The sequence below is a fragment of the Coffea eugenioides genome, chromosome 2 (assembly GCF_003713205.1).
Source record: "Coffea eugenioides isolate CCC68of chromosome 2, Ceug_1.0, whole genome shotgun sequence".
In the NCBI taxonomy this organism is placed as follows: domain Eukaryota; kingdom Viridiplantae; phylum Streptophyta; class Magnoliopsida; order Gentianales; family Rubiaceae; genus Coffea; species Coffea eugenioides.
In genome coordinates this window covers 34,036,256-34,097,125 of record NC_040036.1, presented here as the reverse complement: position 1 = coordinate 34,097,125, position 60,870 = coordinate 34,036,256, and the positions used below count along the sequence as shown (strand labels likewise).

Here is a 60,870-nt window from a genome sequence, read left to right as displayed (position 1 = left end):
AAAAATATTTAATTTATATTAAATAGATAACCTACTGATTTTCTTTTTGCGAGAATATTACTGTAACACTTTTTAATTTTTAATCACAAACGTTAATATATTTATCATAAATTAAATATTTGAAAATAAAATATCTGTAAAGGGCGGGTACTTTAAATAGGTTATGTGTATTTGCCTATAAACTACACTCCTTACTTAAATCAATAAACTACACTCCTTAACTTAAATCAGTACAGATATTTTATTTTCAAATATTTAATTTATGATAAATATATTAACGTTTGTGATTAAAAATTAAAAAGTGTTACAGTAATATTCTCGCAAAAAGAAAATCAGTAGGTTATCTATTTACTATAAATTAAATATTTTTTTAAAAAAAGAAATGGCCCATAAAGTATTAATTTTTTTATGATTTTCATCCATTACATGAGTAAAGTATTAGTTCTTTATGAGTATTTTATCCTGAATCATTTAATTTATGCTAAATACATAAATATTTATAACTAAAATTGAAAAAGTGTTATATTAATATTTCTACGGAAGAAAAACCGGTAGGTTTTTTATTTAACAAAAATTAAATATTTGAGAGTAAATACAAATCTGTATTTGAGAATAAATATTTGTAATAAAGTAAATGTTTGAAAGTAAAATACCCGTAAAGAGCTGGTACTTTAAATAAGTAATACGTATTTGCTTATAAACTACGCTCCTTAAAATTTATTAATTATTAATTAATTTGTAATACTTTGTCATTCATTGGACATGTAGCACAAAGGGCAAATCAGGTACAAAATTCTAATTTCACTCTCTAAAACAATATTTTAATCATTTGGACTGAATTTGTAAAGGATTAGTAACCTCAGGGGAGGTTAGTGTAATTGTTCAAACCACAGGGGAGGTGAGTGTAAATGTCAGAAACCTCAGGGGAGGTTTCTGAAATTATCCCAATAAATTAACCTATCATGCAAAGACAATACTCAGTAGACCTCAATGCACTGGCATATTGTTGTGAATACATATTGTTGGAGTATTTTAATAAAATAATTAAATTCTCCATTAAATGTGCATGTTACAAGGAAAATGAATTGGTAAAATTTTCTGCAATTTATAGGTGTTTGAATGGCTTTGAAGAAAGATTTATTATATGAAATTATGGCTTTTCAATTACAACAAGTTTTTGTAACCTACAATACAAATTTAAATGTGTTTTGAATGGCCAATAATTTCAGCATTTACTTGGTGTCTTATTAGTAGTGTAGGTTATGTTTGTCTAACTTTTCTTTACCTATAAATATGCATAGTTGAGATGGAAAAATATCTACTACTCCATTATTTTCTATCTCATAAATTGGTAAAAAAAAAAAAAAACTGGTATTAGTGGAGCTATATTCTCTTAGTTGTACAGACTAATGAGAGTGACAGCAAGTGTGACTGGGCTATTGTATCCTAGGGGTAACAAGTCGAAGATTTTGCTGCACCAAAATTGATTGTTCTGCAAAGGCTTGAATCACCTTAAAAAAAGCGAGATATCCATATCTCAACCCTCCACATTTGTGTATTATTATATTATTATTTTAACTATTTTGTTATAGTTAATTTTATAATTGTTAAAATTATTATTATAACTATTGTTAATTTTTCTATTTAACATTTGTATTTTTATTCTAGTGTAACAACAGATTATTTGGCATGTTTGGAGAAGACATTAGCTGCAGTATACTTTGGCTACTAAAAGCTGGTTAGGTAGGGTCGGGTGGGTATTATGGTGGTCATTAGTTCTGTAATCATAAAGAGAATAGACTAAATAGATGGCTTGTCCACGACAATTCCATACAACTAGAAACTAATCCTTCATACCTGATCAAATTTGACTTTTTAAACAAATTATCAGAACTCTAGGAGTGTATGATTTTTAAGCAACTATTAATTCACAGAAAAATGCGCCATGGAGAGAAAAACAAGAATTACCGTACCTGATTTGAGAGCATAGGGGTATACGTGTCGTTTAGTCTCTTTTTTCACAGAGTGTGTCCTGGTCGCCTGGGTCTGTCCAAGGCTGCAATTAGGTATCTATGGAGGTATCTATATCTACCTATGACTAGAGGTACTTGAGCTGTGCAAAGTACAGCTTGGCCTCCTAGAAATTTAGTCGAACACATAACATCAAATTATTTCGACATATGATGAATGAATAGAAATATAGAAAAAAAATTGAGCATCAAAACAATTAAAATTGACAAATGTTATTTGAACTCTTATTTTTGCTAATCGTATTTTCACTATTATTTTTAGAGTAAATTTTATATACACTGATAATGTATGTACTATCATCATTGGATTTATGACGTGTATAAAAGTTGAATTACAAATTCAAATTTTGTATAGTTATCATTCATCCAGCGCTGACAATGTATACACTGTCAGTGTAGGAAAGATTAATCCTTATTTTTATCATATTATTTTTATTAATTGTAGGAATACAATTAACAAAATATGGAGTATAAATAAAATTTCCCTCAAATTTTATTGTGAAGAAAAATTCCATCTATGAAGTCAACCCTATTATTTATTGTGATTTGAATAAAGATTTTTGAACTACTATTATGATGATACCTAGAGATGAGAGAAAATTAATACTCTATAAGTGCATTGTTGCATTAATAGCAGTATAGTTTTAGTTATAACTAAACCACAAGCAGTCATAATGCTTCCAGTACTTTAATAATGGGACAAATTTTACTTTACCCCCCTGTGATTTAGCATTTTTTTTATATAACCCCCCTATAGTTTCAAAAGTTATACATAACCTCCTTATCCTTATGGTTTGGATTAAAGTGTCAAAGTGACGGAAATGATCATTCATAACGGCGTGGTAATTTCGACATTTTTAGAAGTTCCGTTATGAGTAACTATTTCCGTTACTTTGACACTTTAATCCAAACCACGATGGGGTTATGTATAGCTTTTGAAACCATAGGGGGGTTATGTTAAAAAAGGGTAAACCACAGGGGGTAAAATGTAATTTACCCTTAATAATGAGAAAAATGTTTAGAAAGCCACTAAGACAGGGCACAATCTTCAACATCAATATAGCTTACTATAAACTTCCACATTTTTCTTTCTTTTGATAGAAGAAGTTAGTTCATCTATTTAAATCTCGCATAAAGGTAACAACGTTACCCTGTAGCTCTAGGATATAAATAGCAAGGTTAAATAAAAATACGAATTGTTACGTTTCCAGATTTACATATACAAATTAGAACTGAACCATTTTTTTTAATTGCAAAAACATCTTCCTAATCAAAATTGAATTTTCTAACAATTTTTTGTAAAGTCACACTCTAGGTTGAAAGTCTCAATTGTGACTTCCATCACCAACTACAATCTTTGTATGCCAACCCAATTGATACTACAACACTTGAGTAATTAAAAAACAAACAAAAATTAACATTAGTTTAAATATATACAAAATCTTATTGGATCCTCCAATTAAATTGAATAGACCATAAAGTAATTGCCGGGGAGGGGGGGACATAGAAAAACAGAGTTAGAAGAATGCCTAACGAGATTTATCTTGGTGAAACCATCACATGATATATCTTTTCTCCTAAAAAAATACACATTATTGTAAATAATTACAAAATGTAACCAAAAAACAAAGAAAAGGAAAAAAAAAGTTAAGCAAGAAATCAAATCTTAGGAGGAGAAAAGAAAAGAATGAGTTTTTGTTTTATTTTTCATAGAAGATGATCATTAGTATAAAAGAATTCTAAAATCTTTTATATATTTTAATATTTCACCTTTTACCCAAGAAGAAATACTAAATAACAATGTTATCCTATAAATTTAACAAACAAATACCAGTTGGTTATAACATTATAATTGAAAAATACAGCAAACATGAGAGATTAGAGATGAAGAAAAAAAGGAAGAAAAGAAATGTAAAATGGGATCAAAAAAATAATAAAGATTTATCTTTGCTAAGTAGCTAATCATCTCGAAGAAAAAAAAAACATGGCAACAATCTTAGTTAGATTAGTTTTAAAAAATAAAAAAGGTGAAGGATGATAGAAGTTGCAGCAAGAAAAAGAAGAAGAGATGGAGTTGATTTTCTGGAGGAGAAAAAAATATTTTAATCCTTTCAGCCCAATTGAATCAAAAAAGGGAACCAAAAATTTTGCTAAAATGACCAAGATTCCACTTGTCAAAAATATGTGCAATACATGTGTCCAAAAGGTGAACTGCTACAGTGACTTGCTTTCTTCTTAAATACAAGGTAGATATGAGAAAAAGTGAAGTTACTATAGTAATTCCAATGATTGCCAAGTGGATCCCTCTTTTTTTGACATGTGGCCCATTCATTTTTCTTTTCTTCATTTTGCTTTTTTTTTTCTTTTGTTCACCTTATTTCCTTTCTCCCTTTTGGCTAAAGAAAATTAAACAAACCTTTATATAAATTGTAGGTTTCTTATTTAGTTTCCACTCTGTACTCCTTTTCTTTTTTTTTTTCCGTCATCCTAATCATTTATTTTGTTTTTTTCTCTATTGGATTAGTTGATGCATTTTCTTTCATTTTTTGTCAATGTGAATTTGTAAGGGACGTAAAATTACACTTTTAAAAGTGAGGTACGAAAAAAGTCATCTTGTAAAATGTGATGGATGTTTTGAACGATTTTTCCTTTAAATAATGAAGATTGGTTCCGTTTGAATTAGATGTTTTTTAGGGTGTTTTTCAAAAACAGCACTGTAACATTTCGAATGTGAAATACAAGTATTGTACATATCTGCTATTTCTTTTCCTTTTAGACTAATCATTTTGACTTTTGTACTTTTTGATAAAAAAATTTCATTTGTTTTTTGTGGAAATGCAAAAAAAAAATTAATTATGTATAAATCAAAAAAATTACTAATTTAATTATTGGCACTTTGCTTATACGTTGGAGGACTGATAAGAAAGCCGTGAAGAGCTGGTATTTTTATTAATGAAAATTTTTCCCGTAAATGGCCTGCTTTTTATGATTTTCCTTCATTATATGATCAAAGTACCATACTTTTTTGTATTTATCACGAATTAACATATTGTGACTGTGAATTAAAAATTTTTCGAGATCGTATTTTCATTAATTAGTCTTTTTTTTCGTACTATCGTTAGTTTGAATAAAAAATTTAGTTGCACGGTGTTTGGGAGCAACTTCTAAAGTAACTATATAATCCTAATAATTTTTATAATTGCTTAGTATATTTATGTCATGGGTATATATTGTTGGTATGTTGTTATTAATTTTATTAAATTGTTTGGTATATTAGGTGCAGAAAATTATAGTTTCATAATTTTTTAAATGTAATAAAGCAGTGTGAAAATAATGCACAGTGAAATGGAGGAATTGGAAGGGAAAAAAGGCTGCATCCGGACATGTCATGTTTGGTTTGTCTCCATGTGCATTATCACTGCAATATAACGGTCCGTGAGTTCCTATTTTACAAATACACGTGTCATGCTCTGAGGAGCTGCCTATGGTAGGAAGGTTCCTACCATAAAGGTATCCGCACTAAGGGCATCCACAATGGAGTGTAATGATGTGTGTAATACCTGCGATGATATGAGTCCATTACACGACCACAATGATGCGTGTAATACCTGCTATGACATGGGTCCATTACACGGCCACCCATTATGGCCATGTAATTCTCATTACATGCATCATTCTGATGATATGTGTAATAGGTGGACCAGTGCCTTTAGACCAATTTTAAACACAACACATTCCTTTTCTTTTTTTTTCATATCTTACTATCCTACTCTATTATTTCTTTTACTTTCTCATTCATTTTCCTCAATCTCTTTGCACAATTTTTTAAAATTTCAATAGTTTGTGATTATGGATGAGAATTTTAGTAGTTTCACAAATATGTTAAATGCTCCAAATATAGAAAATTCATCCTCCTCGCAAACTCAAAACCACCAAAATTTTCCAAATTACCCAAATTACCCATTTTCTGGTATTCTTACAAATGTGCAAAATTATGTATATCCCCTAAATTTATCCATTTCCAACTATCCATCAAATTTCCACAATCTACCAAATTTTTCACACCCAATTCTCATGTATCCTCCACCTACTTATTTTAATCCAAATATGGGAAAGCACTACACATCGGGGCAATATAACCTTGGTATGGGTTGTGGATGCTCAAAAATTCCGTCGGAGATAAGGAAGGATTTTGATTTTGTCGACGAACAAGAAAATGTTGCATCAACAGAATCAATGTCGGACTCTCAAGTTCCACTGTATTCAACACAACGAAGAAAAACTGCAAGCTATGGAAAACTTAGCAAATAAGTTAGACAATTATAATTTTCGAAGTGATTATGAAATCCTATTGAAGGATGCCACAGGCATGTCCGAGCAGCAACTTAAAATTCATGAGCATATATGTTCCATCCTAAAAGCCACGTATAATATTCCTTAGTTTAATTTTAATTTCATGGTTAGTAATGTAATTTTTTAATTTTGCATATGTGTTGTATCATATTAATCATTTGCATAGTACATTTATGGAGTAACTAGACACAAGCTATGAAATCCGGCCATGGATTCGAAACGAAGTTGTGAAATCCGGCCATGGATTTGAAACTAAGTTGTGAAATCCGGCCATGGATTCGAAACTAAGTTATAAAAATTTTTGAGAGATAGAAAAAGAAATATTGTTCAAACTTAGAAATTAATAATATTATTTTTTAGAAAATAAAAAATTCAAAGGTAAAAAATTTAATGAAAGTTAATAATTTATTTTTTAAAATAACAAAATTATTTTAAAAAAAATTACTTTACTTATTAATGGAATATGTGTTATGCATTATGAAAATAAATATTTGATTTAATTGTGGACCCATGTTATTACATCTTGTGAAGTGTAATCCATTGTGAATAAGAGTATAATAAAAGAGGAGAAAGTGGAATGCTGACGTAGCATATGCATTACACTTCAAAGAGTGCAAACTATTGTGGATGCTCTAAGGACTACTCCCACTTGGCCAAGCTTAACACAATCTAAATAATAGGCTATTGAACTCAGGGATAATTTCATAAACTTCCCTTGAGGTTTTTGACAATTTCATGAAGCTCTCCTTAATATTTTTAAAATTACACATACCTCACCTATGGCTGCAAAAGTACTCTATTACCCCTACGGCTACAAACATGATTAGGCTCATCCTTTTTTTTTTCTTTTAATTCTAAGTGTATGGATTTGATTTTTTTGCATCTATTTATCCAATTTTGGTTGATTATGGGTGATAAAACTCGGTGATGTCAAAAGTCAAGAAATAGTGGATGGGCTTTAGAAATGGGTAGTTGAAAAAAAAAAGGAGGATGCAAAGAGAGGAAGAGAAAAGAGGTGCAATTGATTGTTGATGAAGTGCTAGTTTAGGGTAAAATTTGAGGTGGAGTTTTATCCAATTTAGCATCAAGTGACAGGTTTAATTTACTTGTGTAAGAAGGCTAGGAGCTAGGGCTACTGGACAAAAATCAGGCTGCGATGTTTCAAGTGTAGAATTATTGGAATTGATTTTGATTCAAATTGGAGTGCTTTCTTAGCTTTTGTGGTAGTGTTGCTTGGAAGAAGGCAATCATCATAGCTGGATTTTTTTTTTTCCAAACTTTTCTTTTAGGCAAAAAGAGTTTGTTGGTTTTGGTGTTGGAAAAAAGCAATCAGCAAAACTCTTTTTATCTTTCCTTTTTATCTTTTTGGAAGAAAGGGTAGTTTAGGATATTTGAAGGAATTGGTAGCCTATTGGACCTATCTTGAAGCACAAAAAGTTAGAGGAAGGGAGGTGAGTGTAATTTCTAAAACCTAAGGAGAGCTTCTTGAAATTGGTGGAGACCTCAAGGGAGGTTTCTGAAATTATTCCTTGAACTTATGAGTTATGACACGACCGACCATGTAAATAAATAATAAATAACTAGAAACACCAGTGGTTTAATATCATGTTAGTGCATCCATGATTAAAGCATTCATCATTCCCCACAAAAATACTTTGGAAAATTTAGCAGAAACAGAGAGTCATTGAAAAGGAAAAATGAGCGCGGCAGGGAAGGTGGTGTGCGTGACTGGAGCTTCGGGATACATAGCTTCATGGCTAGTTAAGCTGTTGCTTGAGCGTGGTTATACCGTCAAAGCTTCCGTTCGTGACCTCAGTAAGTCTTTCCATGCTCGTTACTGCTTTTAGTCATCTTCTCAGAACCCTTTCTTATGGTCCACCCATGACACAACCATGGTTCAAAGTCGCGGTCGCGGTCGCGGTCGCGGCTTGGAACGTTCCACATCGGTCTCGGCATATCGGTCACGGTCTCGGTGAGACGCAAATTTTAAAGAATTTAATATTCTAAAAATTGTTAATAATATAAAAAAAGTATGCTAAACAAAAATAATAAAAAATAGCCAAAGAAATGGCCGAATCAATCCGTCGCGGTGTAACTCGGCCGATTTCTCGTCTTGACTCGGGATAACTCGGAGTGACTCGGTGTGACTCGGCCGAGTCAATCCGTCGCGGTGACGTCTCGGCCGATTTCTCGGCGAGATGAGTATCTCGGTCTCGATTCGTCGCGGTCTCGTCTCGGACTAGGCCGAGACGGTGACGACTCGGCCGAGTCGTCTCGGTCTCGGCCGAGTCTTCGAACCATGGACACAACACGTTCTCAAGTATCAAATTTAGTGTTCAAACGAATGGTTTGGGTAAATACTCGACTAAGTTGGCATCCCTTTTATTAGTAGTTTGTTTTTGCATGATGGCACAGATGATCCAAGAAAGACAGAGTTCTTGATGGCACTGGATGGAGCCAAGGAAAGGCTTCAGTTGTTTCAGGCAAACTTATTGGAAGAGGGATCCTTTGACGCAATAGTTGATGGATGTGAAGGCGTTTTTCATGCTGCATCTCCAGTTCAACTTTCAGTGACCAATCCGCAGGTACGTTGAAAATGATGATCAAAATTTGAATTTTCAAAATTTAACTAATATTAACTATTTGGCTTCTAAAATTGGTAATTCTTCAGATGCTTAAATAATTGTTATATGGCGAATTAGTTACTGAAATGGTCTAATTCCTTTATGTTCCTCAGTTGCAAAAATGTTGTGTACTAGAAGTCTCAAGTGTAAAAGAGAGCGAGTATTCTAGTTTCTCAGCAGCCATATGGGTGCTACCGGCAAAATGGTAGTACTCAAAGAGCATCTTGCAAGTCTCTGTCTCTATGATTCTTTTTTTGTGGATTTCCTCAAGTAACTTACAAGAATTTCAAGTCTTAAGTGAGTGTTTATGAGCAATTAGGATGAACCATATCTGTCAAAAAAGCTTTCACCCAGAAAAAGTTGAAAAAAGGACAACAATTGGATAACAATAGAACAAAGTATAGGCTCGAGTGTGATGCATACACCAAATATAAAATGGTATTGATAACAATTTCTTAGGCAATGACTTCACTCCTTTTCTATGGGTTAGAGCATAAAGGGGCTGATGAATTACACAAATCTGTAACGTATTCATCCCCCATTTTTTTTTCTGTTAACTTCTTAGGCACAGCTATTGGATCCTGCAGTGAAGGGAACGCTGAATGTGCTACAGTCTTGTGCCAAAGTTCAATCTATCAAAAGAGTGATTTTAACGTCTTCTATTGCAGCAGTTATATACAATGATGAATTAAAGGACGGTGTCATAGTTGACGAAAGTTGGTTTTCAGTTCCATTATACTGTGAAGAGCACAAGGTGTGTCTATCTGCTATTTTCAGTTAAACTGCCTGAGGAAATGCTTGCTGTTTGTTAGATTCCACGGTAATCAGCCCAATTGTCTGATTGGCTGGCACAGTTCTTCTGGTCAATTCAATTTGTTTATGAAAGATAGTAGTATCACTAATAAGGCTTTAAGTATTGAAAGCACTTGCAATAATTGGTTTGGTAATGGTAATTTGACAGTTAGATATTCATCACGCTGATAACACATATTCTCTTGAAAGGCTTAACAAAATAGCCCTTACCAAAAGTATATGATCACCCATCGCAAAAGCACCTCAGCCTTTGTGAGTAGAAGAAGATACTTAACAAAAGATAAAGTACCTCAGCCTTTGTGAGTAGAAGAAGATACTTAACAAAAGATAAAGTAAAGAAAACAAAAGGAAGCAACAGAGACGAAACTTTCCTATTGCAAGCATTGCTAACTATTTGATGGCATCACCAAAATCAAAACGCTAAAAGCGTGCAACAGATTGATAGCAGACCAAAAGAATGAGTTTTATAGATGAAAGAAGTGTGGGATTACTTCGAAGCCAAAAAGTATATTACCATGGAATGAATATTGGAATGCTTGCTTGAGAAGGCTTATTGACATATGCACAAAGAAAACATCACGTCACTGAAAATGTGAACTTTAGTTTCTGTTTTGTTGTTTACTCGAGTGCTAAGAAAGCAAAACACTAAATTTATCAAGTAATCTGCCAATAATTATAATCATTCGATGCAATCAACTGTCATTGTCTGGAGGGAGAAAAATTAACCCTGTTAAGAGCCTTGTATACTTCTAAAATAAGCCCCATTTCTCCAGAGTAGAAGGATTTAGAGAATATGACTGGATGGTCTCCCAAGTGTCTAGAAAACATACTTTTTCTAATGTCCGACTTGAAGAGTTATGCTTTCAACTAAAGCTACCAAATATGTTCTCTCTTTTCAGTTATGGTATCAACTATCAAAAATTTTGGCAGAGAATGCTGCTTGGGATTTCTCAAAGGAGCATGGTATTGACATGATTGCAATTAATCCAGGAATGGTCATTGGTCCATTCTTGCAGCCTTCTGCCACTTTGAGTGCAGAAGTGATCTTGAGCCTAGTAAATGGTATGTTAAGAAATTTATCATATTGTTAAGTAGTCAATCTACAGGAAGTTTCTTCTACACAATTAAAACAAAGAAGCCGTGGTTGACTCTGGTGAAGTTGTAAGCCTGCTCATTTTGTTTTACAGAAAAAATATACATTGCACACAATAGGTATGCATTATTGGGCATCATATGTAATCATTTCAACTCCTTTTATTTGATTATGCAATGCACTTGAATACAAACAGGTGAGCGCATATGTCTAGTTGCTGGGTATACAATCATATTGTCTAAAGAGCTTGCTACCAAATTCTTCTTTGGAACTTACCTGTGTCAGCATTTCTTCACTGCCAAAGCTTTGGAAGTTCAATGTGAATTAAACAAAAACATCTGCTTCAGTTATACGAATTATTTACTTTGAGGTAGTCGCATAGGACTTGGAGGCTTTTCATTTGAAACACAGTTTAGTAGTTGAAAGACTTCTTATAGCAGACGATATAGGAATTGGAGCTTGTTGTGGTGGCTTCTAAAGCTTTCTTACAAGATAGAGTAACCAGTTTGAGCATTTTATTCAGTACTAGTTCGTTGTGGTCTCTAGTCTCTGCAGATTTTGCATAAGTTGCACACCAATCTGCTTGGTGTTCACGACTTGATCATTTTCCCATGCAGACTCTCTCAGACTACAGCGTTATTTACCCGACCTGGTTTCTCACGTTCCCTCTTCTTTTATATAGTTTTTGGGTTGTAAAATGTCCAGAAAAATGAAGTGAAATACTTCATGTTAAATAGAAATTTGTCACATTTGACTATTTACATCTCTCTTTAAGTATCCTGACTTTACAAGTAATGATAATCATCAATATGGTAAGAGATGTTATCCCTTTTACTGTCGAATGCAGGAATTGACCCATTCCCTAATATGGTTATACCATGGGTTGATGTTAGAGATGTTGCATATTCACATATTGTTGCCTTTGAAATCGCTTGTGCCAATGGAAGATATTGCGTAGCTGAGAGAACTGCAGGCTGCTGTGAACTTATCAAGATTCTGACTGAACTCTTCCCTACTCTCCAATTGCCAGATAAGTGAGTCTGGTTTTCCTGCTCCGTTAGGCCACACTGACGTCTTTGCATGCTTTAATTGATTGTTTGCAGCTCCAAAATGTATCTCATCTTTTGGCTTCTTTCTCAACATGATAAAGAATAGTGCATCCTTCTGTACCATTTTAGTAGTATCAAGGGACTGATTTCTGATAATTTTGTAGGCCTTAATCCTAATCCTAGTTGATGCATGATGTTTTTGCTGTTAAGAATCATTAGCTTCTTCTCTGTTTCCTAATCCAATAGAATGCAAGATGGACCTTGGCAACATTGGATAGCAATTAGTAAACTGCCACACTTTGAAGAGTTCAATCCAATACCTGCATTCTCACTTTTACCTCATTTTTTTTCCTGTTCTCAAATGGTTTTAATCTTTTGCAGATGTTCTAATGGCAGTCCCCTAATTCAGCTGAAATATGATGTATCAAATGAAAAAGTAAAAGGTTTGGGCATTGAGTTCATGCCTTTGGAGGTGAGCCTCAAGTATACTATCGAAAGCTTCAAAGAGATGAAATTAGTTAGCCTTTGAATCATGGCATTCATCCACTGTCATCAACTTGAAATTGTTTATATCCAAGTTTGGAAAACATACAATTTCAAACTTCTCATTCTTGTTTGTACAAGGTACGCGATTCAGATTATATATAAAGTAGCTAAATTGTAAATAAAAAGAACAGAGCAGGTATGAACATGAATAGAAAGTGTTGCTCCACAAGGGAACAATCTGTATGTCTCCAAATTTGTTGGGATAGCTCACTTGTGCATTTGATAAAATTGAAGTCTAAAATCTGAAATTCGAATCCATGAAGTTAGTGTATCATTATGTACTAAATCTGATACATTTAACTGTACATCACATTAAGTGATGAGCGAATAACTTATCACTCATTTTTTGAAGCAAATTTTGCCTAAGAAATTCAGAACTATTTAATTAATTCAGATGTTCTAGTTTTGGTCATCAAACGCATGTGAACATGTTAAGATCTAAATCGATTAAATTTAAGTACTGAATTGGATTATCAATTGGGGTTCAAAAAGACTTTTAGGTATATCTAAATAGATAATAAAAGCATAGCACCTCATTATTGGCCATTTCCTTAAATTTTATTGTAATCTTTTTGGTAATTTTGAGCAATATTTTTAATTTTTTGAGCTTCAAAAAATTCTAATGCTGAAACAAAATTTTCAGTCACACTAAGACAGAAATAAAGGTCAAGTCTTTCCAAAAATAAATTAATTTTTCCCCTAGTTATTGTCAAACTTATTTGTATGAATGTCTGTCTAACCAGTGCTCGGGTACTCGTTAAAATATATTTTATGTGTCATATTTTTGGAAATGTAAGATTAATTAGGGAAAGTAAATAAATACAAGATTAGGTAGGTAAGATTGAACATAGAAAGTATATAAATGCAAAGAAAGATAATAATTACTAGCATGTGTGAATGTTAAGTGTATTAATGAGTGACCGAGCAAACGTTACAAAAACTCTTGATTTATTTCTTGTTACAAAATGAGAGCAACTTGAAAATAGGATCAGGACCAGTATCAATGTATTTAACTATAGAACACTTTATCATTTTTTTTTGGTCAAAATTTATGATTGTTTCGAGATTACAAAATCTGCATGATTAGTAATGCAGATATTAATAGTCGTGTATGCATTTCTTTTCTTTTTTTTTTGGTATTTGTGGGGGGGGGGGGGGGGGGAGATAAAATTTAAGCTTTAGCATTCCAGGCTAGCTGTAACGTCTCAAAATCACTTGGCTTCTGGGTAAGAATATATGATGTGAAAACATGACCTAGTGCTTTTGCATTCCTACACTGTATATTTGTGGTTGTTTACCCAAGTATTGGTATATTAATTCAAAAAAAAAAAAAACCAGTGAAGGTCTTATTTGTCATCAGTAAAAATAAGTCGATTGAAAATGTGTTAGACATCAATGAATAAAGAATTTAATTCTTTCTCTTTTTTATTATGTCTCTCTCTCTCTCTCTCTATATATATATATATATATAAAAGATTGACTGCAATTGTTTAAGATTGAAAGAAAATGAAGAATCCAAACACTCCTACCTTAGGGTCCTCACAATTCTCTATTTTTACTACTTATACTACTTACTAAACCACACGCCCTTGAATTTCTTTTAATTGCACGGTATGGGGTTTGAACCATTGTCTTTATCCTTCAAACGGTAAAAATTTTGCTTTTGACAAGTTTGGTCGGTTAGTATTCCATCAATTGGATCAATAATATGATTTTAGTTGAGAAATATTTGAGGACAAGAAAGTATATTTGGAAAATTAATCAATCTCAAATGGTAAGTTATTAAGATGTATACACCAATTACATTCAAAACTTTTAGAAAATTACCAATACAAGCTATAATAATAATAAATTGCCAAAAATGGTTTCTTTTTTTTATTTGCAAATTAACTTCTAGGAATTAAATAGTCTTAGACTTTGTTTGATAACCCAATTCAGCACTTAAATTTAATTGATTCAGGTCTTAATATATTCAGATCGTTTGATAATGAAAAATTAGACATCTAAATTAATTAAGTGTCACTGAATTTTCGTTTTAACGGATTCAAATTTCAGATTTCAGTTTTCAGACTTCAGATTTATCAAATGCACACTTAATAATCCACTGGTAGTTCGCCTCAATTCTCTCTGGAAACAGTACAAATAAACTTCTAACCTACTTCCTATAAGTGGAACAGAACTCAATTCTAAAGAAAAAGGAACTTCCCAGTATCAAATCCTATTTAATCTCTAACTCATTTGGTCTCGGAAGAAAGTATGTTTCAAAAGGCGTCTTGAGACATTGAATGTAAACCCCCACAAGCGAAATATTATTTGAAAAAATTTAATATTCAAATAGCAAAATGATAATTATCAACAAAGATGGGAAAATTTCTGAAAAAAAAAATTAAAAGCTTTTAAGCCCTTATTAGTAAAACATTACCCTAAAATCTAAAACTTAATCATCCTCTGTTCTCTCTTCCTCAATATCATCTACTCTTGTATCCCCTATCCCCTCAGCCTCGTCTTTTTTCTCTGTTTTCTTCTTTGTTCCCGCCTCAACTCTTTTCTCCTTTACCTTCATTTGCCCTCTTTTTCTCCTCCACCTTCCTATGCTTCCCTTTTCATTCTTCTTCATTTTTAACCTCCTCATCTTCTTTTCTGACCTTCTCTTTTCCTTAATTTTCTATGTCCAGTAGGTGGTGGTTTGGCTAAGCACGAGTGTTTTAAAATTTCGGACCGAAACCATTGGTTTAACTGGTTGAATCGAAAACTAGCAGTTGAACCGCAGGGCATTTGACCCGGTCAACCCCAACCAAAAACCAAGTTTGACTGGAAAAAAAAATCATATAGAAAAAAAAAAGAAATGCATAAATGACTATTGAAATCTGCCCAACTAATCGCGGCTCTGTTCTAAAGTTGCTCTTATCTTGTAACAAGCAATAAATCATGAATTTGTACAAATAAGTATGACAGGACAAACATATAGCTAGGAAAGACGGGACATTTGATTTTTTGTTTTAGTATGACGCAAAATTTTTATTTAAGCATAAGAATTTTCAGAGCTTAAAAAAATTAAAACTACTGATCCATTTAATCCCAAAAAAGAGAAGAAATTCTGAGATTTCTAAGAGCAATCTCAAATTGGCCATCAAAATGGTATACATAAAAACAACTCAAAATGTACCAAAAAGATCACAAGATGAAATTTGAAGGAAAGGTCAAACATGATGTTCTATGCTTTTATTATCCACTCAGATATGCTGAATAGTCTTTTTGATTAATTCGGCTGTCCCAACAAATTCCTAGCCATATTACTGATTGCTTAAGAAACAGCCCTTCTTATTCATGTTCATACATGTTCTGTTCTTGTTCTTTTTTAAATATATACATATATATATATATATATATATATATATTTACCATAGCTTTTCTGCGTAACAGCAGAAAAATCAGCAGTGAAGCAGACAGGAAAAACCTCTAGTTGCTGGAATTGTATGTTTTCCAAACTTGGTTATAAACCAATTTGATGACAGTACATGAATTGATTCAAAGGCTAACTAAATTCTTCTCTTTAAAGCTTTTGATAGCATCCTTGAGGCACACCTCCAAAGGAATGAACTCAATTCCCAAACCTTTTACTTTCTCATTTGATGCTTTGAATTTCGGCAGAATTAGAGGATTACTGCTGTTAGAACATCTGCAAAAGGTCAAAACCACTTCAGAAATGAAAAGAGTTAAAGAGTGATATATGATGCTGGTATTTGTTTGAACTCTTCAAAGTGAGGCAGTTTACTAATCACTATGCAATAATGTTTGCCAAGATCCATCTCACATTTTAATGGATTAAGGATACAGATAAGAAGCTGCTGATTCTTAACAGCAAAAACACCATGTATCAACGATGATTAGGCCTAAAGATGAGATATATTATGGAGCTGCAAGCAATCAGCTAAAGCATGCAAATACCTCAATGTGGCATAATGAACAAAACGGGACTCACTTATCTGGTGATCGGAGAGTGGGGAAAAGTTCAGTCAGAATCTTGATAAGGTCACAGCAGTGTGCAAATCTCTCATTTACACAATATCTTCCACTGGCAGAAGGGATTTCGAAGGCAAAAATATGTGCATATGCAACATTTCTAACATCAACCCATGGTAAAGCTGCATTAGGGAATGGTTCAATTCCTGCATTCACCAGTTAAAACAATAACATCTCTTACCACTAGGACGAGTATCTTTACTTGTAAAGACAGGATACTTGAAGGGAGATGTAAATAGTCAAAAGAGACAAATTTCTATGTGACATGAGTATATCACTTCATCTTTTCTGGACATTTCAATTACAACCTAACAACTATATAAAAGAAGACGAAATGTAAGATACCAGATCAGGTCAATAACCTGGTAAGTCAAAAAGAGTCTCCATAGGAAAATGAATGGACACCAAGGAGATTGGCAGGTCATTTTTGCAAAATCTGTGGCAACAAGAGACCGCAACATGAAATAGTACTGGATAAAATGCTCAAACTACTTATTCTATCATGTAAGAAAACTTTAGAAGCCACCATAACCAGCTCCAATTCCTCTATTGTCTGCTGTAAGATGTCTTTCAACCAATAAAACTGTGCTTCAAATGAAATGCCTCCAAGTCCTAAGGGGCTACCTCAAAGTAAACAAGTCTCATAACTAAAGCAGAATCTTTTGTCTATTTCATATTTGAATTTCAAATCTTTGGCAGTTAAGAAATGCTGACACAGAAAAGTTCCAAAGAAGAATTTCATAGCAAACTCTTTAGACAATATAATCAGACACACACCAACTAGACATATGTGCCCACATGTTTGTATTCATGTGCATTACATTATCAAATAAATGCATTGCATATGATGCCCAATAATGCACGCCTCTGCGTGCAATATATATTTTGCTGTAATACAAAATGAGCAGACTCACATCTTCACCAGAGTCAACTACTGCTTCTTTGCTTCAATTATTAGAAGAAACTTCTAATGCATGATAAAGCTGTAAGTATGAAAGATCAACTATATTTGCTTTAGATTGACTGCTTAACAATCTACATATAGTTCTCAACATACCATTTGCTAGGTCCAAGATCACTCCTGCACTCGAGGTGGGAGAGGGCTGCAAGATGGGACCAATGACCACCCCTGGATTAATTGCAATCATGTCAATACCATGCTCCTTTGAGAATCTCCAAGCAGCATTCTCTGCCAAAAGTTTTGATAGTTGATACCATAACTGAAAAAAGAAAAAATATTGGTTAGCTTCAGTTGAAAACATTCTTCGAGTGGTACAGTAGAGAAGGTATATTTTCAAAAAACTTGGGAGACCATCCAGTTACATTCTCTAAATCCTTCTAGTTGGGAGATACAGGGCTTGTTAGAAGTATACACACCAGGGTTTTTTTTCTCCTGGAAAACTCCATCCAGACAATTTAAGTTAATGACATCAAATGGTGGTAATTATCAGCAAATTACTTGCTAAATTCAATGTTTTGATTGCTTGACATTCCAGCAAACAACAAAATAAAAACTAAAATCGACCTTTTTAGTCACTTGTGACCTATTCCGTGTGCACATGTCGCTAAGTCTTCTCAAGCAAACATTCCAATATCCATTCCATAGTAAAGTAGTTTTTGGCTTGGATCTAATGCCACACTTCTTTCATCTACAAAACACATTCTTTTGGTCTTCCGTCATTCCTGTGCTTGCTATCAGCATTTTAATTTTGTTGATATCATCCAATAGACTGCTTAGCAATTGGGAAATTTCATTTCTTTTGTTTCCTTTATTTTATCTTTTGTTAAGTAACTTCTTCTTCTCATGAAGGCTGAGGTGCTTTTAATTTGTATTTCCTTTTTGTTTTTACATATCCTATTTTGTGTGTTCTGTGACAGGTGATCCCGTTAAGGGATCTTTTGTAAAAGCCTTTTCGGAGATAATGTGTTATCAGAGTGATGAATATTTAACTGCGAAGCCTTTTGTCAAATAACCTTTATGAACCCAATTATCGTGAACGTTTCTAATGCTTCAGCCTTCTTACTGATAATACTATCTTTCCATAAACATATTTAGTCAATCAGAAAAATTTTGTCAGCCAATCAGACTACTGCGCTGTTTGCCATCAACAAATTGAACAAACAACAAGCATTTCCTCAGGCAGTTTAACTGAAAATAGCTGATAGACACACCTTGTGCTCCTCACAGTACAAAGGATCTGAAAACCAACTTTCATCAACTATGACACCGTCCTTTAATTCTCCATTGTGTACAACTGCTGCCATCGAAGATGTTACAACCACTCTTTTGATAGATGAAACTCTTGCACAAGACTGTAGCACATTCAATGTTCCCTTCACTGCAGGATCCAATAGCTGTGCCTAAAAAATTTGGGGGGGTTGGGGGGTTAAGTTATTGCAGATTTGTGCAATTTTATCGGCTCCTTTAAGCTCTAATGCCATGAAAAAGGAATGAAGTCAGTGCATAACAAAACTGTCATCACCTTTCTGGAAACCATTTTAGATTCAATATATGCATCATGCTCTTGAGTCTATACTTGTTCTAATGTCCATATGTCGCAGATTCATGAGAAATCTCCAATTGTTTTCCCTTTTTCAACCTTTTCATGGTGACAGCTTTTTTCGAAGTTTTGTTCATCCCAACTACTACTAGAAATCAATTATGTCTTCAAATTCCTGTAAATTACTTGAGGAATTCCAAAATGCAGAATCACAGAAAGAGAGCAGCCTGAAAGATGCTCTTTGAGTATTACCATTTTGTTGGCAACTTCCAGATGGCTGCGGAGAAACTAGAATTACTCACTCTTAGACTAAGAATGGTATACAACAATTTTGTAGCTGAACATAGAGGACGTAGACCTTCTTAGTAACTAATTAGTCACATAACAATTGCCGTAAGCATGTCAAGAATGACCAATCTTAATAGCCAAATGATAACTATTAGTTGTATTATGAAAATATCAAGATTTGATCATCATGTAAAATGTACCTGTGGATTGCTCACTGAATATTGAACTGGAGATGCAGTATGAAAAACACCTTCACATCCATCAACTAATGCATCAAAGGATCCCTCTTCCACTAAGTTTGCCTGAAACAAGTGAAGTCTTTCCTTGGCTCCATCTAGTGCCATCAAGAATTCTGTCTTTTTGGGATCATCTGTGCCATCATGCGGAAAAAAACAAACGTCATTTGATGAAGGGATACCCCAACTCTGTCAGATACTCGAAATCAATCATAAATTTTGTGCATAAATCAATTTAAACGTTAACAAAGTTACATAAGTTGTGATCTTCAAAGTCACAAGCACTTCAAAATCATTAATTCCATTTTAAGATGATTAATCTACTTGCTTAATCTGCAACAATCTAATGCATATTTACCCAAAATAGACACTAATGCCGTTTTTTTTAAATCTCAGACGAGAGAGTGACAATAATTTGAAAATCTGTACTGCCGGAAATGCACTGTCTGCGGTACTATCAGAATTGTTACAGCAAATAACTCAAAATCGTGCACCCTCTTTATTTATTAGGCAATGGAACGGCAGTAAAGAGCATGAAAGACTTACTGAGGTCCCGAACAGAAGCTTTGACAGTATAGCCACGCTCAAGCAACAGCTTTACCAGCCATGAAGCTATGTATCCCGAAGCTCCCGTCACGCCCACCACCTTCCCTGCTCCGCTCATTTCTCCTCTTCAGTGGGTCTCTGTTTCTGCTTCTGGTGTAATCAACGAAGTGCAAGGAAGCTAAGGATATGAACCATCCCAGATGGCAGAAAGACAAATTTTCAAACTATTTTTTGGTGAATGATGAATGCTTTAATCATTGATGCACTAAAAGCAGAAAACTATTAGTATAATGAATTCACAGCAATCTGTTCTATGATTTCAACGAAGTTGTTGAAGTTTTGTGGAAGAAGTTTATTCGGGAGAGTAGCGTAATCAGAATGCAACAGTCACTTACCTAACATCGGTTATTAACCTAACAGCGGTTATTTACCTAACATCGCTTCCATTTTTAGTTTTTTTTGGTCAGTAGGTAACGTGTATTATAATCTTACTCTAGCCTATTCTATCATATTCACTAAACGGCCGGGCCACAAACCATTCGTAACTCCAATTCAATTCACACTTTGGATTGATTGCACTTAGAAATCGATAAGAACTGTTCGAACTGTGCGAACTGAAATAAACAGTTGAATCGGCAGTTTATTGTTTAGTCTATTAAATTGAAATTAAATAGAAAAAAGAATAGGTTTTCCTTAATTCTAAAGACTAATTATTGAATGTCACATCCATTCACTTTTTTCTCATTTTTGCCTCTTATCAAGTTTGCATATCTATTTTCTAGTTTTCTGACTTCCTTCGAACTCTAAGTTTCTTTTTTTTCAAAAAAAATGTTGCAATCTCTAAATCCCAAAAACATGATTTAAAATTTAAAGTCACAATGTTTAATTCTCATAAACATGAATTTGTATAATTTTAGAATGTTGTGGTATTTTTGGGTTGGATTTAAAAAATTTTTTTGGTAGATACAATTGAGATTGAAATAAAATTTATTTGTTTCAACTTATAATTTAAAAATTTGTATATATGAAAATCCAAGTTCTTTGAAAATATTAAATTTTTTATCATATAAAGTTTTAAATTAGTCCATTGCATGTCTTATTTTGTGTATATATATTTATATAAATTATTTTAAAGCAAATTCATTGAACCAGGGTTAAACTAATTTGATTGATTGAATCTCGATCCGAACACCTCGCTGATTCAATCAATGGTTTCAGTTTCAAAACATTGGTGATGGGAGGTAAAATTTGAACCCTACATTCCACCTCGTTGGTTAGCATCATTTCCCTTGTTAAAGATGCGAATAGTTGGGTACCCAGGTCCATATTTCGGGCTATAAAATTCCTTTTAGATTTCTTTACCTGGTTGAATCAGAAGTATACACCATTGTTAAGAGCACACCCAATCTGTGTGCAATTAGGGAATAATTAAAATAAATCAATTTTGTTTGTTACATGCATAAATACAAAAAATTTATATAAATTTTTCATGAAAAAACTTTTGTTCATATGATTATAGTAATTTGGTAGTTACAATATTAAGGATAGTTATGAGTAGTTATATTGGCAAAATGTAATTAGCTGATTGGGATAAAAATTAAATTTTACAAGGGTAAAATTGAAAATCGAAAATATGATAAAAAAAATATTTATATCAACTGCCGTTACTCAGACATTATACATTGTATAGATACTAAACAGGTTCGATTTACACATTTCGACCTGTTTGACCAATGATCCGATTAATAAGAATAGATAAATAAATTAGTTTTATATAATTATTATGATTTTACTAGTTCACATGTTTTCACTCCCGAAAACAAAGATGTCCTATTGATCGAATGACTGTTGGTGTTATTCTCATTGTATTGAAACTATTTTATTAATAAAACTAGTTTTGTACCCATTCGTTGAATGGGAATTGTCTAAAAATAATAAATTATTTAGTGTAGTTCATAAAAATATTTTCATAAAATACAAACTTATTGTATAATCTATTATAACCTTTCTTAAATACATTGTTATTAAAAAATAGTCCTATAATGTATATTTAAACATCTAATTCAGCGATTAATAATTCGAAATGCAAAAACTTGAAAATAGGGAAGATCAAATCTTGGCTGATCTTCTGTAAACAAAAGAATGGCCAACCCGTTAGCAAAACATCAATTTTGGTACTTAATATAAATGGCTTGAAGGTTAATGTGAAAAGAAAAGAAGCCGAGTGAAATATTAATAAAAGATAATAATTCAGAATCAATCAAGTCACAGGAACATAGCAACCTTCTAAATCTGTTCATGGCTAATAGAAACCAAAACGAAAACATAAGATGTATTTTGCTATTAAGTCAAAAACATAAAAAATCTAAATAGTCTGATGTATATTGCATGACGTGAACTGCTGTATAACAATGAACTTGATGCCTTGCCATTTATGTAATCAATGACACCTTCTTGTTCTTTAGAATCTTTCTATCAAAGTCTAAAAAAAAACATTGAAAATTGCACAAAATTTTTTTAACCCCAGAAACCCAGAAAATAAAAAAAATTTAATACGTTGTTGAAGACAATTAATAAATTGTCAAAGGCAATTAAAAAATCGTGTGAAAACACATAGTTTAAAAGGCCACTTCTAAATCACTAACCAAAAAAGCAATATGTGTTCTATTTAAATTGAAGAGTGAATCCATAAATTGAAATAACAAATTAATTACAAAAACCTTGCCAGAAATAAAAACCAAACTGTAACTTTTGAAGAGTTAGAAAATTCAAATTCAATTACCTAACTATGAAAAAGGTGTAGGAAATTACATACCACATACAGCTAGTATAAACAAAGTCCAAATGCGGTCCTTGCATTGAAGGGAATAAAAACGAAGTTCCAAATCCGGTCCTTGCATTGAAAAAAAAAATATTTCCAAAAACATTGTGGAAAAGTGTAAACATCTACACTGTTTGATAAAGTGATAAGTAATAGATCGATAACCATATACATGAGTAAAAATGTAGAGTATCTTCGATAGCGATAATCTGATAAAGATAATCTAATATTTGAATTGATATTTCAAACTTTTGAGTTGAAGATGAGAGAGAGTTAAAAACATAATTCAAAATTATTTATACTAATCCCCTGAAAATTTAGGCTTGACGATTAAGGTTAAAGGGAAAAAAAGGTGAGAGAATGGAAGAGATAATTATGAAAGGATTATCTAGAATTGTAAAGTCAAGAGAAAAAAGAGAGATAGCATAGCGTAGGTTATTAGGGGGTTAACTCATAGAGCGCGTTGCACCTACTTGCTATGTCGATAAGCCACGTAGGAAAGAGATAAACTAAAAGGATAAGAATGAGAATAAAACTTTATTATATATATATATATATATATATATATATATATATATATGATTTATTAAGAATCCTATTAGGAAACTACTTGCCGTCTCGTTAAACCACGTAGAAAAGAGAAAACATGAAGGGATAAGAATGAGAATACGACTTTATTATATATATATATATATATATATATATATGATTTGTGTAAAAATAAAATATTAAAATGATTAAAATTTTATTATGTTGAATTAACTGAGCTAACTAGATATATCCGATCGCAACCGAATCTAGAACTGCACATCAAGACCTATTGAGTAATCAGATCTGAAATTATTATTGCAAACAAAATATTACCCTACTCCAAATACAGAGCTAAAAGTTGGCAGTTTATTGCAAAAGTAAAGTTGGCACACCTTTTTGCGCATGAGATACAACTTTGTTTAATACTTCCTCCGTCCCACTTTGATAGTCATGTTTCTTTTATCACACAGTTTAAGAAAAAATAGTTAATTTTGTTGGAAAAATAAATTTAGATTGCTATTTTCCTAAAATACCCTCACATTAAATAGAGTACAACTTTATGGGAACTTGAATTGATGGTAAAAAAAGAATCAACTCTCATTAAATGGGGTAGGTTTATAGTAACAACAACTTACATTGAATAAGGGTATTTTAGGAAAATTAAAATACAACTACATTTTTAAATTGGAAAGTGGACTATAATTTGAGACAGACGAAAAAGAAAAACAGGACTATCAAAGTGGGACGGAGGGAGTACACATTTTGTCTGGACTATAGCAGAAATATCTTAAATCGTGACAATTGGCGGGAGAATAGATGGATGCTTTACCCACTAATCATGGAAGATGATTGCGAAACAAAAGCTAAAGAATATTCTAGGAGATTTGCAAGGAATGTCCTTACATTTTGCCGTTTGAACTTTTATGGGCCCTGGCTTTTCATATGATGCATTTGAGTTTCTCCCAAAAGTGAAAACACCAATTTGGCTGCAAACTCTAGTTGAGACCACATTTTCACTAGAAAGCATCGCCGAACCAACACATGGACTTTAAAGGGGCAAAAAGGTCAAATAATTTAACATCCAAATGACCTGATATATCTTGTCAATCCTAAAACATCTTATAATTATTTCAACCTCTTCATCAGATTAAAGAGGAGAGGAAAAGAATTGTCAAATTGAGTGAGTGAAGGATTTTAGAGAAACAACCCAGACCATTAAAAGTATTTGCTCGTTCTTTTTTCGGTCCTTTTTATTTGACAAAGGGATGAGATCACTTACAAGATGTTTTAGAATTGATTAAAATGAATATCCTCATATGGGTAACTTGAAATTACTTATTTGATCTTTTTGCTCCTTGAAAGTTTTTGATACTGGATAGTTTGGGAGCTCTTTTAGGCACTCTATTTGATACTAGAATTGGAATTAGAAGCCTTGTAATCTGTAGAGGTTGAAAAAATTAATACCTGACATATGACATATATCATGGCCGAGCTGTCATGGCCGAACTATCATGATCAAGCTATCATGACTGAATCATTATGACCGAACTACAATGATTGGACATGGCCGAACTATAGTTATGTCCAAGTCTATAGATAAGACTCATACTGTTATTAATGGATAAGTGAATAAACTATTAGAATTATCTTCAATAACTTGATAACATTACTAAATGATCATCCTAACTCATAAGATAATCACTAAAGGATTATCCCTATCAAGAACTCATGAGATAATCATTTGATGGTCATTTTATTAGGAATTCAAGGGTTAATCACCAAAGGATTCATTCATAATCCGTGCATTCCTATAAATGCAGGTATAGACCATCAAAGGTAGGATATCTAATACTTACTCAACTCTCTACTTCTCTTTTCCTAAAAATATCAGTAACTTAGAAATTGACTTGATCATTACAGTAACCTTGGGGATTAGACCCCGATCCTCTGACATCTTCTTTGTATGTAGGTCATATTCAAGAGTTGACAGAAGGTCAAGTCATCTAACCTCCCCTATGTTAGTTTGAACAAATATAGTTCATCTCGTCCCAACAGGTCAGCTAATGGTAATATTCTGTCTCATGGAATCTCGATGATTATAATGTTAACTTGTCAGATGCACATTACCCCGGTTGGCTTAGTTAGGCACCTAGGTCAGTTTAGCTCGGTCAAGCGTAGTCATCTCCATAGCTCAGCTTATTAGTTGAACTATCCATATCAGTTCGACCCGTGGATTTTTCTGTTTTTACAATTGACGCTATCTGTGGGAATCGACAGTTGTGCTTCTCCTATGAAAAACGATACAAAAAGATCCTACGAGCATGCCCTCCAAACTTATGACCATTTCACCACATTCAGTAAAATCAAATGAAAAAATATTCTCATAAAGTAATGAGAAGAAAGCAAGAAGGCCTCACTAAAGACCTCATCACTAGATGATGAGGCGAACAGCTCATCACACAATGAGAAGCTAAAAAATAAGAAGACCCCACATTGACGAAAACTAAAGAGTTAAGGTCCTCAAAGAACAAATCCTGGTCACACAATGACTAGAGAAGAGAATTCGATTTGATCGCATCGTGGCAAAATTTGATGAATTAAGATATCAAAAAAAGCAAAAGCTGGTTACAAGATGACTAAATAAGAAAAGATGTGTATGTCTATCTCAGTGAAAACTGATGAGTTAAGGTCCTCGAAAGCAAACTCTAGTTGCATAATAACTAGGGAAAAGAATAAAGAGCCAATCTTACTTAGATGAAAGTTACCAAATTGAAGAGCAAAATTTGGGCCTTGAAGAGCTCATCATAAGATGACGAGCTGAGCTGCGAGCAAAGGGCATTAAAAGATCCCGAACAACCAAATTTATCACAAGATGATGAGTTAAACTACAAGCAGAGGGCATCAAAAGATGCCAAATTGCAGAGGTCATCAAAAGATGTTGAACTGTTGAGTTTATCAGAAGATGACGAACTACAAAGTTTTACCAAAAAATGACGAACTAAAGAGATCATCACAAAGTGACGAGCTGGTCTATGAGAAAAACTCATCACAATATGACGAGCTGAACTACGAACCAAACTCATCAAAATATGCCGAATTGTAAAGGTAAACAAATGATGCCGAACTACCAAACTCATAGCAAGATGATGAATTGAGCTGCGAGTAAAGGGCATTAAAAGATGCAAAACTGCAAAGGCCATCAAAAGATGTCGAACTATTGAACTCATCAAAAGATGACAAACTATAAAGTTCACCAAAAGATAACGAGTTAAAGAATTCATCACAAGGTGACAAGTTGATTTATCAGAAAAACTCATCGCAACATGACAAACTGAACTATGAGTTGAACTCATCAAATGATGCCAAACTGTAAAGTTCATCAAATGATGCTGAACTCTGCAGAGGCCCCGTCCTGGGCCTATACACGTGGCAGCCCAGGGAGGCCTGAGCTGGGCTTAGACCCCGGGCCCATGGGAACCGTCCCGCGGCCCTCCGCCGCTAGGGCTCCAAGGGGCTCCAGAGAACAATCCCGCATAGGTCGGGATTGGTCCCCCTCAGTGCGGGATTGAGGCTATTCTGGGCAGGTCCCGAAACGTACGGAGGTCGGACTCCTAAGCAGGTATAAATAACAACGCACACCGACTGCGCAAGGTACACTCACTATTCGGCAATAACTCCCGTCCGTTTAACTCCTGTGAATCTCACTCACCAGAAACTAACTTGACCGTCGAAGTGCCCTCGGGGACGACCTCGGGGCTCCCCCACTAGTTCACTCTCTTGTTCGCTTTGCAGGCCAGAGACACGCTCTCCTCATCAGCACGCCGAGCTCATCAGGTCAGCTTGGTCCGGGGAAGTTCAGTGCTTCTTCAAACTCCATAGCTTATTTCAAGATGATGAGCTTTGCAGCTCATCATAAGATGAAAAGCTAAGCTATGAGCCAAACATATCAAATGATGTTGAGATGTAGAACTTATCAAAAGATGAAAATTGCTGAAGATGATGAACTATAGAGCTCATCATAAGGTGACAAGCTGATCTATGAGAAGATCTCTTCTACATTGCCAAACTTAACATATGAGCTAACACCACCACAACAAAATGGGTTGTCTAAAGTTTTGATAAGTCAACTTGACATAACAATTTAGACGATCTAAACTAAGTTATTATAATAACTCAAGAGATCTAACCAAATTTCTCAACTTAAAAATTTTTAGATCATTTGCAATGATCTACCTATACAAGGTTGTCAATTAATAGCTTTAATGAGCTCTTGGTTAAAATTATCTACACAAGATAGAATGACCCAGGAGAAATATATGCATAGGTAACAGATCGGATATATCTCGAATTGAAAAATATTCGATTTGGGGGTATCGTAGAGGTTGAAAAAATTAATACCTGACATATATCATGGCTGAGCTATCATGGCTAAACTGTCATGGCCGAACTATTATGGCTAAATTGTCATGACCGAACTACGTTGGTTGGATATAGTCGAACTATAGTTATGTCCAAATCTATATATAGGACTTATATTGTTATTAATTGATAAGTGAATAAACTATCAGAATTATCCCCAATAACTTGATAACATTACTAAATAATCATCCTAACTCATGATACAATCACTAAAGGATTATCCCTATCAGGAATCCATGAAATAATTATTAGATTTTCATCTGTATCAGAAACTCATAGGATAATCACTAAAGGATCCATTTATGATTTGTTCATTCCTATAAATATAGGTACAGACCATCAAAGGTAGGGCATCTGATACTCAACTCTTTACTTCTCCTTTCCTAAAAACATCAATAACTCGAAAACTGACTCAATTGTCAGAGTGACCCCGGGGATCAGACCCTAGTCCTTTAATAGCCCCTTTATATGCAAGTCATATTCAAGAGCTGACAAAAGTTCAGTTTATCCAACCTCCCCTTTGTTAGTTTGAACAAATATAATTCATCTCATCCTAAAAGATCACCTGGTGGTAAAATTCTACCTCATGGAATCTCGATGATTATAGTGCTAGCTTGTCAGATCCAATCTCGGTGAAGCACATAAGTTAGTTCGGCCTGATTAAGTGTAGTCGTCTTAGCAGCTCAATTCATTTGGCTGAATTATCCAGATCAGTTCAATCTGTGGATTTTTTTGTTTTTACATAACCCAACCTTGATTTTTGTATAAATTGGAAGCAGGATCCATAGTTATTTGGAGGTCCATGTAGAATGAGTTTACTCACCATAGGGAGAGATATGGGTCTATGGATAGGCGACTCAAAGAAGGAATCGCCCTCACCCGAGCACTGTGGCTTAGGCCTAGTTGTCTATTGCCCTGGATCAGAGGGCCTTAGAATGTGATCAGGGAGAGAGCTCAATAGGAACATGGAATGCAAAAACAGATAAGGTAGCTAGCAAAAAAGGGTACTGATGCAACTGCCAAAGCGAGATCCGAACTGTGCTGCGCAAGCTGTATGAGCTGGGTAGGAACGAGCTGACGTAGGGTGGAGGCGTATGAACTGCCCTGCAGGGAGAGGTGAACGGCGGGGCTTGGTCCCCCGGCGCCACTCCGACGATCAAGTCAATAAGGGTTTTCAGAACAGAGTAACGGTATAGAGAGCTGTAGATGGCGTACCTTGTCTTGCCCCATTGTGTTGCATTTATAGAGTCTGGGTAGTAGTTTCCTTATGGGACTACGAGTCCTAGTTGGGAGGGAGTCCTTCTAGGGCTCCGTCTGTTGGCTCCGACAAGTTCGGGAGCCGTGGCCTATCAGGCCCATCCTCATGGGAGGCGGCGGCCTTGCATGAACTGTCATGAACTGTATCCGAGCTGATCTGCCCGACCTGCCAGGTCCTCATGTCCGAACTGACACGTGTATGGGTCCCACTACAGGTACTAACACTGGGAAGTGAGATGGTGTATGCACACTACTTCCTCTAGTAGTGCTACCTCATAGGGGTGATGGAAAAGATATGGTTATTTAAAATAGGGATGATTATAGCATTTGGAGGGACTTTTCACTTTTTGTGCATACATTAGGATGATTGAGCCGTCACTACCATTCCCCATTTGATCCCAATTCTTGCCTCACTTACACCCTATCCAGATTCTTAGGCTCTCGTCTTGGATATGGTTTTACTGATAATAGATTTATTAGTTATTATCCTGGTCTTCCATGAAAGCCATCTTGAGGTCCAAATTCTTAGAACTCAAGTGAGAATCCCCAACAAAAGTTCCTCACATGTACATCGCATTAAAGTATCGAGCTGAAAAGTGGATGGAATAAGAAGTTTGGACCAAATTAGTGCGCTTCACTTTTTGTGAGGAACGTAAACGTATCATTTAAAACTAAGTTACTGAAAAAGTCAATCTATGAACTGTAAGGGAGGTTTGGTGCATTTTTCTTGGAAATTAATTCAGTAATTAAAATTTTTTTAGGTTTATTGCAATATGCACCTTAGACTATTTTCAATTTGCACTTGTCTCTTAAAATGTATGTTCTAGCATTTAAACCTTGGTACCCTAATCTACATCAATTTATCAAAATATTTTTATGAGTGCCATTTTATCTAAGATATCTATATATCATGATTGATTAGATTCACCTGATTTAAGTAATATGCAACATATTCATGATCTGAGGTTTACTGCTAAAATTGATAGTTTAGTATGTCAGTTGCATATCAGAAAATTATAACAAACTCTATATTTATTCTATTTACTTCTTTGTTCCCTTACAAAAAGCTGTTATGGTACCTTTTGAGTCCTCTGTTGTCAAATTGAGAATGGCGCATTCTTGTAATAACAATTATAACGGGTGGAGAATTTCCACGCTTTTAACCTAAATTTTTCTTGGAAAGACAAGATTCTAAAGACTAATTGTTTAATGCGGAAGTCCTTCTATTTCTTGACTATTTGAACTTGTCCTCTACTTCGAAAGAAAGAAAAGATTCCTGTGTCAAGGGACAAATAGGACAAATCCAACAGATGAAAAAGAAAGAATATTTAAGGCAGGCCAACCAATTTAAAGAAGGGAGAGAACTTTCATGAGTAATTGACAATTGAGTTAGATTAATTGTAGACATGTCTTTATTAGAGATAAATATACTTGTTATAACAATATAATACTCAGCCGGCTATATGATTGACATCACAGATTTCTTGTCGTTATTTTGTATTTTATATTTCCATTTTTGCACAGATTGTAGTGAGAAGTAGTTGAAATATCGACATCAAGCAACGTAATACTGTCCTGCAAGCCTAATAATAACGTTATATTTGAAAATGAGACTGGGAATCTTAAACTATTCAAATCCATTTGGGAATCTTAAACTATTCAAATCCTTCATAATCCCGTTTGGATTGCCTTTTTTAGGAAATTTTTGGAAAAACTTTATTATAGTACTTTTTTTTTTATTTATAGAATATGAGGTAGAACGGTGATTAAAAAAAAATGAGAGAACAAAATCCTCATGAAAATCTAAAAAAATTTTCTACAAAAAATGCAATCATACCTAGAATAGAAAGATCATTATAATGAGCTGAATAAATAAATACGAATAGAAAAAAATGGAATAGCCCATTTCAACCTTATATTATTATATTCTCCTATTAATCACATTCAATCAGCAAAACTACATCATGATGAGCTCAAAACGACACCCTAGCCTACTAGTATAATTTAGTAATTTAAACCAGTGTATAAATCAACGGTTTAGTATTGTCTCCTTCCTCTTAATCCACCAAACAATTTTTTAATCCACCTATCATCGGCGCCTTAATTCTGCCAACACACAAAACTCCTCCATTGTTTTTCATTCCATCGACTTTTGTCATCATCTACTTCTCTCTCAACCAAGAAAATCCCCAAAAAATACTTCAAATGTTTTAGCAATATAACCCAGCAGGAGAAAAGTCAACACTTCTGAGCTCTTTTAAAGGTTACAGAAACTTAGGAGCAGAGGAAGGGGAGGAGCCATCGCAGCTTGGCGCTGCCGTTTTCGCCCTGCTTTCTTCAGCAAATAACCCTTGTAAGACTGCTCTCCTTTTCTCCTTTATCTCTCGATTCCATGTTCATTTAACAGAGTTTTGCTGGCTCTGCTTTTCTATTTTTCTGCAGCACTTTTATTGTGATACTAAATCAAAGAAGGGATAACGTCACTCATCATTAGTTTAATTTGCATTTTTTTTTATTTTCTTTAATTTCTACAGTTCGTGCAAGCCCTATATGGAACAGAGGATTTTTGTATCGTTTTCTTTGACCATTTTTTCTTGGGTAAAATACCCTTTACCCCCCATGGTTTGGCGATTTTTAACATAACTCCTATAGTTTTAAAAGTTATGTACATAATTCCTTCGTAATTATTTGAACTAATTGTCAAAATGGATCATTTGTAACAGAATTCACAAAAATGATCATTTCAATAATATTCCAATAAGTTTTGCACAGGAGTAGTGTACTCCTAATACATCAAGAGCACTTAGCGTACCATCCCATTATACAAACTGTCTTTACCAATTATCAAGATCAAATCAAAACAGGAATAACACTAGACTTGGAGACTGTCTAAATCCAGTCCCCATTCCAGTGCCGGTTGCCAGTTCTCCTGAGTTTGCGGAACTTTAGGCCATGAACTAACAATCATCTGAATTGTTCTAGCTACTGCATTCAGAAGCTGTACTGTAGTCATAGCAGATCTCTGAAAAATTCTTCTTGTCCTTTCTTGCCACACAGTCCACATAGCTGCAACTAACACAAGTCTTCCAAGACTGGCAGCAAAAGATCTAGAAATACCATGATGACACCACCATAGCACTTTCTGTTCCCAAAAAAGATTACCTCTGTATAGCAAGCACATATGGTGCACCTTGTCCCAAATACATCGAGAGTACGCACATTCAAAGAAGAGATGCTCCTGAGATTAATCCTTTTGATTACATAGCACACAAACTGTGAGATATATTTGACACACCCAATCTGATAAGTATGTCTTTTGTCTTCAGTTTTCTTTTGTAGAACTAACCACAGTACAAAAGAAAATTTTGGCACATGACCACTACCCCACCCCAGTTTACACCAAGTTACCGTCTTCTCAACAAGAAAAAAGTTTTCTAATTGCTGATTTCACTGAGGATTCCCCAGAAGAAGCCCCTTTCCATATGCCACGATCCTCTCCTTCACAACAGCAGTACATCTCCTCCCTGTCTGCCAAGACCACTCGCCATGCCTTATGCACTCCACCACTTTAGTGTTATAAGAAAGCCCTAAACACTTAAGTAGAGAATCAGGAAATTTCAGGAATTAGCACTTTGTTTTGTTGTTTATATTCTTTTTTATATTAATTAAATGCATGATTCACATATCCAGCTAGATCCAATATATCCCTATATTTTGATAAATTGATATAAAAATGTTTTAATGTACTTTCTGGGAAACAAAAAGAGATTTTGTTCTAATTGAAACATCTTGGCTTCTATTGTGGAGTAGTTGGTCTGAGCAGTTAAACTACAGGAGCTGCAAAAAATTGGCATTCTTGTGCTAAGAGGAGGGATATAACAGGCCAACCAAGAATTTTGTGAAGCATGGGTGCTTGAGCCTCTAACATGTAGTTTAAAAGGACTTTAATTCTCTTCTAATGATCAACCTGTTCTAAATGAGTTGGGACAATGCCTCACATTTATGACTTAATCATTCTTGGTCTCTTCGTGTATGCAAGGGAAGCATGTTAAAAAACAAACAGGTGAAAAACAAAATAGTTTTGTCCATTTAAAACAACTTTTTCGATAAAAAAAAAAAATGTGGCAAAGTTTTGATGACTTTGCTGAGATCATAGATCACATTGCTCTATTTTCGTAAAAAAAAAAAAAAATTTCTTCTTCTGCATTTAGAAAAATACAAGAAATTGATAATTGATATGTTGTTACATAGTTTAAATTTTATTAAGGTAGTTGCTAATCTGTTAGTGGGTTCAATGACTAAAGCATATTCAATCCACAAACAAACTTGTTTGGAGTCTTTGTCCATTTGCCTTTTGAGATGGATCATATCTGGACTTCCTTGCTTTACATTTGACATGAAGGAAAAAGAGACAGAATGAGTGGAGCGGGAAAGGTGGTGTGCGTGACAGGAGCATCAGGATACATAGCTTCTTGGTTGATCAAGATGTTGCTTCATCGTGGTTATACTGTCAAAGCTTCCGTTCGTGACCTCAGTAAGTCATTGGTGACCTCCGTATCTCACTCTTGTTAGGAAAAGTGAGTTATTTTCTATAGATCACATTTGTATTTATTCTTTAGGATTTGAATGAATGGTTTTTGTTAATATCACACAAAAGTTGGCATTTCTTAAGTAGTTTTTTTTTTGTGCTGCAGATGATCCAAAAAAGACAGAATTCTTGATGGCACTGGATGGAGCCAAGGAAAGACTCCACTTGTTTCAGGCAAATTTACTAGAAGAGGGATCCTTTGATGTAATAGTTGATGGATGTGAAGGTGTTTTTCATACTGCATCTCCACTCCTTCATCCAGCGAGCGTGACCAATCCACAGGTATATTTACCTCATGAACAAATCTGGAGATTTTGAAATGTCAACAAACATTAATGATTTAGCTCTTGGAATTCGTAATCTTGAGATCCTTAAGGGATTTTTATGAGATTACTTAGATATTCAAATGATCTAATTCATTTATATTAACTTCAGATAGAGCAATTGGATCCTGCACTAAAGGGAACACTGAATGTGCTGCGATCTTGTGCTAGAGTTTCATCTATCAAAAGAGTGGTTTTAACATCTTCTATGAGAGCAGTGACATCTAATCGGGAACTGAAGGATGGTGTTGTAGTTGACGAAAGTTGGTTTGCAGATCCAACATACTGTGAGGAGCGCAAGGTGCGTCTATGATCAGTTGTTTTTATATCCTGATAAACTGTCTCAAAAAATGTTGGTTCCTTGTTCTGTTTGTCAAAGGAAATGTTTAGTGTTTATTCAATTTATTGATGGAAGATAATATTATTTCTGAAAAGGCTTGAGCAATGCAAGTATTTACAAAAATTCATTTTTTAATGTGAACTTGACAAAAGGCTTTACGGTTAAGTGTTTCCTGACTCTGATTCCTTACAAAATAAACCCAACTGATGCCACAGGATACGTCGCCACTAAGAAAATAAATCTAGGACACCATAAGTGTAAAATATCCTAAGATGTTTTAAATACCAAAAGAATAGGTTGCTAAATAGAAAAGGAAACAACAAAGAAATTCTGAAATTTTCTACTGCTTAGCATTTGCCAGCTTCAACAAAATTAAAAGGCTTGTAGCAATCAAAGTTGAGAGAGAACAAAACAACCATGTTGTTAATTTGTAAGATGAAAGAATTTATGTAAGTCTTACAATTTTCAATAATTTGATATAGGACACTGCTATCAATCAAAATGCTTAAAGCCGAATTGTTAATGAGAAATTGCCAACATTATGATGAATTTGAGACAGGATACATCACCTAAAGCCTTGTACACCACTAAATTAATCGCCATATCTATGTCCAATTGGGAAAAACAATCTCTGAGTGTGGCGATTACTCTGCAGCAACCATGTCGTCCCTAACATGCCAAAATTCCAAGCACCTTGTGGCGACTATCACACCAATATACCATAGCGCCTGAACTGACCGAAAAATGCTCAAACCAAGTTGATAGTAGACTTGGTCTAGATGCTTAAGCTTAGTCTTTTGCAGAACTTTATCTAAAGCCATGTATACTTCTAATACAAAAAAAAGTGGGAAGATTGAATATGATCTCCTTGAGTTCTTTGGAAACGTAGCTTTTGCATTTTCCAACTTAAAGAATTATGTTTTTAAAATGAAGCTAACAAATCTTTTTGCTCATGTCAGTTGTGGTATCCACTATCAAAGATTTTGGCAGAGAATGCTGCTTGGGAATTCTCAAAGGAGCATGGTATTGATATGGTTGCAATCATACCAGGAATGGTCATTGGTCCCATCTTGCAGCCTTATCCCAGTGTAACTGCAGGAATGGTCCTGAACCTAGTAAATGGTACGTAGAGAAATTTGTTTTAGATTAAATAGTGATTCTATAACAAATATCGTCGATCTTTCATTATGATTAAATATCTACCATCTTTTTTCAAGAATAAGTTAATCAAGGTAATTTAGGACACCTCATATAAACTACGCTCGTCCTGGGAAAGCAGGCTGCAATTCTAAATTTGACAACTTTCATCTTTCATTGACTGTTCTACCTTTACAAGTAAGTATTCTAGTAATTATCGTATGAGACGATATTGATTTAAGTGTTAAATGCAGGAGCTGCATCATTCTATACCGCGCGCATGAGATGGGTTGATGTTAGAGATGTTGCATATGCACATATTCTAGCCTTTGAAGTCCCTTCTGCCAGTGGAAGATATTGTGTAGTTGAGGGATTTGCACTGTGGACTGAGTTTATCAAGACTCTGAATGAATTGTATCCTACTCTCCAACTGTCAGATGAGTGAGTCTCGAATTCCCTGGGTCTTTACCATGTTTATTTCATTGATTGATCTTAAAAAGTACAAGCTCGAGAGTTACATATTCGTTTCTAGAGCTTCACTGCAATAGTCCAAGTGTCCAACCATGTGAGAATTGGGATAGGAAATAATTCTAGTCGCCGGAATATTGTTCAGTAGTTTGTTAATGGTGTTATAAAAATCACCTAAATAGTCTGATGCTCATGATTTTAGATAAACTCCAACCTGCTAGGCCAAGTTACTGGGCTGGGCAAAATCTGTGGGAAATTAGCTTAAACAGGAGACAGCAAATTTGTTTAAGTCAATCCTAGTTATATGTAGACGGAGTATTACAGAGACTACTCTTGAAGATAATCAATTTGTTTTAGCAAGTGTTATTAGGCTATTTTAAGATGAGGATCAAGAAAGAGTCTAGACTTTTGAGGCTGGTAGGCCTATGTATTCCCGTTCACTAAATTCACTGAATCATACTTCTCCTGGCCAAAATAAAGCCTGATGCTTTTGCTGTCACAGATCAGCATCGTCTTATTTGAATTCTAGTCCATCAAAATGCAAAATCGCCCTTTCTAATGTTACACAGCTTTAATTGAATATAAGCATTTTCATTTCTAAAAGTTTGTTTCTAATTGTTTTGACGTGTTGCAGGTGTTCTACTAGTACTCCCATGGTTGAGCCAAACTACGAAATATCAAATGAGAAAGCGAAGAGTTTGGGGATTGAGTTCATTCCTTTCGACGTTTGCCTCAAGGATACTATCGAAAGCTTCAAAGAGAAGAACTTGGTTAACTTCTGAACAAAATTCTTAGAGCAGATTGAGATTGGAAAATATACATTTTCCAACTTTTCATTCTCTTGTGTGAGAGTAAACTCTTAAAACTATGTGACTGGTGCACTTTTATTCTAGTTAATAATTGTCTGTGGTACTTTTATTGGACTGATCGAACTTTTATTGTAGCAATATGAAACCACAGGAGGGCTATGCCAAGGAAAGCTTAATCCAATGGCTAAAGTTACGACTCTTAAGAATTAAAAGTCCGAGTTTAGATTCCCCCTTTCCTCCCCCTCCTCACTTCTTAATTTGCGCCTTTCTCCTGTTAGAAAAAAATTGAGGATTATTAGCACTACATTAAACCACATGAGCCTGCTGAAGTTTAAAATGTGCTCAATACTTAATTTATTTATTGAGGACTCATTAGGGTGGGAATGTGCTAATCAAATGATTCAGGGCTCTATGGGGTTCTAATTGTTCCTAATTAAAAAAGCAATAAATTAGCAAGCGTTTGATTCAGAGATTAATGGTATGCGGCGTGTGTTTGGATGGAAGATTATTTTGAAAAAATTTGTTAGAATAATATTGAAATATTTTTTGTGATTTAATGCATGTGAGATAAAAAAGATAGCAAAAAAAATTGTAAAAATGTGTTTGTAATGCAACAAAAAATTTTCCAAAGGATAAGTTATCCAACAATTTGGAAACATATTTTAGATTATATTGTTACATTTTCTCTTCTTTTTTTGGTGATATAATGTGCGTAAGACAAAAAGATGATTGGAAAGATAAAAAAATAACATATATTCTCAAATTTCTTTTCCAAATAATCACCTAGCCAAACAAATTATTAAAGGTTAGTTCTTGTCAGTTTGAACTTTCCCAAAGCCAATTACGAAAAAAGTCATTTCAAAATTATCTCAAACTTTTATCACTTATTTATTTGTTTGCTATACAAAAAAAAAAAAAACCTTTTGAATTCCCAGTAGAAAGAGATTTTCTTAAGAAAAAAGCTTTTAAAGCTATTCAATATTCATTCTCTTTCCATATATTTTTATGAATACATTTTTTTTATATAGAAGTATGCACTTTTGGAATTACCATTTAATTTAAAGGGTATTGCTTCTTGTTCTAATTGAATGTGGAAGGCATCTATTGTTCAAAACCAATCATTTAGTCTACTTATTATTGATGGAATATTTCCTTAAAAAAAAGAATTTCAATAAGAAATATTCTCACATATACTAAAGAACATGAAAGAATTTATGACTTACGTCGTTATCAGAAACCTCCCGCTTACACACCAAAAAAAAAAAAAGTCATGATCAGACACTAAATACTACCAAAAAGTCTCGACTGATTATGATTAAATTGAAAAATCTAATCCCATCTTGGAAAGAGGAGGTGGAGTTAAAACAACGCTTTGTCCTTTGCTGAAACTTCAACAGCCACTACTTTCTTCGTCCATTAAAGTATATGAATTCTTCTGTAGTCAAGCTAACATACTTAAGACTAACAAGCAAAAGGGGTCCAAGGGGAGATGAGTGGAGCTGGGAAAGTGGTGTGTGTGACTGGAGCTTCGGGTTACATCGCTTCATGGCTGGTGAAGCTGCTTCTAGACCGCGGTTATACTGTCAAAGCTTCTGTTCGTGATCTCAGTACGTCATTCAAAACTCCATATAAGCCATCTTGAAAGTTGCTAATTGTATTGTGTTTATAGTTGTAGATTATTCCTGTTTTGCATGTGTTTGTACAAAGGTCTTGTTCCCTACAATAATCATAACCTTACAAGGAAAAGCTTCAACCGGTTTTGGGTACTACGTCGCATATTGGGTGGCACTATGTCTTACAAAATAGAGGTATTTCGAGTTTGTGGATATAGCGCTTTTAAATAAGTTGAATCGAGTCGAGTATAATACTTGATATTTAGACTCTTTTCTTATATTATTTGTTATATGAACTGTAAGTGTTGTTCAAGAGTTCAATTTGTTAAATATTGAAGTTTGAATGCATTAAACTAAATGAGCCTAGCTGAACTCAAGCTTGAATTTGAGTTTGCGAAATTGGCTTAATTCGATTGTTGAGAAATAATACATAATTTAGGATAAATATGATTTTATATAATTTTATGTATTATTAGTCTTTTGAAGGAAAGTGCTATATATATATAGATATATATATACACACACGCATACGTATGATTATTTCCATTATTTTGATACTTTAATCCAAATTATGAGGGGGTTATGTATAGTTTTTGAAACCATATATAAGAAGGTTATGTACAAAAAAATACTAAACCATAGGGGGATAAAATGTAATTTACCCTTACATTTAAGACAACATTGTGCCATGTCATGCAATACATAAAAGGTCATTTTGAATAGGAAACTTGCAATTTAGCGACGGATTAGAGTTCATTATTCTGTTTTGTATGTTATGTTGTCACTCAAGTACTATGTGTCACACGGATCAGGTCCCCACAAATTTAGTTTTGTCCAATTTAAACTAACTCACGTAATTCTTGCAATTTTTTTTTATATAACTCATACAGTTTAATTGTAAATTTGAATTTGTCAACTCAAGCTACGTAGTTAGTGATTACATCAAAACTATACAAATTTACACCAAATATTATAAAAATTACACAAATTGATCTAAATGGAGAGAACTCAACTTGTGAGACCCTTATTTGTGTTACACTGATTTATTTAATAGTATTCAGTCTTCATAGGTGCAACGTCACCATTTCATGGAAAATTTTTCCATTGTCACGTCCCTATCCAGCACAAACTTAAACTAGACATTAAACCTATAATATGTAGGGTATCATTTCCGATTGTGCTAAGTAGTTTAAATGGTTATTTTTTTTTTTATAAGAAAAGTTTGAGTGAGTTCAACTCGAGTCATCACCACGAGGCATAAGTGGTTAGATGGATTCAAGATGGTTCTTCTTATGGTGGTGCAAAGTCGTGTTTTAGACTGGGCATTGGCAGGGCACCATAAAAGTTAAAAGCTATCTAATTTTGTTGGTTTTATTTGTATTTGTTATATATTATACAGAAGGATAAAAGGATGAGATAGATGAATTAATTCCAAAATTTATTCCGGGGAAACTTCTTTTGACATAAAAATGGTGATGAAAGTTCTTTTATAACTTGAAATTGATTTGTATTTAACTTCAGCTATGCCAAATTCTCTTCTTGAAAGCTTCAGGATTTGGATGCGAGCAATCAAAACAATGAAAAGTTTACCCCATATCTTTTATTATCTTCAAATTTGTTCAGTTAATATAACATCTTTATTTGAATTTCACATAATATTATGATCTTCTCTAGGAGATGCTAGTTTCTACATGTATAGTGATCCCTGCCCTGCATTGTATAAGCTGGTTCTGAGGAGATGACCTAGTGGTGGAGAGGTGATTGGCTTGCTTTATGCTGGATGATTGTGGCATTTTACTACCGTCCAATTATGCTGCTAACTTTTACTTCATTATAAATCAACATCAGATGCACATTTACTTTTGTGATCATTCCGTTTAAAAAAATGTTTATGACTTTCAAAGTTACAGTGTCTGCGATACTACTATAGTCCATTGTCAAATTGCAAAACAGAGTTTGAGGAAACATAATTTGCCAAAAAGAAATTTTGTACTTTAGAGAGCACAAGAATCGATTGTATCTGGATACTGTCACTTCCTACTATCTTTTGTTTCTTTCCTATTTTCAATGTTATATGTCATGCTAACATTATACTTTTCAGTTCTTTAGAACTATGCCATCCTTTTAATCACAAATTTGGTTTGCATCAAGAATTTTTGTGCTAAAAACGTGATACTAGCTTGTATTCATGCCACAGATGATCCAAACAAGACGGAATTCTTGATGGCACTAGATGGAGCCAAGGAAAGACTTCACTTGTTTCAGGCAGACTTACTAGAAAATGGATCCTTCAGTGCTCTAGTTGATGGCTGTGAAGGCGTATTTCACACCGCATCTCCTGTTCTGCTTTCTGTCAGCAACCCTGAGGTACATTAACCTTCTGACCGCTTGGAGGTACTCTAATGTCAACAAAAATTTCAAGTACTTCTGCTCTAGGAGTTTGTGAGAGACATATTTACTCATTTTAGTTATTTCTTTAAGTGTATGACTCTGCTGCTTGAGGTCATTATGGATGATTTAGCAAATTTTATGACATGATACAATCCTCTGACGTTTGATCTGAGCAAACTTATAATACTCGTATTGAGTGCATGAGTTAGTCTACTGAAACAATGAAAGATAAACAGGTTAAATTTCAATATTTTCAGTTCAATGTCTTTATAGTGCACAAGGACCTTCTAATTGATTTTTTGTTCTGAAGGTAAGAGATAAATAATGCAGATAGGCAAAAATGTTGAAGATAATTTCTTCATATCTTGGAACATTTCATACTACTTCCAGAATTCATTAGCAAAGACAATTAAGGGTTGTGAAGTTTCATCTGTTGAGTATATAAGTCGAACAAATGTGATCTATCTCTTGCCAGTTGAAATTTAGAAGCATTTTAGCTCCCAGCTTGCAATTAAAGAGCATATTGCAACTACAGGAGTTATTAAGTGCTATAAAATAGTAATCAGATTTTCTAGACTTTTCCATGTTTTAAGATCTCAGGGAGCATGACTTTCTCTTTTTTAGCAGATTTGATATTTGATCTAAGGTGTTCAAGAAACTATATTTGTACGGCTGCCATACATATTTCTCTAGTCTCCAAATGTTGGTTCTTTCGGTACTTGAGAAGGTCCACATGATGAATAAACATTGAAATGGAGCTGTATACCGAAAGGCATATGTACTAAAAATCCATTACTAGTTAGAATTAGAGTACTTAAATGATAACTTTTGTCATGAAGCATGGATGGAGCTTATGTATATAGTTTCTCCAATGCCTGACTTCTTCTTTCTGCTTCGTTTCTTAGGCAGAGCTATTGGACCCTGCAGCAAAGGGAACACTAAATGTGCTGCGCTCTTGTGCAAGAGTTTCATGTATCAAAAGAGTAGTTTTAACATCTTCCATGGCTGCTGTTGCAAACAACCGAGAATTAAAGGATGGTGTGGTAGTTGATGAGAGTTGGTTTTCAGACCCGTCATACTGTGAAGAGCACAAGGTGCATTTACCATAATTCTCTTTTTGAAGATAAACTCCTGATGAAGTACTTGTTTTATTTCATTTGTTAACCCAACAGAACCCGAACGTAGATTGATCCTGATGATACTTTTGTAGGAAAAAGAATGCCATTATTGTTCATGTTTACCAAATCATACCACAATCCAATTTCTCTGCCTTTTTTTGTTTTGGTGTGTGCGTGCGTGCGTGTAAGCAACAATTATAATGGTTTTGATCAATAGAGGTAATGATGTATGAAAGCATCAAGAGAAAGACGATTTGATAGTTTGTCTAGAAAATAGAGAACAAATATTGCCTGTGTTTCCAAGGATGACTATTTGACATCACCAAAAAATCACAAGGCTGATGGCAAGGAATCAAAACAGGCATAGAGCAGCAGTATGCAATTTTAATATGAATTTAACGTGACAGACGGTCTAACTTATTCAGAAGAAATCAAGTAACTGCAACTGAAATGTTAGTATCAAATGTTAGGCTTGCACCATAAAAGCCCAATTACTTCCTATAGCAAAGTGCTGAGTTTTCAGAGAATCACAACAGGATAGTGCTAGCCAAATCTCGAAGAACTAGAAGAAAGTTACTAGTAATTGAAAAGAGTTCATATGGACACTTATGTATGTAAGGATATTAGGACACACTATTATGCACCTCACATAACGGGAAGCTTTCCAGTCACAATGATTGATGATATGGCCTTAAAATTGAAACAGTACCTATAAGATTGAGACGCAAAAAAATTGTGCTTAACAAGTGTTATGCTGATATTTTGTATTTTTTTGTAGAATATATTCAAATAAAGTTATGTAGATAAGCTTTCTCCAAAGGAGGTTGAACACTATTCTTGAGAAATTGATGAAAACTAGTTGTGTCTAAATCATAGCCTGTCTAGATATGTCTAACCTTTAGGTTTCATTATACCTGGAAGGCAGTGCAGAAAGTGTTAATTTTAACCAAGGACAGGGGTAAAAATCTAGGAATTGCAATACCCCAATCTTTTGACTTGAACTGGGGACTTATAATGCTTAAGGTGAATTGGTAGTTGCAATTCAATAATGGCGTTATGTGTCACTGAAATGATTCTGAGATGTCCAGTGCTAAGCAGTTCCTGGATATCGTGATCACGCACCATTAAAGACATGCCATCCCTAAGATTGCCCTATATAACATGCCTAGAGTTGCCCCACCACCAGCCTACATACTCTTAACGCCAACTTTGGCCACACCAGTCATGGACTAGGCCAACAACTTTTGATCTCAAATGTTGGACAAAACTTGGAATGAGACAGGAGGTTTTTCAGAGTTCTTTTGTTTTCAAAACATGCTTTTGTATTGTCCTTGAAGAAATACCTTATACAAGGATAACTGACAAACCTATTGGTCTTTTCAGATGTGGTATGTACTTTCAAAAATTTTAGCAGAGAATGCTGCATGGCAATTCACAAAAGAGCATGGAATTGACATGATTGTGATTAATCCAGGAATGGTTATTGGTCCTATCCTGCAGCCTTTTGCCAGTCAAAGTGTAGGAATAATCCTGAACCTAGTAAATGGTACTTCTGGAAACCTTTAAGATCTTTAGTTAATCATGCTCTATCTGATGTGTATTTATGTTTTTCAGTTAGAGGCTTCCTGGCCATTTGAAGTTTGTTCTTCGCAAAGTAGTACAAGCAAGTAATTCTTATATAACTCTACTGATATTTAGAGCCTATTCATTCAACAAAACAATCTCCTAACAAATATATGCATTCTTGCCCATCATATTCCATCTCATTTCAGGTTTTCTCTGGTTGCATTTGGGTAATCTAAAGCAAAGGTACATAAATACAAGTGAAGGCACATATAATACAAGTAAAGCAAAGGTTTTCTTTTGGTTTCATCTATGATAGCACCTTTTGTGCTGCAAAATTTGCATTTTAAGTCAAATACACAAAGAAAAATATTTGAGTAATATTCCAAACTATGTTTCCTCCCTGAAGTATCATGAAAAGTTGTGTAATTCCTAACTATTTTTACTTGTGTAATTTATGTTTGAATCTCAGTTTTATCAGTTGAAAGACATCCTAGTGCCCGGACGGAAAAGTTATCATGAATCCCATAGTTTTTTGCCTAGATAGTATAACCAATCACACTGCAGAGTATTTTGCCTAGATATTATAACCAATCACACTGCAGAAGTCTACCTGTTAGTATTCCACCACAGTACTTGTTATTTGTGGCCTTTTTACATGCTGGAAAGTTCCGTTTCTAATCAGCTCATTCAATTACTCATGTTCCTGTTATTGATGACTCTCCTTAACTTTTACCTTTTGCAAGAACAGATGACAAATCTCTCTCTCTCTCTCTCTCTCTCTCTATATATATATATATATATATTGGTTGATTTACTATCACATATGGAGGGAAGGAAGCAATAAATTTTTCAACTTCATTCTATTACCTGTCTGTTTGAACTTTGAACACGTATCATCCAGAGAAACCTGCATATTCACAATCACGTTGATTTCTTAGCCTGGACTGCCTAGTAAATGGCTTTTGTTATGAAAGTAGACAGACTGTTGGAAAATTGAATAAAAGCAAAGGACTTGAGGACATTTTTAGCATGTATTACTTAATTGAGTTAGTAAAATTGCATCCAAATGACTAAATCAGTTATGCAACTTTTGAGTCCAACAGTTGTTTCAAGTGGTTAATGACCTGCCTTACTAGCTTATTGACCTGCCAAGAATCACTTTCTTTAATAGCAATTGGTATACCAAGAAAGTAGAAAAAGATATGCAATTCTCAATGTAAATCTCCATTTCGACTAAAAGGCTGCACTAGCTTCTAGATTTGGATATTTTTCTCTCTCAATATTGGCTAATAGTTCCTTCAAAAACACTAGCAAGATATGTTAGTGATTACAGGTTGATCATATTATTCATTGAATTTTTCAATGCAGGAGCTGATTCGATCAAGGGTGCACCTTTTGGATGGGTTGATGTTAGAGATGTAGCCTATGCACACATTATAGCCTTTGAAATACCTTCTGCCAGAGGAAGATATTGTATAATTGAGAGATCTGCTCACATCTCTCAGCTCATCAAACTTCTGCGAGAACTTTACCCTACTTTCCACTTACCAGATATGTATGTATAGCTTCAACTAATTCCATGCCAAATTATGTCATATGTCATGACATCTCCTTTGAACCTGATTAAAAGCATATTCTATGTTGTTAAGCATCATCTTCTCATAAACAAGCCGCTTTCTTTGATTTCTTCTTGCAATAAGGTTTTTTCATGAGTTGAGGTCCAAGAAAATATGTAATTGTAACAACTTTCTGCATGATCAACTAAAAATTTTTCTACTATCACTTGGATCCTCCATACTTCTGGATGAAATAATTAATTTGATATGGTTTTGCCGTTTGCCATCAATATAGAATCTGTAAATTTTACAGGTATATCTTTCTGTTTCATTGGATGGAAAGACACTTAGAATAGAGGTAATGTAGTCGTAGAAGAATCCATTAGTTCAGTTGCTTAAGCTGATTCAACTGTGAATCAGACAGGAGTTGATCAGCTCCCCAAGCCAGCATGCAGAATTTCAAATAGGAGCAGAATCCGGCATTCTTTTTGCTACAGGAATAGTGAAAAATAAAGTACCAAAACAAAATGTTTATCTCTTGATATTGTACTTCAAATTTGACTCTTTCAAGTTACTATGACCAAATCAGCATTTTGGTTTTCCAATTACTCACAGAAAGGTTTTAACATATTAAGTTAGAAAGGTCTATTACAGAATTCTTTCAATGCAAAGCAGGAAAGATATACCTCTTCATAGAAATGAATTCACTTATCCAACAACTAGATGCTTTCTGATAATACTGAACCAAAATATTTGGCATATTGTTTCAATATATTTTGGTAGGTATTATGGACTAGGCAAAATGGCGTGATGATGCTTGGTCTTGGAGCCAAGCCAGGATAGATTCTGGTTCTGGTAGGAAAAAAGTTCCTGTGAGAGGCTTCTGTTCTGTAAGATGCCCAATCTGGAAGAAATTCAACCTGCAATGCCAAAAGATTTCGCAGGGTTAAAAGAGTCGGTTCAAATTAGTGAATTCAGCTTGGAAGTGTCATCTCTTCTTCCTTCTATGAGTTCCACCTTCCAGACTAACTTCTGAGCCTCTCAACTTGTTTCTAGGCTAAATTTCTTGGGCAAAGGCCAGATATATAGGCCACAGTCATGTGTTTACTGGACAGTTATGCAGTTAGAAATTGGTAGCATCATGTTGATTTGAATATCAACAAGGAACAAAGTAGTGAACATTGATTACATATGCATCATATAGCAAATGCCCCCCTCATTTTTGAAGAGTTAAATTTGATGAGTATATATGTATTCACCTCTCCTCTTTTTCCTTAGGTGTTCTACCAGTGGCAATTCCCTACACCCAGACTATGGAGTATCAAACAAGAAAGTTAAAAGCTTGGGAATGGAATTGATTCCATTGGATGTCAGCCTAAAGGATACCATTGAAAGCTTCAAGGAGAAGAATTTAGTTAGTCCTTAAATAATAGAAATGATTTTTTGTGAATCAACTACTGAATAGAAAATTGTTACATGTTCTCAAAACTTTCCTGCTTTAAACCCTCCACATGCTTATTCCAGTTTGGCAAAACTTCTATTAACATTAGTGTCCAAATCCCATCCTTGGTGTCCAAATTGATAAGTGCATATTTTGAGTGTTTTAAGTGTGTTTTATTATTTAGTTTTGGTGTGTTTAGTCATGTTTATAGCTAATGAACTAGGTTTCAAATGAAAATATACATTTTGTAGTTTAAGTAGTAAAATTGCATTTCTATGGATTTTTATCGTAAAAACTTCATGTTTTTATAGGTTTAAGGATTCAATCATCAAATAGAGTGATTTGAGAAGATATTTGGATGATTGATGATGATTTGAAGTAGTTTAAAGAAGACATGAAATGCAAAAGAGGAAATGCAAGCAAGAACAAAAGGAAGCAAGTTTCACAGCTTCAATACCTTATGGTATTTTGACAATATCTTGAGTACAAGTATCGGATTGAGATGATTCTTATACCATTTTGAAGCTAAGAGATAGATCTATATTTGGTATGAAAACATCGAAATCCAGTTCAGTCGTTTTCATTATCAAAAAGTCGAAATACAGAAGTGCATTTTGATGGTCGAAAGCTGAAAAAGAGTTCTGACCAGTTGAGGGTTTTTTGATCATTTTTTAGTTCACAAAGCTTCAAATTGGATGATTCTTGATGCATTGAAAAGCGAACTCAAAGAGCTACAACTTTCATATTTTGCACAAGAACTAGTTCAGCCTCCATTATCAAGAAAAGATCAGTGGAAGTTGGAAAAACACAGAGCAAGTAAATTCGAGTTCAGATCTGTACTAAACCCGACCTCGGATAAACTTCTGTAATCAGAGGCTACATCCGAGGGGAGGATCTGAGCTCGGATCCCCATGTTCTAGGCCTCGGATCCTAATGTGCAGTGAAGATAAAAATGAAGAAAAATGAGATTCGAGGGGTATTTTGAGCGATCCAACCTCGGATCTTGCCCTCAGATCTCCAATTGCGGCTCTGCAACTTGTACTCTGTTCACACAAGATTTTTGACCAATTTATCTGCAAGAAATCCGGCTAGAACTGAGCAAGCAAGTATAGAGAATTCAAGAAGTATCTTTTGGTGATTCCAAGGAGCAATTTACATCAACCTCAACAGCTCACCTTGAGCTTGAATTCCTCTATAAATAGAGGCCTTGGAGAACATTTTCACAACTTTGGAAGGTTAGAGAAACTCACCAAAAATGTAGTTTTCACTAGAATTTTCTTAATTCATTAGTTAGGGTAGTATAGAATAGTTAGTGTAGTTTGTCCTTCTTATATTTATAGTTAGATTTGGATGAAAATTGAGGAGCAAAGATGGAGAGGTTGATCTCATGTGACAAGGGTGATATCTCTTCTACTACTTTCTCTCTTGTATTTGATTTCATATTTAGCTATAATACAAGTTTGACTTTGTGTTTTTATCATGTTTATTTAAAGTTTATGCTTAGAGTTATGGATGAACTTTCTATATCTTGTTTGTGATATTTACTTGGTTATTTGATGATATTATTTTAAGCAAGTTATTTATCACTTTTGCTTTTCTAATCATGATTAACCGACCATTAGTTATGATTATCTAAAGGTGTTAAGTTTGCAATGAAAATTGAAATTTAATACTAGTTCAAGGAAGTGATAAACCTAGGGAGTACGCTCACGAGAGTAGAGATGCACCTTTGTGGTTTTAGTGACTTATTTCATGTAATTTCATAGAAGAAATGAGCTTGTAGTTAATTCATAACCACAAGAGTATGTATGGTTTAGCTATAAGTATAGTTGATTCACTACGAGAGTATGTTTCACATAAATTAAGAAATTACACCATAACTAGCCAAGATAATAGCATTTACTTAACCGGTAACTTCATTTGCAAGAATAGTAAGGAATTCCATACCTCTAGGAGCTTTCTATTATTATTTTCATTACTTTTACATCTATGATAGTCTAGATAATAAAGAAGTTCAAAAATCACCGGTAATTGAAAATCTTCTCTGTGGGTTCGACTCTTAATACCCTATACTCGCTCATCACCTGTATACTTGCAGAAAAATCATGTGTGGGGTATTTAGAATGTTATAAATGTAAAATTTGACTGTAGATGAACTAATTGTATATGTATTCCCCGTGCATGTCACAAATTATTTCGACAAACAAAGAAATCTATATCCTACCAACGCAATTGATCGAAAACGGCCGAAGTCAATCCTTTTAATTGGCGTGATGACCATTATGCTTGTGTTCAGCCTACATAACAAAAAGGATGCTGAGCTGCTTGAGGATGAAACATGAATCATGAAGTCTTTTCATGCTTTTAAATTGCTATGTTTGTTTTGAGATATCTATTGAGATATTTTTTTGCTGTTAAGTTGAGTGAATATTGAACCACGTTCATGCACAAAACTTAAAATAAATGTCATAGTTAAATGTACAAAATCATTATAAAGTAATGAAATTTAATAGGTATAAGAAATTTACTAAGAATATAATTCTATGGCCTTATTACACTTATTTCTGAACAATATCGTTCTAAATGTTGAAAGGCTTTCAAGTTGGCAATGTCGCACTGATGGCATTGCACAACATGAATCTCAATAAATGACTAAATTTAAAATTTACACTGAAGCCACATAGAGCATTTATCCATGAAAATGATACCCTTAGAATTAGTATGTAACTCGATACCTATCAATTTATAAAAGTATTCTTCATTTTAAGAGTAAGAAAAGGTTTTATAGGATTAAATTACTCATAAATAAATGAAACAAATCAATTAAATTAGATTTCACAGTATTCGATGAACCAAAACTTTGATAATCCTCTAACTACAACAGAAAATTAGCCATTCATTGTAATGGAATCGTAGCTAAAGATATTTTTAGTATTTTTTAATTAAAGAGAAAAGAAAAGAAAAGAAAAGGAATAATGGAAAATTTTGTTTCAACGAAAGAAAAAACAAAAGGCCTGAGGATCGTATTCTCCTCTTTGGCTATATTAACCATATAGACTAAGGGCGGAGCCACGGGATCCACGTTGGACGTGGTCGTCCTCCGCGTGGCGAGAGGGGATTGGCTCCCTGGTGACATGGCGTTGGTTGATTGGTTGGCAGCTGTAGTCGTTGCACCTGATCCTTCCTCTCGGTGTGGTCCTGCTTCTGTCTCTTTCGTTGGCACTGTTTTCCCCTGCTCTGCAGCCGGTTTGGTTGAGCTTGTCAGCCACCTCTCTGTCACTTCGTCAGTCTCCTTTCTACCGGCTCCACCCACTCGAAATTTTCCCTCCTTCTGCACTCTCCCCGTCTTTCGTTAGTCCTGTTTGACTGCACTGTACTTTTCTGCATCTGTTAGGTTGAGCCCGTCAGTGTTTTTCTCCACCACAAATTGCTCTTCTTTCCCTTTCATCCTCTGTCTTCTCTTCTCCTTCTTTTTGGTACTATATTGCTTTGTCCACGCATCTTTTCCCCTCTCTCCCCCCACTCTGCAGCTACTCCCCTTCGGAACTTACTGTGCCTTTCGCCCCCTTTCACGTCTTCTCCGCCTACTGTCTCCTCTTGCCTGCTGACCGTTTAGGTGGCTGCCATCACGAACCATGTTGTTTCTTCTCCTTGCCTCTCCCCACAATCGGCCATTTGCTCTTTCGTTCCTGTTTTGCTATTGCTGCTGCTGCTCCTCCTTGCCCGTTTCACTGCGCCAGGTAACCTCTCCTGCTGCTTTTATCTCCTTTTTTCATTTCCCTCCCCTTTCCTCCTTTGACCCGCCCTCTGATCTCCGGCTTTTGCCTTGCATTTCCCTTTCTTAATTGATCTTTTATTTTCTATAATTTTCCCCAAATGCCTTTTATATGTTGCTTTTACACTATTTTTTGCTTTAGCTTACCATAATTTACTTATTGTTGCTTGTGCCTTTGTGCAGCTGCTTCTTAGTCTTTCATGCGGTTTCTTTTCCACATCTTTTTTATTTTCGTCTCCTATTACTTATGCAGCCCCGTTTCAGCTGGATCCTCTAGCTTGTCCTTTCTGCTTTCCTCTGCCTATTACTTCAGGTAATTTCCTTTCTGCTTCCTTTCGCATCGGCCTATTGTGCTTTTTCTGTTCTTGTTGTTATTGTTGTCGGTTACTTCTCCATTTCCTTCTTCCTTTGTTCTGTTGGGTTAGATGCTTTGCAATGTGTATTCTTGTGATCCTTTGTGTGCGACTTTATACTGCCTTCCGCCTACTCGCAGAGAAATACCTGCGCGATTTCTATTTTTATATCTTTCGGATGCTAAGAGGGATTGGTTGTACCTTTGTAGAGCACCGATTGTGGTTTATCTTCTTTGTCATTCATTTTCTTTTCCTTTTTTTTTCCCTTCCTTTCCAGTTTCCACACTACACGAATTTTCTTTTAGGCGATAGGTTTAGTCTTATCTTTTGAGCTCCCTCATTTTTTTCCCTCTCTTCTGTCTCTCCTCTTCAGAAACTGGTGCTCCATTACAAAACCTCAAATCAGCTGAAATACAAGCCGAAAAGAAGATAAGCCTAAATCCATGGAAGCTCATAACAGTAACAAAGATTTCACAATAGGATGCATATTCTCCATCAAGACCCCTATTGGAGAAGAATTTCAAGGCCAAGTCTTGACCTTTGACCGCTCATCCAACATACTTGTTCTTAATATCCTTCTACTCCTGTTTTATCAAGATTTTCCTTTAAAAAGTTTCATTTTTTCTTCTCAGTATTTTCGCATGCATTTACAGTATTTATTATGAATTGGTAATTTTTCTTGTGGGTTTTGAAATTCTTTAACTTTGGATTTGAGAAATACAAGAAGGAATACATTTAGGGTCAGGGCCAAACAGGAATATTAGGCTATTGAAAGCCAATTACATCAAGGAGTTTACCTTTTTGGGTCAAAGTGAAGACCCTCTTGATCTCAAGAAATGTTTTTATTGATCTTAATAATCTTCAAGCCAGAGAAGACTCTGCTATTACGTATTTCGAATTTTTTATTTTTATTTCTGACCAAGTTGTGGATTTGGATTATTTTGTGATTATTGTGGTTGATTTTATAAGTGGCATTTTTCAGGCAAGCTGAGTTAGACGCTGAAAGATTTAGGATTGCTGTTACAGCTGAAACTCAGAGCATTTTTTATGCTCTGTCCAAAACGTAAGTTTTTATGTTTGTCATTTCTTTATTGCTGTTTCTTGATCTTCTATTACCTGTTTGACTTTCTCAATATGATTTTTCAGTATATTTTATGAATTTTTTCTTTCCTCTTGTATTGGTTGAAAATATTAGTTCTTTGCAGTCTTGACTTATTATTTCTATTTTGTGATAAATAAGTTCTGGTAATGCAAAAAACAGATTTTTGCATGAACTAGATGGCATATTATTTCAATTCCTGTGCGGAATCTCCTTTTTAATTCTTCAAGTGCCATTGTGCACTATATGAATGTTGTACGCAAAACAAATCCATCCATCATGTCTAAATTCACGAGAAGACTAACATATTTCTTCTTGCTACCTTCTTGCCAACACCACTATGGGAGACGTCAGAAGATGGTTAAGGCCTTTTTTAGTGAAGCTGAAAGAAAAGAGTCAAAAATATATACTAATATAATAGCTGTTACATGATTCTAGAAAATGCAGCGTTTAAACTAAGATCATGTGTACGAAATATTATCAGTTTATTTTACCATGGGAGATTATTATATTGGGGAACATAGCAACCTTACTGACAAAACAAGGGAGAGTTGTTCTTGCAATTCTTTAGCTATACTATTTTGATTCCACTGCAGTTATTCTTCGTGCTTATTTAGGGAGTATAAACAATCAAGTTTCCTGAATCAGAACTTCTGTATTATATCCTAATTCCTCGTCCTTTATTGCATAGGGTTTGCCACAAGCTTTGTTAAGCAGAATTGGATTTCTAAAGGGAGTGCTTTTTCTTCCAACTCTTAATACGGGAGACGAGAAAGTGATTGCTGATATTGCTTGCTTGATGTCAGAAATTGGTCAGACAGTAAGTGTTCGAAGTTCTCTATTCAATAGGAGTTTTCCTTCTTCATGGCTTGCTTCTTATAGAATCTTGATTCCAATTTAGATTTCATAAAATCATAGAGTGGTACTAGTGCTCGTCTGATGTGGCCTAAACTGGTTTTTTCTGATATGATGTACCTAGGCACCATCTTTGATTTTGAAAGCAAGTCCTGAGGCAGTAATACTCATGGATGCTCTGTTGAGGTTAGATCTTGAACGTTTGACAATGATGTGCTTAAGGAGATAGCGTGTATCATAGCCAGAGGTGTGTGGGTCATAATTTGATGCATTAGCCTTAAAATGCTAACTTAAGCTCTCTGCATTTCTCCTGCTCATCAACATTGTAACTTTTTTTGAAAATCAGAACTGTCTTAGTAATTAAGGATGAAACAACCAGATTGGCAAACAATTACATCATTGGAGTATGAATGTTGAAGATGTTTGACCATATGAGCCTATTTCAGTAGATTTAGGGTACTATACATCTCCCTTGTGGCATGCAAAGTGCATACTTACGTAATTCCACTGCAAAATGTCCCTTGTTTGATGTTAACTTGTAATTTTCTGATTTCTTATCTATGCGTGCAGTTGTTCTACTTTTCCTCGCGAAGATTGGGAAATTGCTGACTGAATCTTGCAGTTCTGGTAGAAATAGTTCTTTGTTTTCCTATCTTTCTTATCATTGCCTTTTCCCATAGTGTTAGTTCCCTGATTCCTGATGGCTCCGATGTTGCTAAAGCTAGGTTCACAGTTTACTTTATGAATTAATTATATCTCATGCAAATTCAGCCTTTTGTTCTCTTTACATGTCAGGTCAAGTCTTGCAGGTTGCATTCTTGGGCATGATTTGAGTGGTGGAGGGGATAGAAAGAATATACAAGAAGTATGTCTCCCTGCTCACTTAGCTTTACTTGATGCTCTTCTCTTGCGGGCACAAGTTTGCTTCATTTGTTTCCACTTTCGTTGGATGCAGATATTTGGTTTGTCCATTTTTGTGCAAGTCTTAGTTCTATTGGTTTATGCAAACATGCTTAAAGTATGTGCAGTGAAGGAATATATTGAAGAGAACATTGTATACACATGCTTAGATCATTCAAAGTTGAAGAATAAGTTGGAATAATATATTAGTACCTGTTACACCTGAGCTAGAGAATAATCTTAGTGGGTAAAAGTAGTTTATCTTTTTCCAGGGGTGGTAGTTGCTTACAAGATTCATGGTCACTGTGTATGCTTTTAAAAGCAAGTCTAGAGGCCTGTTCATCCTTGGCTAAGTTGTTAGATGATGGAAGGTTTATCGTATTAGTGAGGACAGGGAAAACTTGAAATATTAGTGCTTCTGCTGTAATTGTTACAGAATCTTTGCTATGTTGCAATGCATGTGTGACCTTTTCATCCTTTGTGCACTTCCCTGCAGATTAGAAAATAGGCCAGCAGTGGAGAAAGAGTCCATATGTCAGTTCGTTTTTGGTCATATTGCCATTTTGAGAAAATAGTTTGTGGGAATAATTTTGTTTTCAGATACATGTATTGCAAGATTCTTTTCTTTTCCTCATTTTTTGTCTGGATTATGATTAATTTGGAGTCTTTTGGACAGGTGAACGATTCTATGTTTATTGATGATGGAGAAGCTATTGATTTGCCTGATGGCCTTGTTCAATTTCGGATGAATCTTGGTGGAACTTTGCGTTGATATCTGTCAGATTCTAGGCTCTGCTGCATTCAGGCTATCTCGAGCTACTGTGTTCAGCATTATAACTTCATACTTTTTGGATGCTCTTCTAGGCGTTGATCTGCTCAGCTTCAACAACCTAAACATTCAAGACTAAAATTGAACTTGTTTGATTTTCGTATTTAAAATGCCTGTAGAACTAGAACCTCTTTCGGATGACTATTCAATATTTATAACAAAACTATATTACTCAAATAATTTTACTCTGTTTAGTATTTCACTAATTTTCATTCTCACCAACATTACTAGCTAAACATTAATTGGGCATGTATTCCACCGCACACAGCGCGGTGTCACCACCTAGTTCATTCCTAATTGACTACTCCCGAGTCATGATCAACTCTCCTACGCTATACCTAAGTTATTCCTATAACCAAAAGGATAACAGTCCTTTTTGGAATGTGATTCTAAATAGGGAAATTTGCCAAATTGGTCCCTAACATTTACCAAAAACACTTTTTTAGTCCTTTACATATAAAATCAGCCAAAATGGTCATTCACATTTAAATTGTGAGCCAATGTGGTCCTATTGCTCGTTTTTGCTCATTTCTCCAGCTAAAAATAGCACGCCTCTCTCACGTGGTCATATTTTTAGGGGCAAAACCGGAAACACATTTCATTACCTGTTAAAAGTAAAAGGTGTGGACAACCACCAAAATACACATTTCACCTTTGGCCCTCAAAGTTTCAAGAAACCCTAAATTGCATCCCACCGCCACGCCCTCAACTGACTCAGCCGCCTCCTCCCTCGCTATCCCTTCTCCTCTCTCCACTGTCCATCCTCCCCCTCCCCCTCCTCATCGCCAGCATTTCTCCAACCTCCGGCAAGCTCTCTCCTTCGACCATGATATTGATGCGAGGGACTCGCAAGACGATGGAGAGGATGAAGAAGAGCACCAGGAGGACGAGGAGGAGCTTCTTGAGCTGGAGCCCTGAATCGGATCTTGCCGGGTCCGGGAAGCTGCCGATGAGTTGTCTGTGGGAGGTGTTGAGGAGGCTCCCGCCTCCAACACTGTTGTCGGCGGCCAGGGTTTGCAAAGGATGGAGGGACACGAGTAAGCGGCTTTGGCGGGCGGCGGAGGAGCTGAGGCTTAGGGTTCCAGCTAAGGCCCAAATTGGATTCGTGGGATCGATGTTGCACAAATGTCCTGGACTTGTTAGTCTCTCACTTAGAATGGAAAGGTTAGGACTTTCGGATATAAGTAAACAAGAACCAGATCTATGGATTCATCAAGCACATCACTTATACAGGAGAATTACAAAATAATTTTCGCCACCATTCGGGGATGCAATTCAGGTTTCTTGAAACTTTGAGGGCCAAAGGTGAAATGTGTATTTTGGTAGTTGTCCACACCTTTTACTTTTAACAGGTAATGAAATGTGTTTCCGGTTTTGCCCCTAAAAATATGACCACGTGAGAGAGGCGTGCTATTTTTAGCCGGAGAAATGAGCAAAAACGAGCAATAGGACCACATTGGCTCACAATTTAAATGTGAAGGACCATTTTGGCTGATTTTATATGTAAAGGACTAAAAAAGTGTTTTTGGTAAATGTTATGGACCAATTTGGCAAATTTCCCTTCTAAATAATATAGTACTAATAAAAGGAAACCAAATATTTTGTCCCTAAAGTAAGGACTCGGGGCACGGACGGTTGCAGGTGCAACCGTCCCTGGCAATTGTGGTCATTATCAACTGCGCGTAACTTTCTTTGTACATCGTGTAACTTTTTTTTCACATGATGTATTTTCAGAACAGATAGTGGTGGGCCCCACACTTGGCGCGGAAATCGAGTTACATGGTGTAATCTCAGCCGCACAAAATTTTGAGGGTAAATCTTGGCCCTTAACCGTGCAGGAACGGTCATTGCCCCAAATCCCTAAAGTAACTAATCAGCAGAGATTATCTCCATAAAGAAACAATGATTCTGTTGCAATTGATCAGTAGAAATATGGCCCACTTCAAATCGTGGGACATTCAGGTTTCAAATCCTGCATGCAGAGTGTTATCTTTTAGAAATTTCAAATTTAATGCACTTTTTACTCTCTTTTAATAGCAAATTTCTGAAAATAACCTAAACACCAAATATGGGTAGAATCCAGCAATTAACACCATATTTTGGCCAAAGTTAAGAGGTAGCATTCATAAATAAAATGCACAATTAAATTGCTAACACTCTACTGGTGGATTTGAGTATCGAATCTATGAGCAAACAAATAAGAAAATGGAGGAAGTGGGGGCTCAAAAAGTTCGGTTGGAACAAGTTATTTGGTAAGCAAAAAGAACATGATGGAAGAACATGAACGAAAGTGGTGGCTCTGTTCTGTTTACTTCCGGTTCTTTATAAGTATTTTGTTTCTAAATTTTTTATTTCTTAGGAGACAATATTAAGTATTTACTTTTTCTTTGTGGAAAATACTTTCTTTAAGTTTTTTCCTTTCTCTTGCCTCATAAAAGAAATATTTCTTTTTTTTTTGTTAGTCTTTTGGTAGAATTATCAAGTATAAAAGGAATTAAACTATGTTTTGGTTTTATTATTATTATTGTTTTTATTTTGTACAAGGGCATTTTTGAACCCTGATACTAGTTTTTTGCTGATGTTAACACAATCTATAATGGTGAAAGATGGCAGGGAGTATTTTAATAAACATTTGCTCATTCAAAGGGTTTGACTGTTATTTGGTTAAATTTCGAGGTTTATTTAGTAGTTTGGCCAAATCTCAGGGAAGGTAAATGTAATTAAGCCTAAAATAAACAATTGTTTAGAATGCATGATTCCAGTGCTTTTCATGGTCAGTCAGTAACTATGAGTTCCTCAAAAAAAAAAAAAAAATGCTGTGGGATTTGGTTAGGGTTGCATATAGTTGCGTGCGATAGCTAAGTTTCTTTCAAATTTTGATTACACTAAGAGTTGCTGTCATATATTGAATTGGTGTACACACAAACCCTTTTTTTTCTTTTTTTTTTTTCAAGGTAGACTTTAATCCTTAGAAAGGGGGGATGGATAAAGGATTGGGCTTGAGAATCAACACTAGAGCCTGACTATTACTTGGTCATTCTCCTTACCTCAAGCTGGAACATGAACAAATTTCAAGTATTCAACAAAAGTTCAGCAGTTTTCAACAGTAAAAGATGAGCGCACCAAGTTTACACCAGTTCAGCAGCTTAATATTTTCAAAGTTAACTTCCCGTAAAAAGTCAAATGAATGGAATGTAAAACAGTTTTCAGTTCATTGCTTTAGGTTTTCAGGTCACATAACTCTTGCCTTCGTGAATTAGATAGGTGAAAGACAATAGGCGCATTGTAGAGTAGAAACCAATAGGGAAAACAACCAACTGTACAGCTAGAATTATAATGGACCTACTGGTTGGACTAATTATTGGCGTTAATGAACTTGATCCAAGGATATTTTCATTTCAGACCGCAGCCAAATTGGTTTTTTTCAGTAGACCAAGGTCCCATTGCTAAATACCAAGTGTGGGACAGTATGTGCTGAATTTGGCTTTAGCTCATTCTACTTATTTCAGGAACTCTTTAACAATTCAAAGGACATGTACTTGCAAATCATGAATCGTGACATCCATCAAAGTTAAAGCAGTGATACTCAGAGACAAAGGACATATTTTGATTACTATCTAGAGCAAGTAATGTTAAACTAATAATGTACATATGAATGTACTACGCAGCGGAAATCAAAATACACTTATCTTTAACCATTGTTGTCAAGCACAAGTCAATTTCTTATGTCTTTGACTCCTTGTCTGTTCTAATAAAACAAAATGTGTAGAAGAAGGAAAAAGTAAAAGGAGAATTTAGAATAAAAATTTTCTAATCTATGCCTAACGCAAAAGTGTACAATTGATGGAATACCACAGACTATTATAGGTTAGGTTAGGGACCTTTACTAGCAAATACAAAAATCCCTAGCGTTTCCTTCCATCAAGGAAATCTTGCCAAAATTCATAATTAAAAATAATATTTTCTGACTAATTGATTAATTTGATTGATTAACTAATTGATATCAATTAACAAAGATATCAATCAATCATAGACAAATAGGAGATACTAATTAATTATTGACAAAATATCAATCAATTAATCAATATCAATCACCAAATGAGAGATATCAATAACAAAGATATCAATCAATCATTAACAAATGGGAGATACTAATTAATTATTGATAAAATGTCAATCAATTAATCAATAACAATCACCAATCATTATCTAATAGGAGATGCTAATTAATTATTGACAAAATGTCAATCAATTAATTATGATATCAATCACTTTAAAATCAACCATATGGGTAATAATTGTCTCAAAAGGAGGCAAGTATTTCATTCTCCCACTTGATCCATATGAAATAGTTAGATAACTTATGAATGACTAATTACTTAAAAATGGCGATAAACCTTGTTTGTCGTTCACCAAGTTCAACAGTTATATAAGAGTTGCTTAATTAGAAAATAATAATACATGAAAAATGGAGGTTATGCTTTCATGGCAAACACTTCCTTCCATGTATTATAATGTATTATACTTCCTAATCAAGAGTTTTAAAAGCAATTTATTAATAATTTCATATAAATTATTTAGGGTCCAACTTTATGGATCACATGATCCTTACTTTATACAGGAACAACAATGTACACAAAATCATGTAAACATAAGTATCTCGAGTGTCTAGACAATAACAATAGTTTGAGAATAATAGCAAAATATTAAATGAACTAGTTAGTTCCAAATGAGTTATTTGATCATTAACAATTCAGCCGACAATCTTTACTAGTTTGATCAATAATAATAACTCCTTACTGTATATTCAATAATTACCTTTTGCTTTCTAAATAACTATTGAATACCTTATGTCGACTTGCCTATTTTGACTCCTACTCTTTCATGTATACATGATGAAAGGGTATAGTCAAATTAAATATCTATATTGGCCAAAATACAATATCGACAAACTTTAGGCCAAATAGTAGATGCCTGTGGTATAACTTCATAGCATCCTTGGTGAATTTATATTCATTCCAATGCATGATGTGAACATTATTCAATTGTTCACTATTATTACTTAATGACAGGTGCCGAACTTGTGCAATAATAATAAATAAAACCTAACTACCACTAAAAGCAGTCAATAATCAATTCTAGTACTGAAGTAGGGACCCTAAGTGTGCAATGGGTTACTTGATTCACCCTGTTCCCGAAGAGTTTGCTTAATCCGATATACCAAAATTAATTATTTGACTAAATTCACTACCTAGTAGACAGTGGCAAGCAGGGTCGTCACCTCAGGGATTGGGGAGAAATTTGTTTCTTTTCAAGTCAAGACAAATGGGAATTTTCAGGATTAAATGCTAACTAAATAAATGAAATGCAGAAAATAATTAATTAGAAGAAATAATTGGGAGAACTCTAGCCAAGGGTACACTTCAGAAATGGTTCATGCACTGATCATTGATGCAAAAATAATTCCAACATTTATTAATAGATTGGTTATAGTTGTCATGCACGCGATAAACAACCAATCCTTCCTTAATTTATGGATAGCTAAGGTACGACCGTTAACTATTTCTCTAACCAAAAAACAACCCTAGGTACGACCGTAGGATTTAATTTCTAACTTGCATTAATAATTAGAAAGGCCCAATCCTAACTAACAAACACACTACGAGGGTTTGTTTAAGTTAGATCGTATGTTCCCCTGACATAAATCCAATTACGCCAGTTGCTACTAAGACAGAGATAATGAACAATTACGGATTCAATTACCCCTATTTAGCAAAATAACCTATATGAATAATTAATTATTGCCCACTAACCAATCATACACAAGGCTATAGCAATTAAAAGTATGGAACATATAAATATCAATAAATGAAGGAAATAATTAAAAATGATTTAGATCTCACAGTAATTGCTGAACCAATTCGTCAGTTGTCCCTTTGACTAGAATTAGAGAATTAGCCCTCCATTAATGGAGGACAAGCTACGCGTGTAGATTTGGGAAAAGTCTGTGAACCGATTCTTCCAACTTCGGTCAACAACAAGAGGAAAAAGCAAAGGATTTTATTGCGTCCAATTGTCTCCAAAAAGCCAACGTAAAAGAGAGTCCGATGCCCTATTTCAATTTCAGTCAAAGCCAATTGAAAAGCAGGATGTTGCTGCAGTATGTTTAGTAATCAAAGAAGAGGTGTGGAAAGTAAAGCATATGGCAAAGAAAGCGGCACGTTGCAATCTGACATGTACGGATCAAGAAGGGTTATTTTTACAAAAGTAAGTGGTGACCTATAACCGGGATTTGGAAATGTTGCGTACTGCAGAAGCTAAAAATGTGTTGGGATGTCACGGAATTAACATAAATATAAAGGGCCTAAGAATAAAACATTTGTGAAGAAGCGTAAGCAGTACTAATTACTAAACAAAGCCATCCTGGGGCCACCGATTATGGGCATTACATCAACAAAATACTATCTATTTATGGGCATTTTACTCTGAATCATTATATTTATGTAAAATACATAAATATTTTGGATAGCACGGATATTCACACTAGCTGTCCTTGTACTAAGTTTTATGGGCATTTTA

At 34.6% G+C, this 60,870-nt stretch overlaps 4 protein-coding genes and 1 long non-coding RNA gene across 6 annotated transcripts; 4 read left to right on the top strand and 1 right to left on the bottom strand.

Annotated features, from left to right (window-relative positions):
• Positions 1 to 8,080: 8,080 nt before the first annotated feature.
• Positions 8,081 to 12,499, top strand: LOC113760998 (cinnamoyl-CoA reductase 1-like). The gene is made up of 6 exons (XM_027303785.1): positions 8,081 to 8,198; positions 8,799 to 8,968; positions 9,573 to 9,761; positions 10,720 to 10,882; positions 11,761 to 11,947; positions 12,344 to 12,499. The coding sequence occupies exons 1-6, from the start codon at positions 8,081 to 8,083 to the stop codon at positions 12,489 to 12,491; spliced, it is 975 nt and encodes a 324-aa protein (XP_027159586.1). The 3' UTR covers positions 12,492 to 12,499.
• A 3,202-nt stretch (positions 12,500 to 15,701) lies between these two features.
• Positions 15,702 to 20,389, bottom strand: LOC113760996 (cinnamoyl-CoA reductase 1-like). Its single transcript, XM_027303781.1, has 6 exons — positions 20,103 to 20,389; positions 19,521 to 19,690; positions 18,704 to 18,892; positions 17,589 to 17,751; positions 16,491 to 16,677; positions 15,702 to 16,187 (listed from the first exon to the last, which is right to left on the bottom strand). The coding sequence occupies exons 1-6, from the start codon at positions 20,218 to 20,220 to the stop codon at positions 16,037 to 16,039; spliced, it is 978 nt and encodes a 325-aa protein (XP_027159582.1). The 5' UTR covers positions 20,221 to 20,389; the 3' UTR covers positions 15,702 to 16,036.
• Positions 20,390 to 31,268: 10,879 nt separating this feature from the next.
• Positions 31,269 to 36,998, top strand: LOC113760441 (cinnamoyl-CoA reductase 1-like). 2 transcript variants are annotated; one of them, XM_027303014.1, is made up of 7 exons: positions 31,269 to 31,483; positions 33,533 to 33,664; positions 33,825 to 34,000; positions 34,154 to 34,342; positions 35,341 to 35,503; positions 35,773 to 35,959; positions 36,621 to 36,998. In XM_027303014.1, the coding sequence occupies exons 2-7, from the start codon at positions 33,547 to 33,549 to the stop codon at positions 36,766 to 36,768; spliced, it is 981 nt and encodes a 326-aa protein (XP_027158815.1). In that variant the 5' UTR covers positions 31,269 to 31,483; positions 33,533 to 33,546; the 3' UTR covers positions 36,769 to 36,998. The 2 variants fall into 2 exon arrangements, with proteins under 2 accessions (XP_027158815.1, XP_027158816.1); XM_027303015.1 differs by lacking the exons at positions 31,269 to 31,483; positions 33,533 to 33,664 and adding an exon at positions 33,666 to 33,707.
• A 1,247-nt stretch (positions 36,999 to 38,245) lies between these two features.
• LOC113760442 (cinnamoyl-CoA reductase 1-like) lies at positions 38,246 to 46,608 on the top strand. The gene is made up of 6 exons (XM_027303016.1): positions 38,246 to 38,402; positions 40,606 to 40,775; positions 41,705 to 41,893; positions 43,301 to 43,463; positions 44,852 to 45,038; positions 46,318 to 46,608. The coding sequence occupies exons 1-6, from the start codon at positions 38,285 to 38,287 to the stop codon at positions 46,463 to 46,465; spliced, it is 975 nt and encodes a 324-aa protein (XP_027158817.1). The 5' UTR covers positions 38,246 to 38,284; the 3' UTR covers positions 46,466 to 46,608.
• Positions 46,609 to 53,140: 6,532 nt separating this feature from the next.
• LOC113760444 lies at positions 53,141 to 54,366 on the top strand. The gene is made up of 3 exons (XR_003467038.1): positions 53,141 to 53,189; positions 53,358 to 53,427; positions 54,139 to 54,366. It is a non-coding gene; the product is annotated as an uncharacterized LOC113760444 (long non-coding RNA).
• Positions 54,367 to 60,870: the final 6,504 nt, after the last annotated feature.

Bases quoted from the DNA above. Each gene is read 5' to 3' on its own strand.
- LOC113760442 (XM_027303016.1), top strand. From the start codon at position 38,285: ATGAGTGGAGCTGGGAAAGTGGTGTGTGTGACTGGAGCTTCGGGTTAC. The intron at 40,776-41,704 runs GTACATTAACCT...TTCGTTTCTTAG, and splicing joins TTTCTGTCAGCAACCCTGAG to GCAGAGCTATTGGACCCTGC. The intron at 41,894-43,300 runs GTGCATTTACCA...TGGTCTTTTCAG, and splicing joins CATACTGTGAAGAGCACAAG to ATGTGGTATGTACTTTCAAA.
- LOC113760998 (XM_027303785.1), top strand. From the start codon at position 8,081: ATGAGCGCGGCAGGGAAGGTGGTGTGCGTGACTGGAGCTTCGGGATAC. The intron at 9,762-10,719 runs GTGTGTCTATCT...CTCTCTTTTCAG, and splicing joins TATACTGTGAAGAGCACAAG to TTATGGTATCAACTATCAAA. The intron at 11,948-12,343 runs GTGAGTCTGGTT...AATCTTTTGCAG, and splicing joins ACTCTCCAATTGCCAGATAA to ATGTTCTAATGGCAGTCCCC.
- LOC113760996 (XM_027303781.1), bottom strand. From the start codon at position 20,220: ATGAGCGGAGCAGGGAAGGTGGTGGGCGTGACGGGAGCTTCGGGATAC. The intron at 16,678-17,588 runs GTATGTTGAGAA...TGGTGAATGCAG, and splicing joins GATCTTGGACCTAGCAAATG to GAATTGAACCATTCCCTAAT. The intron at 16,188-16,490 runs GTGAGTCCCGTT...GACCTTTTGCAG, and splicing joins ACTCTCCGATCACCAGATAA to ATGTTCTAACAGCAGTAATC.
- LOC113760441 (XM_027303014.1), top strand. From the start codon at position 33,547: ATGAGTGGAGCGGGAAAGGTGGTGTGCGTGACAGGAGCATCAGGATAC. The intron at 34,343-35,340 runs GTGCGTCTATGA...TGCTCATGTCAG, and splicing joins CATACTGTGAGGAGCGCAAG to TTGTGGTATCCACTATCAAA. The intron at 35,504-35,772 runs GTACGTAGAGAA...TGTTAAATGCAG, and splicing joins GGTCCTGAACCTAGTAAATG to GAGCTGCATCATTCTATACC.